We start from the raw sequence: 72,089 nt of genomic DNA on the forward strand, positions 1-72,089 counted from the left end.
ACCACACTTCAGACTCATTCCCATTTCTCTTCCCATCTCTTCATCCAAGCAGTAGCATGTTGTTTCACAGGCACAAGCCCATGTTTTGTTTTGTTTTCTCCCCTCTTTGTTTTTAATTGCTACCGTGGAGGTCAATTAATTTCACTCCCCCCTCTCTCTATCTGCAGCCCACACAGCTGCGGTGCTGTGTGTTTGTTAGCCCATCTCCTTCCAAGCCCTAATGCCACATCACTTCAAATGGATTAATCGAGCCACTTTGTTGTTTAATCTTGCCTCGGCAGAGCTGGTGGGTGGGTGGGTGGGTGGGTTTTTTTTTTTTGTGGGTGGGTGTGGGAGGGGTGTGATCAGAGATGCACAGGCTTGTCTGTCTTTGTCATGGACAGACAGACTGACAGGCAGACAAATGGATGCACAGGCAGAGGGATGGAGGGACAGAAGGAGCGAACGATAGTCAGAGAGAGGCATTGAAGAAGACGAGCAGCCGGAAGCACAGACGAGTTGGCAATGACTGACAGACACAGAGAGAAAAAGAGACAAATGGTTGCAAATTTGTCACTTAATGTCTGTCTTAAAGGAAATGTTTTAACTCTGACACGAGTGCGTGTTTATGTAGAGGTATATGTCGGTTCAGTCGTTTTTTTCAGCGTTTTCAGGGTGTGTGTACAGTCTGTGAGTGTATACTAGGCACATCCAACTTTGTCTTATTTCTATATTTTGTGAAAGGTCATCAACCTTTTAAGATACACAAAACATGCACAAAACACATAAAATCAGAAGCACATAAATTCACACAGGCCAAAAGATACATACAACGATCATAGACATACAGCATGTGAACATGACACCACCTCTCCACACACACACACACACACACACACACACAATTAAAGGTCCCGTTTGATGTTTTGATCCTTTCATGTTCTGATGACAATTTCATCAGGAAGGAGGGAGGCAACATGGTTCGAACCTCCTGGCTACAAGCGCGCAGAAAAAACATACAAAAAAAGACATGCTGCCACCCTACAACCATACTTATACATACACACACACACACACACACACACAAACCACATGGATACACACACACACTCACACGTGTGCACAGACAGGCTCCCAGCTACCAGCAGTGCTTTTCTCTCTTCTGATCTGCTGAGTCAGCCCAAGCCCCTTAAGACTTCTTGCCTCTCAGTTACTAGATATCAGAGAGAGAAAGAGAGAGTGCAGAAGGGGAGAATATGATGGGTGAGAGAAAGAGAGCTGAAGAAGAGATACTGTCTGAGACCAATCCACAAACCTTTGTAATCCCACCAGCATTTTGACATTTTGAATTTGTCCAGTTATTCTTGCTATTTACTTGTCAAATTGTTGATTGTCAATTGAGAATATTTGTATTAGAATATAGAAGTATCTATATTGTAATAAAATCAGCTCAGATTCTCTTCATAGACAATGAAGAAAGGCAAGGTAAGACATGAAAACCAATACTGAAAACGCCTCTTTACAAAAGCTAGAATTGTCAAGTTACTAGTGCAAATATTTATTTTAATCTGACAATCTTTATCAAGCAAAGTTGTTGATCATCAAGTCTGTGTTTGATGAGCATATGTTCAAATCGAGGTCAGAAGAAGATTCAAAAGGAGGCAACAGTATGTGTCTTTTCACTGTATTATGTGTGTGTGTGTGTGTGTGTGTGTCTGTGTGTGGAAGTGTGCACTAGACAAAGGGACACCAACAGAATGTGGTTTCCTCTAATGTGAAAGTAAGGCTTTGGGTGAAGCAGTGAATAAACGGTTTTCAGTTAGCCCTAAATGGGAAGTTCCTTTACTGATAAGGAGAGCTAGAGAGCTGGGGGTGAGGGCAGGTGAGAGAGAGAAGATTGAGCTGGGTGGGCAACTGTGGGTTTCCACCAAGGTGACAGTTGAGTAATACCGATGTTGCTATTACAAGAAACAACACCACCGACATCCAAAATCAGGTCAGAAAGGTATTTCAACATGCAGATAAGTGAGGAAAACAAAACAGATATTTGTTTGTGTCTTCTTTGTTACATACTTGCTGTCATACCAAATGATGGTTTCCCATGATGGACACAAGGAACCTTTTATAATCATAAGAAATACAAAATCATGTGTTTCTTAGTGTATTCCAGCAATTGTGCTATGTTTTTCTTGTGTAAAATTTGCATGATTTAGTGCTGGAAAAGAAAAGTACAAAAAAAAAAAAATTCAATTAAAAAAGGAAATAGAAAAAAAAGAGTAAAGCTTAATTTCCTCTGCTCGTGGATAATCCTTTATTACACCAAAACCAGTGCTTGAATTACCAAATGGCCCCCCATAAAGCACCGTAACTTTCTAATCTGTTTATAATTACCATTTCAATGATCCTACACATTAATGTCCGACCTTCAAGAACTCTGACCCAGTTCTAATTAGTGGTAATATCCGATCATTGCCATATATGAAACTAGCCATGACCAAACAAATGGACCTCAGGTACAGCTAATTTCTGGAGCAATTATCTTTTCATGTTGAGAGATTTAGCTGATTATCTGCACAATTTCACACAGCTTTTTTTCCCTGTGTGATTCTAAATGACATTGCATGATAAAAATATTTTTTTAATCACTTTTCAAAGCCCGACACTGTGGAGAGGCTTTTCCGATGGTATTTCTCTTAATGTTAGGTCATCTGGAAATGTGCTAAATGCCTGTCAACTCAACTGAATATAACTATGTGATGCTCCAGTGTTTTACCACGGTGCACACACAATATATGGTAGCATTTACAAGCACTAATACCAATTCACTGGCCTTTTTTAAACATGCATTCTGGCAGAAAAGGAAAAAAAAAAATCCAGCAACGAGCAACCAATAGTTTCCTAAATGCGTGTTTTTTATTTAAGATCGATAAGCCGGATAAATTCTGACAACAAAGATTTGAACAAATTAACTATTCAATCAATATTCAGTTAAAAACAAACATGTACTCATGTACACAAGCACTATACTACTGTATTGCACTGTACCAGCTTGTTGAGACACCATGTCTGAGTCTGACTGAATGCTGTTTCAATTTAATGAGCCCAGAATGTTGCTGATACAGGTGTAGGGTAGTTTACACTTAAGCAACCAAGGTGGCCAAACTGTATAATTAAATCTGATGTACATCAAGTCATTATAGACATCCTGTGGGCAGAGAACTAAAACAGTGATTATAAGGTAAGTCGGTGAGGAAATGACTATAGCATATAGGAAGCTGCTTGTGTGGTCCAGAGACACTGACTCTAATGTCCCCATGAGAGCTGGTGACACAAAGCACAATGACAGTTTGCAGACCGGGTATAAACAGTGATTAGATGCAGGTGTAAGTGTCCATTATACTAAAATCAACCCAATGGACTGTTGAAATGGGAATTGTCGGAGGGTTATGTAACTTAAAGAGAAAAAAAAAATTGTTTATGTCATTGACAAAATAGTCAACATTTCACATTTGAAGTATTCCCCTTCAGCTTCACCCTCTGCTGCGTGGTTCTTCATGTTAACAGATATGCATGACGACGGCAGTGTGATTTCCCCCTCTAGAAACAACCCCTTAATTCACTGATTTTTCATAATGGGAACATTAATTGTAACACTTTGAATCACTAATGCTTTTGATTGCCAATCTTATCAATCCTGCACAACACAGTGTTGATCAAATGAACACATTTCCTGTGGTGGGTCTAGGGAAGGGGAGGGGGAAAAAAAGTTACCGGATTAATTAAAAAAAAAAAGGCAGTTCAGGGAAATGTGAAAGTTAAGAGGGAGATGAAAGAGAGGGAAAAAAAATAATTTCACCAAACAAAAGCAACAAAAGGGGTGTCTGAATTCCCATCGGGCTGCTGCGTTTTTAAGATGCAATGATCTGATCAGTCAACTCATCTTACCTCACTTGTGTGCTACAATAAAAGTCATTTTAAAAAAATGACAGGAATTTTAAATTAAGAACATTTACCAAATTATATATATGCTACATATTAAAGGCGTATAATACATGTAAGCAAGTGAGAGGCTTTTATTTATTTGCACGAGAGAGAAAAAAGAATGGGGGGGAAAAAATAAGAAATTCAGTCACGTTAATCCCAATAAAACATTTCACTTAGCTTCTTAAATAGGTTTATATACTCCATATGAAGCCAGAGTGAGCGAAAGCAAGAGGGAGAGAGGGAGGGGGGGGGGGCGGGGCGGGTGGGGAGGGGGATCCACCTCGCTAGGAGATCATTTCAAAAATGCATCCTCATAAATTGTCATCCCATCCTCCACTCGTCCAAATGTGTATTTTTCTAATGCATGAGAGGCCATATTCAAATGAAGGAGGGGAAGACCTTTCACACACACGTCGGGCTATAATGGGGAAAGCTTAGCATAACTTCTGTCTGATTTCCAATGCAAATATTAGCAGTCAAGTTCAGTGTGTGGTTGCAGATTATAGTTTATCCCTCTCACACACCACAGAGTTCTTTTACGCTCTGGAAACATTTTTGCTTATCAGTGCAATGCAACGATCAACTCTCCTCACATCCTCCCCAGTCCCTTGGAGACTTCAAGAGGGACTGGGGGGGGGGGGGGGGGGGAGAGAAAGGGACTATGATAGGGAGGGTTGGGGGTGGGTGGGGTGGAGGGGGGGTAAAGACAGAATGAGAGAGAGAGAGAGAGATGAAGAGGGAGAAAGAGAATTATCAACATTCAAATGTAGTCAGATCCACCCCAAACTTCAGCCACCACCCATGATTATTATTTTTTTTTTCTTCTTGTCTGAATCTTTAGTGCTTAAATCCTTAAATTAAACATCTTAATTGCTGTAAGCCTTACTATCAAATAGGGAATTACAAAGACCTCAGAGGAGTCTACTCCCCCCCCACCACTCACTCCCACACCCCCTTTCCCCAAACTCCCCTCTTCACTCCTAAGAACATATCACATACTATTGTTTATGTAATTACACTGTGTGAGATGTGGCAGCAGAAGCCCTCCCATCTCCACCCCCCCCCCCCTGCTCATCTTGTGTGTGTAATAAAATAAAGGCAGCATGACTGATGAGTTTACGCATCAAACAATAGATGGAGAATAGCACAGATAATTCTATTAGCCTATAAAGTTTTCTCATCCGGTTGTGCGGGGATATGGTGAAACATTTTCATTTATGTACTTTTTTTTTTTTCCCATCTTGTACTCAAATAATGATCCATCCATCACTGGGACAACACAGAGTTGTGTTTCTTCCCAAAACCACTCTAGTTAGTAGACTGTATAGCCTCAATATGTGGAATTAATATACAATATGTAGTCCTCATAAGTACCGGAAACACATATTCTTCCACACAAGAAACACATATGTGTTGGAAATGTAAAACAACAGGATATGCAGTTAAGATTTACGTTTGAAGCAATGGGAAAAGGCATTTGTTGTCTCATTGTGTACTGTGTAATTACTTCCTAATTATCAGTGTACTATCCTCTGGGTTCACCCTCATCCTCAATAATGCTGCCACCCCGCCTGCTTGTATACTGAATCTGGAGTGTGGACAGTGGGGACTTTTTCATTACAAAGTAATAAAATAACAGCATTAGAACATATCCCCTTATTTATCTGCACTCTGTTGGAGTTGGTCAAATTGTACCTTCAAATTAATAAAGCGAGGGAGACGACAGTGTTTATTTTTACTCTGTATTTCTGTTGTATACTCCTACATTTACAGAGCAGGCTGCAGCACTTTTGTTCGACTGTTGCACCAAACACCAGAGGGGCGGGTAAACAGAGAGAGCAGTGTGGCAGCAGAGCCAATTAGAAGTTGCTTAAGGTCAGGCCAAGGCCCGAGGGAGCAGAGGAAACAATAAATAATTTGGAGGGTAAAAAGCAAAGTGTTGCCCAGTACAAAATGCATTGTGTTCTTTAAAGTCTTGACAATTTATTTTCCCGATGAATTATACATGTGAGACTGCTGCAAACATGCGTTGCCCAGTGAGGGGGAGATAATCTTCAATCTTTGTAAGTACTTCAACAATGGTGTGTATGACAAACACTGGAAGAGATTTGGTGCTGGATGGAGACGTGAAGTGCTCCCTGTATTGTAACATCGCCCGGCAGCTTTTGGAAAACAACAATCCAACTGCACTTATCCTTAGCCAATGTTTACTGTTTGTTTCATGTAATGGAAAAATACTGTGTTACAGCAGAATCTGGTTATAGTTAGTTTTGTTTCAAGTGATAGTGCAAATGAACAAGTATGAAAAACCACGATAGAAGTTACTTAACCTGCGCGGCTGAGGAAATAAAAAAATTCTCGATAGTTGATCAGTTTGGTTAAGAACCAAACATTTTAAGACAATCACTGCACGTTGTAGCTATAAGTTTACACAAAAACTGGTATAAGTTGTCTGGGTAGGAGGAGTAATCAGTTTTCAGACTGTAATCTGTGGCAACATAAATCCAGGCAGAGTGAGTGAACTCGAAGAACGCTTTTGTATTTAAAGTTTTCAGCTGTGAGATTAAAAATTTCCAGTTGGATATATCATTGGGAACCTTTCCTCAAAAGCGTACATATCCTTTTCAAACCAAATCCAGTCACGCAGAGCCATTTGCAGCATTCTACTTTTCCCTATTCTTGTTTTCCAAAACATTAGTCTTGCAAACTCTAATGCGTGCAAATGCAATGACTCAAGCAGGCTGCCTCTCTCTCTCTCTCCCTCTCTCTTTCTTTCTCTCTCTCTCTCTCGTTTCCTTTCTTTCCCTCACGCTTCCTCTCTCTGTGTTTAGAAGGCGGGGAGTAAATCATATGGTCAGGCTTGTGTAAAGCCAGAAAATAATGGGATCATATTCCATTCTCTTCCGCCTATCAAAGTTTTATACAAAAGCAAAAAGCTTCTAGTTTCAATACCCAGGAAATTCTAAAGACTCTGACAAATCAACATCCCTTGACAGCTACATAATGTATGGCTTTTAGTATCTAGCCTGTGAAGCCCCATCACAGCCAATGATAGCTACACCGACTTACCTACACATACTGCCAACGACATTGGACAAAACGCAAAGGATTGGAGTTTAGTTTACAGTGTATAAAAAGTACTCGAAGGAGGTAAAACACAAGTTAAGCAAAGGACATCTGCTTTGCGAGCTTTGATGGATTTTGTCGATTTCACAACCAAAGATGTTTTTTTTTTTCCTTTTACAAAGTAATGAGTGTAAAAAAAAAATAAAAAACAGCCTCATGAAAATTCAGAATTGTGTCATCTGAGAATCAGAAACATCACAGCTTCTACTTTTGATGTAGCACAAGCATTGTTTGTCTACTCATAAAAAAAAAAACCCCATTCTTGAGTGGTGTCCAAATGTTTACAATTCTGTCTTGATATCTCCATCTAAAATACAACCATTTGGCTTTACTATAAGCAATTCCAGTGGAGCAGTGGCTTCCTGCTGACTGATAAATAGCCAGACTGACTACTCCAACTCCAACTCCATCAGAAATGACATCTCCCTCCAAAACCGACTTGTCTTTTCTCCCTGTTTTTTTTTATGTCTGAAGTGTGTTTTCAAGGACATCTGGAAAGCAGCACAGCATAAAATGTTAGTCTTCGCATGGTAGCACTCCTTCAACAGCTGTGCCGCAAATGGCACAGCATAGAAATCATACGGAAATCATAACATGCCTGGTGCCGTAATTGCATTGTTAAAATCCCCCCCCCTCCACCCCCATATACACACAAAATGACAGAATAACCAAAAAGAAATGATGGTAGGCAGGAAGTGCACTTCATAAAGCACACACACACACATACACAAACAAGCACACCAATCCACGACCACACATTAAGTGAGACATCTAATTTAAGTCTCTATATAATTTAGTATATCATACATACAGTACGTCAGGGTCTTGCTCTTTACTCATGCACACTCCCCTCTAATGCAGCATTTCCTGGGGTCAAAGTGGAAGTGGGTGGAAGCCATTTCCAGCAGGAGCCCTCTATTGCAGGCGCCCTGATGGGGTTGATTAATCTGCAGCAACTATGGTTTGTCTTCTACAGCTGAGTGAACAACTTCATTTCAACTGATGAGTTCAAGCTCAGGTCAGGGCAGTCCTCATCTGTGACATTACAACAGCCACACAATGTGAATTAATTTCTCTCACTCTTGAAAACAACTACGTAGTACCGGGACCTGGCTTTTGAGACATATTGCAATTAGGATCAAACAACTCGGAGAGGAGTTATACGCCAAAGCGATATCGCTTTGTGTGCGCACATGTGTGTGTATGTGTGTGTGTGCACAAGATTTTTTTTTTACTTTGTTCCCTCTTCATGTGGCTTTGGTAATGTTGGTCAAGTGTAAACAATGATGGCTTTTTTTCCAGACCTTCTCTACATTTGACAGATGATTGTTTGGAGTCTGCTCCTCTGTAGTTTCCGGCTCCCAGAAATGAATGTGCTCAACACAAACAGGTGAAGCAATCTGCAATACTCATTTTTGCAAAAGAAAAAAAAAAAAAAAAAAAGCGGCGCCGGGGAAAGCAAACTTCAAGCGATGTTTGTCTTTGTCTTTGAGACCATCCATTCTGTAGTATGGCTTCCATTTGCATCTAATATTACCACTGCAAAATCAAAGAAAAATGAAAACTATTTTTTGATTTTTGCATGGTTTGCCATCTGTTACCATACATCTGAATTCTACATCTCAAGTCTCTGAGGCATTCACCCACTTTCTCTCTACTTCACAACCATTTATCTTTTCTTTTTTTTTTTTTTTTCCCCTTTTCCCCTTCACAGTCAATTGTAAGAAAATATGCCCAACTCCGAGCTGGCCTTTCAAGCATCACTGGTGTGCAGAAAGCTTCATCAAAATATTTAAACTTAAAGCAATATAAATCTCGTGCTGAGCCTTGTGTGAATTTTTAGTTTGTTGAAATGATACAGCCTTTGCATACCGTACCGTGTATTTCAACAACACAAACATACATACATATAGGAATACTGTATGTAGACTGAAGGCATGGAAAAAATGAAGTGACTTTTAAATGGGTGAGCATTAATAAATCAGCAGGGCCTTTCAATAGACTTGTGTCCTGTTTCCGCTCGGTGCCTTTTCCACCTGTCTGCTGGTGCTTTGACAGAGAGAGTGCTGGCATTATTACAAATAAATATTGGTTTGAATATATAGCCCTGTCATAGCTTTGTATTATGGTTATGGTTTCAGGAATAATTGAATCTGTGCAGATTGTGATCTTGGTGAATTAATGGATTGTTCCAAGGGACCGATGAGAATAGAGGGGGGGGTCTGGGTTTGGCGATGGTGATGTGTTGGAATTCATTTCACTGTTTAGCAAGGAATAGCATATTGTAAAAATGGACAAGAGGTGTCCCGCGATGTATGTCACAGTCAGGTTTATCACGAGCGTTATGATGAAACTTCTGTGTCTGTAGGGTTTTGAAATAACGCCGTGTGTTATCTTCGCTGCGGAATATTCATTGCTGCAATTATTCAAACGTGCAGAGCTCCCGTCTGTGTACCGAGGAGAATATATGGTGTATGAAAAAGTTATTCACAATTGTCTATACATAAATCATCATCACATTATAAAAATCAACACACGGCTACATATAGGCTAAAACCTCAAGGCTTGATAAGAAATGTTGCCTGCGAAGTGGTAGAGAATTCAAGAAGTACTGTAAATAAACCCCAGTTTCGCAGCGCTCCAGAGTTAAAATCTACTTTGATAAAGTTTTCCATTCAGGTCTTGAGTCTGCACTTTCAGGTGAGTGAAAAAAAAGATTTGTAAAAGAGACAAGGAAAACAGCCCTAGAAGTTGTCAAGATTGAGACGATAGAGTACACGTCGCCCGCGCTCGATCACCCCGCGCTCACATGAAACACAAGTTGGGCAGAGCAAAGACAAAGAGCTTGTCTCCTTCAAGCATGAAAGAAGACAGAGCGAGAATATGTAACCATCCTTAAGTAATTTTGTTTACTGGCCCTGGCTCCTGTGCATTCAGGGTAAAATCTCTAGGCACTCTCCCATCTATTGAACAAAACTCAGCAAATTGGTACCTCAGGTTTATTTCTCTTTGAGTTCTCTCACCTGGGAGTCGGGGGAAGAATTGCCTTGTAGGCCTGAACTGCAAACAGCTTTCTCTCTGATCTGCTCCCTTCGCCCTCACACTATTTGAACTGTGTTTTCCCCTGGCATTCTGGGAACCGTTTGCTCTCTTTCTCTCTGTGTCGAGAAAGAAAAAGGCTGTGTTCTTCATACATTTTTTAAAATCTGGTGTATGTTCCCTCATGCAAACCCAAACACATACAGTCATACACACACGGACGCACTCTCTCCTCCGTGCACATGCTTTCAGGCCAGTTCCGCCAGCACCTGGACGACAGTTTTTTTTTTTTTTGTTTTTTTTTTAATGCAAAAGGTCCACTAACTCGCCCCAATTTGTAAACAAGTATGGACGACATGAGCGCATTAGTGTCGGTTCTCTGTAAAGTCAGTGTTAAGAAATGACAAGTACGTGTACAACACAGCGCTTTGATGAAGCTGTCATCGATCAATAATTCATCACAACTTTGCTCGGCTATACAGGCATCACAATAAGTTTCTAAGCAAAACAGAAAAGAATCAAATGAAAGCTGAAAGATCAGAAAAAAGAAACACACCCATACCATGTTTATATTTAATGGCTTTTTGCTTTTGGAAATGCCACAATGCACTTGGTCAGCATGTTTAGACAGGACCAAAGGAAGGAAGGAGGATGGAAGACTGAGGGGGGGGGGGGGGGGGGGGGGTGAGGGGGGGGGGGGGGGGGGGGGGAGTGAAAAAAACAACTTTGTACAAGCACCTCTGGTTTGTTCTCATTTTGTTATTTAGCTCCATGAAGAAAGGGGGAAAAAAATGCTTTGGCCACCATCTTGTGGTATTTCCTGCTAATCCCCACAACCTCCTGCTCAGCGGTGGTGCTGGTGGTCTGGTGTGTGTGTTTGCATGTACATATGTGCACCTGCGCGTGTGTTGGGGCTCTAGTTTCTGGTGTGTGTGGCCAAAATCTAAATCCATGCCAGGACAGCAATCCGGTCTGAAAACACAGCTCCTAATCCTTTAACCTTCAGAACAAGAGGAGAGGGAAAAACAGCTGAAGGGCCCCGCATGGTGAAGCAGAGGGAGAGAGACACCCAACTAAGACCCGACCAGACCAGACCAGGAGGCCACTGATATTCATTTACCCCCTCCTCCTGCTCCGCCTCCTCAAGGCAAGGAAAATGGATTTCTATTTCTGGTGGCTAGATATCGCTGATCATGGTTCATAGCCCCCTTTCAGGGCCTGGAGTTAACATCGCAGGCTGATGTCAGGATGCGAACACTGATCAGAGCCAGGGAGATGGGTCCTGATGGCCTTCCAATCTGCCAAAGCTGTGATGGCTGCTTTGCTGATACCATCGCAGTAAATTCTATCACTGTCACTCTCTGTTTCTATCCAGAAGCACTCAGAGTATGTCTTGGCACATCTTAGTGTGTGCGTTTGTGTGCATGTGCCTTTTCCAGCTGTCCGTGACTGACAAGATATCTGATGGCATTGTGCTCTGTGTTATGTACTGTAGCTTAACCTCAATGTTGGCTTTTTCTTGAAGAGCTGGAATAACAGATGACTAACAAGACAATGAGTTTACATAATTTTGTAATGGGCAGGGAGGTAGCTAGAAAGATTTGTGAGGACAGTGTTTATGTATTTTGACTCAGGAAGAAAACTGAAGTGATGAGTGATACAGGAAATAAAACTATTTGTTGTTGAGGATCCAAATCCTGAGATGCTTCAAACTTGGACACAGTCTCATTCAAGCAAGAAACAGACTTTATTTTTAAAAAAAACTGCAGCCTCATGGCCATAAAAACCACATTGTTTTTGATAATTATACTTGACTTCTCACCTAAATTTGACTTTAAAATAAAGCCAGTGTATCAAAGATCGAAACCTCTGTAACTCCAGTTGCAATTCTCCATCATTTTCCATGCTATTAGAACTCAAATCTTCACATCCTTTGGCTGTATTGATATTTATGCTGAGTGATAATTCCTGACAATGAATAAATAAAATGTTCCTTCTACTCTTCTGTGTCTGTATAGCCCCCAGCATATTCCTGGGGCCTCAGTCTAGGAAGGGGAATACATAAACAAGAAAAGATCTGAGGAGACTTAGCCAGGGGCACTGACTACACACAGACTCACACACACAAACTAATGTAACACATGCACGCACTGGCAAGTACACATATTGCATATGCATAGTTCCAATAGTTCCAACATATTGTATGTACTATTTGCTATTTGCCAGTCACCACCTCAGTCTCCCATCCCACCCTACACACACACACACACACACACACACACACATTATGAAGTTAATGGTCAGCAAGCCAGCTGTTTTAAAGCAATCACAGGCTCCTGTGTTGAGTTTCAATTCCTTAGACCCCTTTTTTATATTTTTCTGCCAACTTCTGCCAAACTAGCGGATTAACTGCTTAGCTTGACTTTTTACCATACTATTCCTCTGTAAATCTAAAATGGAAGGTGTGTGTGTGTGTGTGTGTGTGTGTGTGTGTGGTTGTGTGTGTGTGTGTGTGTGTGTGTGTGTGTGTGTGTGTGTGTGTGTGTGTGTGTGTGTGTGTGTGTGGTTGTGTGTGTGTGTGTGTGTGTACAGGGTGGGGGTACAACAAGGTTCTTGAGTGCAGCTGCCGGCTTTTTGATAAAGGTTGCTGGACATCTGTTGTAAAAAGACTCTTTTTTTCTTACAGTCCCATATTAAAGGTGTTGAAAAATAAATATGCATGCAAACATGCAATACATACACCTCTAATAATCTCTCTGATACTACTTAAATACATTTCCCTCTTGATAATCCAACAGCTCCCGGTGTCCAATATAAATATAACACAACACAAAACCCTTTACTATGTGTTTCACCAATAAATAAGATTTGTTTTTGTCATTCTTCTTCTGTTATAAGCAAAGTCAAAGAGTAAGAACCCTACTGACACTGCCTTTATTATAATGGACTGACCTTCACTAAACAAGGGAGCAAGCAGAGTTTCAGCTGATATGTGACTGTCTTCTGTACTACAGAAATGTATGTAAATCATGTTACAATCACAGGAATACATGCCTCATCTTAAAGCACAACATGTGTAACTATAAACCTGCACTCATTGGTCCCAGTGGACAAGCATACACAGAAACATGCATGAGATTTTCTCATTCTTCTAAAGTGGTGGTGGTACCTTTTTATATTCCCTTTAGGAGCAGCAGAGGATGAAAACCTGCTGTACCGTGGAAGAAAAACAGACAAACAAAAGTTTATTGTTGAATTAAACTGAAGAAATCTGGAGAAAAATACTAAAATTTAATCATAATCATTAATGGTCCAACAAAATATGAGCAGAGCTGAGCAGCACATTTTCTCTTGGTGTGTTTACCAATACAGAAAAAAAGATTCTCCTCAAGTCATGATCATTCAAGTTTATCCTTGTTAGCGTATTCACTTTGTGACCTCCAGTATAATTCACAATAAAAACAGATAAACATCATGTTCCTTCCACCGGTGCAGGAGGCCATTCCATACAGTGCATTACATTTCCAGTGGCAGGCAGTTCCCCTCATCCTCCATACCATTAGGGCCATCAATGTTGACAGGATCAATACCTGTGTTTTGGCCCTAGTGCCCCTTCCAGAGATAGCATGTCACTGCTGACAGACAAATATCAGCGCTTGGCCCTGTGACGGAGGGGAAATCACAGTACTTTTCCGTTAAGATCATCCAACATGGTATTGATTTGCCCTGTGCTAATCATACATCAGAGCTGAATAAATGGCTCAGAGGCAAACGTTCCATTGTTCACGATTGGAAGATGTAATAAAGAAGAGAGACATTTCTTTTATTGCTAGTAACTCGGGGCTAGTCACATAATCGTGCCTTGATGGGAAAAGGTCTGGTTAGATGGAGGTCCGCCAAAGTGTTGTCGGTACTTTTTAGTGATGATCCTATCGACTGAGGCAAGTCCTGATTACAGTGTATGTGGTTGTGTGTGTTTGTACATTGTGGTGGTTGTAAAATGGCAGACATCTATTTTACTTTATTTTGTTTTTTACTACAAGATACACAAATTGAAGATCAAAACAACACCAAAAAATAGCTTATTCAATAAAAATCAAGGCCCCTCTTGTTTTACTTTTGTAGCGGGTAACGCTCTGGTAATGGTAACAGACTTGGCTGTGGTCACATTCAATAGTATAACATCATCAGAATGACCCTTATTGGCCCCCATGGCATTGTTACCTATTCAAAGCTTTAAAAATGTTAACAAATCTACCACTTTATACAACAGTTTTACTGACTTCTGTTATAATAAAACATACAGGGCTGTGGCTTGGATATAACAGGATTGTCATCCCCAAAGTGCAGCCAGTTTGGCACCAGTCATTTCTCATCTGTGATGTTGCCAATAGGTAACTACATCTTGAAGGCAGCTATCAGGAATTATTTGATAGCTAGTGTCAAAACATCTGATGAGTCTCTGAGACTTGGTGTAAAGACTATCAGACATTAGGGGTGCAACAGATCACAAAACTCACGGTTCGGATCATATCACGGATTTGAGTCACGGATCAGATCATTTTTCGGATCGGCAAAAAGAAAAAAAAAGGGGAGACAAATAAAACTTTGTTTTCCATATATTCTGTAAAACACTTACAGCAAGGACTTTTGCCCATGGTCTTAAATGCAGCTAGATCACTAATTAGCTGCTCAGCTGCAGCACATTTAACAGTATGTTAACATACCTGCAGATGTCACTTCGGACCCGTTAGATGCTGGTTTGGTCGTTGCTCTTTAGAATCCCTGTAAGCAACGCGCTTTCTGTCCATGACTTGTACTAACAGCAGTTTGTTTACTTTGTTTTAAATGGGACATTAAATTTTGCAATTAATCCGCGGTTCACATGAGTGCCGAACCGTCGAGGACGATCGGATCAACTACGATCCGTTGCACCACTATCAGACATGTCTTTCCATTTCCTTGTTATACTGTTTTGGCTTAAAACTTACCAAGTTCTTTTGATTTTTTTAACCATATTCTGAATCTATGTCAGTAAGTCATCATCCTCATTATCCTGAGCGAAATCAAAACAGAAAAGGACAACAAATATTTAAAATCCATATTTATTTTTCTGTAAAATCGGTCAAACACTTCAAGCTATTTCCAAACCTATAACCCAATAAATCCACCCTCTGCTGCTAACCACCTTGGGCACAGCTGAGTGTGTTGAAATACAGTATGTTAAAGGTTAGAAATAAATCTGTTGCTATGTGGAGAAGGTGCAGTAATTATTTCCAAACCAGCAGTTCTTGATCTCCTGCTTCCTTCCATCTTTTCTGACTACACTGTTATCTCCACTATACCATCAAAAAAACACACTGATAACAGACTGGAGAACTCAATTGACCTTGACTGAGTGTAGGAGAGAAGACACTTGTAGTACTGAGGAAAACAGGGCAAAGGAAACCGTCTCTCTGTCTGCCAACCTGTTTTTCACAAATTTAAAATGTCACTTGTTAAAAGGGAGCAGTATGTTGGTTAGGATTAAAATGAGTGTGATGTCATGTTTGTTGTATTTCTCACTTTTCTTCATAATGTTGATCAAGTGAAAATTAGGGCTGCAGTCTCCCTGTTGATTGGTCGATTGGTTGGTTGACGTGCTCCTGTCCGACCAAATTCTCATTGGTCGGACAACCCCTGAAAGTTTAGCGAGAAGATAGCGCTGTGTTTATTTGTGGGGCTAGATAACTGCGGCTGAGACTGTTTCACACTCCAATGTGGTCAGTGACGGTAATGCACCATAACACTGGTTGCCACCCACCATAAAACAGAAAGAAGAGGGAAAAAAATTGGCAAAAAATGTTGCAGAGACTGAGACTAGATGCATGCTAACTACGCAATGTCGTTAGCGCGTTAGCTTGGAGAGCTAACTTGACTCGTTTAGGCTACTATATTACGTAAACATCACCCCCCCGCCCCATCAACCAACCAATTGGTTGAAGAGTAGGTATTTTCAGTCGACACAGATTTCCTTTGGTTGACTACAGCCTTAGTAAAACTGTTGCCAAACCAATGACTGACAAACTAAACAGAACAAACTGAACTGTTGCACTTTTGTGATGGATTTGCATGTTTGTGTGTGTTTCTCCCGCTGTCCAAACACACTCAACCCAGTTGCATCCTGGCCGGGATGTTTTGTTGTTCAGGAGATAAAAGGAGATGTGGTCACGACAATAATTCGCTATGACAGCAAATGGTAGGTACTAGTGGTAGACTCCACTTACTTTGGTGATCCCCTGACTTTTCATCCAGTGCCGCTAGCAGGTCAAAATGATCTCATATTCAGTGGAATATCTCAACATCTACGTGATGGATCAGCAAACAATTTTGGACAGATAATCATGGTTCTCAGATGACATGTCTTAATGACTTTGGTGATTCCCTGATGTTGATGACACTGACACCTACTGGAAATTTACTGTTACTGACTTAACAATGATACTGGCATTGTATAAAACTATCCCCTACATTATTAACAATAACACTTTTTCCCATAAATTCATAATACTATACAGAAAACACAAGCCTCTTTTAAGTTACATTACATTTTGGACAGACTTTGTGCAATAATCAGCATGTGACTGATCGTGTCACACATGGTTACATTGTCATTATGAGCATATTAGCATGCTCAAAACACTGCTCGGCAATATACTCTTAGACTTGTTTTTTTTGTTTTGTTTTGTTTTGTTTTTTTTCTTCTTCTTCTTTCTATGCGGGCTGGCTCGAAAATAATGGATACAATTCTTTGTTGTTTTTGTGATGACAGTAAGATTAACCAGATCATGACAAAAATGACTTAAACAATATATAGGCCTATTTTTCACAAGTCAAGGCAACAACAACAACAGTTCTTTTAAATAGCAAATTGAGGCTCAGGTGACCAAAATAAAACATTAGATCTACATCCAAATCAACTAGCTTTAGCTTGCAAAACTGAAATAAGTTATAAAACTAGTATTTGCCAGCAAAGAACTTTTCTTTTCTGTTGGCATTGTCAAATGTAATTGTTGTCTGGAACTAAGCAAATGATAAAAATCCTTCTTAAAGGGTGGGAAACATGCAGGTAAAATAAAGCCATTAAACATAGGAGATGTTTTTTTTTTTATTTTCACAAGATGATGACAACCTGTTAAACCAGCATCCAAAGTGACGGACCTGCTTTCTAAGCAAATAGAGTGAGATGCCCCTGACTGAGCTGGCGGCTGTCAATACAGTGGAAAAGTGCCAAATGTAGAAATCACAAACCTTTAGCCTGCCACACACAATAAACTGACAAAAACTGCTGACCAGTAAATTATTCATATTCACGCTATGAATAAATAAAATAAACAGGCCCCACTCTCAGTCTACAAATCTAGGAAGTATTTGCCCATTTAATCATCAAATTTTAACAGAAGCTGCAACACATTGCATAAGCACTCAGGACTCCTGGGACAGTTGCAAACTTGACCAACTGCCAATAAGTGGTTGTGCCTAATTTTCAAGAGCCATTTGCCTCATATCTGATTCCTTTGCCTCATATCAAGGCCCACAGTATAAAGCCTGTCTCTTTCTCTTGGTCCCCAGATAATTAACTTGGCTTTGTTGTGAACAGCACACATGCACATCCATTTCTAATTAGCAACAGACAGCATCTAGTACTACTGCACACAATATTTTAGAACAGCTTAGTGATTTTTTTTTTTTTTTTTTGCAACATATACCTAGTGCAGGTAAGTCGATAATGCCAGCAAACCCCTGCTAAATGAAATTAACTCCACACATGCCTTGCAGCACAGTTCCTAATGGCTCCCCTCTCTACATGTAAATGACCTCCTGTCCTGGATCTTTGATTGCAGATCAATGACTGTTTGCTTTATTTCAACATTCAGCACCGGTGAACCACAACGCCACGGGGGCAAATGTTGAACAGAGAATTTACAGGTTTGCTATTGAGCACTTTGAAACAATAAAGCTGCTAGTGAGCTATTAAACAAACGAGAGAATAAAGTGGCTGCTGTGGACCAAGATTAACACGATAGATACAACATCGAAGGGTGTAATTATTCTTTACTGACACAAACGTTTAGCCCCCAGAGCGGAACAGTGTTTACCACAAATACCGCCACCACGCTTGACCTAATCATGGGCTGAGATTTACCTGACTGCATTTGAAATGCGTTACAGCTGATTTGTGTGTTGGAGCTGATATTTTCTAGCAATACTGACTTAGCGCTGCATCTGAGCTTCCAAACAAGTGCCAATTTTTTTTTTTTTTAAACTCATTAAAATTGGACATCCAATAAAACTACTTTAAATATGGAATTATAAATATTATTAAATAATGATACGATAACTTTTGTGAAATCGAATGCAAATTTGCATAATGCAGATTATATAAAAAAGCAAAGGTTTAACATAAATAATAACATCAATGGATAATATGTGCATTTGTCCCAACATTACCTAAAACAAAGATACTGATGCATTTTTGGTTGATCTGTTGTGTGAAAATGTACTCTTGGTCTGTCAGTATTTTGTAATTTGTTTAAAAAAGCTTGTTTGCACATTACAAACAGGAGCTGACAAAATTATATTATCCTTTTCATTACATCATTGTTTGCTTGTGTCTTCTGCATTTTTTTTTTTAACATAACATACAGAAGCTTGTAAATGTGATTCTTCTCAGCAGCTTCTCATGATGCACCATGGTAGAAATCAGATATTAAATGACTTGTGATGGGTGCAATGGGTATTTTTGGCACTGATGTAAAGAATGTCATTTTGAGGTATACAAAAGTACAATAAAATGAGTATATATTCTGAAGGAACAAATATTCATGTAAAATTATGAGGTATTGGTGTAAAATGCATATTTCACATAATATTTTTAATGTTACACATAATTATATCTATTTATCTTTCAGTTTGTATGATGTAGCGCTGAGAGCTATTGACAACCAACCTCAAATTCTATACATCAATACATTTTGACCAATACACTTGATTCTAATTTTGATTTCCGGGGGTATTTGTTGTTGACATTTCATATTTTGCCTCGTGGTTGGGGTGACAGGAGACACAAAGACATATTTTGTGAATTGCAGTTTCAGAAAGATTAGTTTAAAACTCCACCTCAGCTACAAAAGTAATCACAGCGATTACAAAGCACATAATCACACACAATGCAGGATAGATGTGTATAATTGCACTGTGAGGGACTGCATATACATCAATCAGCATCCAGACCAGCAGGGACAATAGAGGACAGTCTTAGCCATTACTGCCAACTCCTGACTGTAGAAATATGGCAATCTCTATATTGTCCTGCCAATGTATTAAAGCTATGAGCTGCATTCCAGGTCTTGATTATGTGTGTGATTTGTCTGTTTTTGTGTATACATTTGGTGTGTGTGTGTCTCCATCCACGTCTGTATGCATGACCACTGATGTGCATGTATGTGAGTGTATACGTTGCACATATTGTGTGGCTGGCATAAATGTGTCCATGCACTAATGTGTGTTCGTGTGTGTGTGTGTAGGTGAGTGTGCACGTGTGTTTGCACCCCTGTGTGTGTGTGTGTGTGTGTGTGTGCATGTGTGTACACTAGCTGGCATGTCAGCTGATGTCCCCAGTAATCCAGCAGTGGGCCTGTTGTGGATTAGTAGCAGGCTCCAGGGGATGGGAATCCCATTCCCGTTTACAGCTCTCCCTGGCAGGAAGAAAGGAAAGGATGCCTTCTCTCTACTGCCTTCACACCGGTTGGAGCCTGAAGGTGTGTGTGTGTGTGTGTTTTGTTGAGATGATGTGTATATGTGGACGTCAGATGCAAGCTGGTGTGTGTGTGTATTATATGATGCCTGACATAAAATGCAGTTTTCTCCATCTCTCCTGTTCTTTCATCAATGTGATACAGTGTCTTACAAAAGTAATAATTCTGTGGGTTTTCTGGTTAATATTGTATCATCTTGTGTATTAGATGGTGCAAGATTTGTTTAAAATTTAAAAAAAAAAAAAAAAGAAAGGAGGAGACATGTTTTTATGTGGCATAGCTTATGTACATTTTTAGTCAATATAAAATTATTGTTTCTCCTAATTAGGTACCCCTAATTAGTAATATGCAGAAATTTTAAAAAATGCTATTAGTTAGATTTTATTATTAGTTATTTGCATAGTTGAGCCAGTGACATCAAGTCTGAGTGTATATCTAGATAAACAAACTTTCTTAATTCGCTCCCCTTTTTCTCCTGAAGAATGTCAGTTTTGTGAAAAAACATGTTTCCATTGGAGGGGGGGAATGCAGCTGTATCAGTTTGGCCTTGTCTTAGAGATACTATTTGTAGGAACATGTTGTCGATGTGAGGTGGCATTTCTATCACATCTGCTGCAGACACACATACGTGGTAGCACACACACGGGCGATTACGTGGCAACAACATGAAATTTCATCACGATAGGATTTGTTTTGAAGTCATTCGAACACCATCCAACACAAGAGCTGACCTCTCGAACCTTGAGATACAACCTTACCTTCTCCCCAGCGACAATTTAAATGCCACCTTTCTTCCATCCAAAGCGAAAAGAGAAAAACATTTTTTGTGTGTGTGGCTGAGACTTGCAACTCGATAGCACAACAAAAGAGCTGTGGTGGCAAGTCCCCACGCAGACATTATATGTCAGCATCACCGTCATACTGTTAGCTTGTCCCAACTGTACAAAGCCATCCTCATTCAGGGCACCTAACCAAGGTCAGCCTGGATTAGCCGCTAGTAACCCTATCAGGTCCAGCACAATGATTACAAAGCCCAGTGACACTGGCTGTCAGCAGACTCTTTCTAGGCAACCCTATCTGTCCGACCCTTGGCTACAGAGCCACCAGAGAGGGTTAGTCCATTTCAAATTGTTCCCCCTTTGTGTCTCCCTTTATTTCCCCCCTTTGATTTTCGGCGACTCGTTTGGTTCATCAATCAGCTTGTCTGGATGTGTGTGTGTTTGAAACCCATGCTGCACATAATTCCTATAATTTGTGGATTTTTTTTTTCTTCTTCCCCTTCCACATAGCCCATTCTTTGTGCTTGTTACTTCTGAAGCCAACAGCCATCCCACCTTAATCCCCCCCACCACCACCACCACCTTCCACCCCACACATGAATGAGCCATGTAGTTTCATGCTATACACCGCAAAATTCATTTTTATCTATTTTTTTTTTTGTTCCATATAATGATTGGGATGTAAGCCTAATGGCCCCAGTGTCATCATATTTGAAGTTTTCATTGTAAGCCTTTTTGTCATACACTTGGAATCTGCAAGACAGTATTTTGTCAAAAAAATGTAATGTTTGTGGTTTCCAAGACAGCACTTGTGCAAGAAGTTTGTTTTCAGCCATGAATTAGGAAGCAGAAACATCTTTCTCCTTGTCTTACCAATTCAGACAACATGTCAGAATAAAGCAAAATACTATAGCTAACTTGTGTTTCACTACAAGTGCAGTTGTTGCCTGCTTTTTTCAAGAGGAATTACACTTCAAGCCCATCGGTTTACTGTTTCACTTTCCTCCCCGAGAACTGTTTTCCCAACATCCATGTCAGTTAGCAGCATGTTAAACAAATCAAACCTAAAGAAAGAGCTGCCTTGTGATTTTGGTTTTAAAAAAAAAAAAAAAAAAAAAAAAAAAGATAAACAAGAACAAGAACAACAGCAACAACAGTGCTAGCAGCATAACGTATTCGAGGCAACGTGGCAACCGATGTTCTCCACTTCAGCACATCAGAGGCATCCCTGCTTCAGTCGCCCTAAAGGTACCCGTTTACAAAGTGATAGAGCTTAGGGTTTTTAACTCGGGGCGAGGGGCTGATTTGAAACCCCCTCTGCTGCCAAGCACATGGACGGCTGCTGATTAGAAGAGGGTTGGCAGCAGTGGGCAGATGCCAGGCGGGGAGAGAGATGACGGCCTGTCGCCAGTCTGCCACCCAACCCCTCGTCCCCCCAGTTACTCCCTCCCCTTACTGACCCCTCCCCCATTGTACAAAAAAAAAAAAGACCAAAGACATTTCCGTGACAAAACCCAAAGGGGGGAGGGGATCAATTCTAGAAGTGCTTTGTATCAAAATGCATCATATGTGACACTGTTGTAATGACATATACGCAAAGACACGTGTAACATTTTGACGTTTTTTTTTTTTTAATTGATCTCGAGAGTTTTGGAGAAGTGGTTTTGATCACATGAAGCTGACAGAAAGTCTGCTCGGCTAACTAAGTTAGACCATGAGAGATCACAATGCAGTTTTTCTCTTTCTCTCTGCACGCCCACGCACAAACACGATCACACAAACACACATGCGCTGTGCTTTGTGCAAGTTTGGGATACTGAACATTCTCTCACCAGCCCACAGAGGATGAAACGTTTAGAGCTTTTTGGGTGTTTCAGGAGAGTAAGTAGTCACGTGGTAAGAGCATAATGCACACTACTCTCGACTGATGTGAAATTAAGACTTTCTCCAGCAAAGATGAGCACAACACCTCACTCCATAAAAAAAATTTTAAAAAAATCTGAAGGATGAGCCCGAAGCTACAGAGATACAGACAAAAAGACAAAATAGTTTTTCAAGGTGGACAAACTCAGTGTACCATTCTGATAAGTCACAATGACATAGAGGCAGTCGTTACTGTGAGCAACAGCCAGGCTCAGGCCTTAATCATGCTGCTACAACACCGCACTGTTAGCAATGCATCATCTAGTTAGACAGTGATAGAACAACAGACACATACATGCAGATTTGCCCCAACTCCACCCCACATTACCCCTAAACACCCACATAGTTAACACACAAAACCCTTTATTTCAATGCAAGTCATATAAGTTGATAAAATACAAATTGTTCATAACAGCTGCACTCCAGAGGTTCAAAAGCATATGAAATATTTAAAATCAATACTTATTTAGTCATATGTGTAATAAACAAAGGGCATGACATCATAGTGAAATCCTTTAGATATTCAGTTGAACTCTGGGCAATTTACTCAATATCAAAAAGGATTAGCAGTTAGCAATCATCAACTAATGCAATACAAGCAACTCCTCCAGTTCTACATTATTCAGTAGTAAATTCTGTAGGGAGTGAACAGATGAGAAATCAATAGCTGTTTCCCTCATTTATGAAGGATGACATTTTTCATAAAATGACTGGATCTGGTATGGAGTTATTATGAGTGAGTAGAGGCAGTGAAGCTACTTCTGTCCTTTAAACAACCATATGTATTTTGTGTGTCTTGATTTTTTTTTTGTTGTATTAGCAAATATTAAAAGCTAATTTTTTGGGGGGGATTTTATATAAATCTAACACAGAATTTTATTTTTTTTTTAAATGTGTGTGTTAAGGCAAGGTGTATTTTTGTGGATGGCTTGCAAATTCTCCAAAATTAAAAAGAAAATCAATGGGAAAAAGTAATTTTTATCAACTAAAAAATGTCAAACGAAATTTTTCCAAGGATACAAATTGTGTTGCTCTCAGACATTCATGCCCTTTTTATATATAAGGTCAGTAAAATAGACAAAAAAGTACAGTATATACTGTTGATCAAGATGTTCTTTTCCCTCCATGTTTATAACTTGTCATCACTCATCTTAACATCACCAACAAAACTGTTATCTTTACACAGTTTTAACAGTCACTTCTACGACTAATTTATGATAGTTTAAACTGCTGATAATAAGGAGAGAGTATCTGTCTAACTCTACATCTGTCTGTCTGACCTGATGCTTCTCTGTCTTGCTGCATCTGTCTGCTTTACTGTCTCTGTGTTCTCTATACCGTCTGTCTGCTTCTCTGTCTGTCTCTCTCCTCTCTCCCATCTCCTATATCTCCATCAGGCTGGGACTAAAATATCTTAGGAGCACCAGCCTGACTCTGAAACTGAGACCGGAATGTACTACTGCAGAGTTCAACACACACACACACGACACACACACACAAAGTTATACACCTTAACAGGCCCACAGGTGTACTTTCACGCTGACAATATGCATATGGACACACGCAGACATTTACATGCACACACATATACACACACACCATTGTATGCACTTGCACTCATACAAATGAACACACAGACCACGCATACACACACACACACACACTCACGTTCACAGTGAAGGTACAGTACTGATGGTTAGCCTATGGTCTGTGTGTAGAGGAGACAGTGCCCCCTGGTGTGGGCCAAACAGTACTCCCAGTCAGCCATATCTGGACCCAATCTATAATAAGACTACTCATTTACTCTTCTGAGATTGATTACTCCTGCCTGAAACAGAGACACTGGTTATATTATCCTAAAAATACAAACCATTTCCTGAATAGGAGACATATGATATAAATATGAAGATATAATAATGCTCCATATGCCACAAGAAGGAAACTTTTCTCAGACTGGAAACAATGGAGATTATTAGGACAGGAAGTATCTGCTTATACAGCCATGCATGTCGAGGACTATCTGACACTAATATTGGATGTTTTTCTGGGTTTTTTTCTCTGATGTTCTCATAAAGTTGTTCATGCCCAGTCCCAGGATACGGTCAGACCTGCTTCTTAAACAAGTTCACAACTACCTAAACTATTTTTAATGTTTTTAATGTTTAATTTCTCAGTAACCAGATGGAAATGGGGAATATACTATACCTGTTTTTACTATAATATCATAATTAAACACATTGACTGCTGTGTTATAATGTATTCAGACACATTTTCCTACAATGAAGCTCTATAAGATGTAACAGAGTATGCAGTACTGTCAAAGCTTTTTATACAGTTAACTTTGTGGCTAATTTGGAGTGTCAATGATAGTATCATCTTCAAAATAAGAATAGAAGTTATAATGTTTAAAAAAAACATGATCAATAGACTTCTTTAAATATGCTTTATTTTATTTGGTATTAAATGTAGGTGTTTAATAATAATAAAAAAAAATCCTGGCAATATTGTACTTAATACATACAGGCATGTGATAACAATATGCCCTATTAGACGTATAATAGTCATAACATTGCCGTGTCTCCTCTGTAAGTGTAGCCTAAATTGAAAAATTGCCCCCATTACGGCTGTAATTAAGTCTGGATTAGAATACAGGGCATTGTGGGATATTGTGTATTAATTAACAAAACTGCACTGTATAATGATTATAATGTGTGTGGACGCACATAAGTAATCTTTAAGGAGTAAAAGATCGTTTGCACACCATAATACATGCAGGTGTTTATGTGTTATAAATAAATGTGTCAGTCCTGCTAACAGGCACGCTGTATTGCACCGATTTAAATTGTGGTGTTGCTGTTTACAACATTGCTAGACCACACTGCAGTGGAGGTGGAGGGGGGGGGGGGGGGGGGGGCAGAGAGAGAGAGGGGGAAGCACCTGATGGATGAATACATTCATTTGGATGAATGCTGATGAGGAAGACTGCTAGCCCACTCGTCTGTCCAATAGTTGCCACCTTGACTGCCCGTCCCAAAAACCGCTGTCATAGTTTCAGGTTTCCAACATGCTGTGCTGTATCGCTTGTCTCCAACAGAGGTCATAATGTCTGTAATCACAATAATAAAGGACAAGGCTATGCCCTGTTTTGCATGTAGACACGTCCAAAAGCGCACACATAGATACACAACAGTGGAGACAGGTGACTGCCCAAACAGACTGGCAAAAAAAACCAAAAACTGTCAAACTCACTGATACAAGTGCGAACACACACACACAGTCACACACACACTTTAATAGTGTTGGTGGTTGGCTTAGTGTCTGTATAGAAGCGAGTCTGTCCCTCATACAGAGACAATCAGCCAACAACAACAGCTTTATTATTGCTGATGAATGTAATTGTAATAATAAGGGATGAGCGTATTTGAGATGCGCTAAGTGGTGGAAATTAAGGAGCCGGTTACGCCTCCCGCAGGCCAGAGCGCTCACTGCCCGAGGAAGCGCGCGCGCACTTATCGGTGCTCGCACGCATTCATGGATGTGTCCACGTTTGATAGCCGGACTGACGAAACAACCAGCTGCAAGTGGAGAGCACTGGCCATTTTATAGTCTCTCTCCCCCTCTCTCTCCCCACATCTCTCTCCCTCTCTCTCTCTCGCTCTCTCTCTCTCTCTCTCTCGTACAGTTGTAATGGGAGTGCGCGCAAGTTTTGATCAGACAGACGTTTTGTGCCACATCATCCTCATTTTTTTAAAAACAATAACAACAAATAACCGGGTGGTGCAAAAAAAGATTGAGTTCTATAAAGCAGGACAACTAATTGTGTATACTTTTCTCTCCACGTATCTCTATTTGTGCCCTGTACTGCAAAAAATATCCAATATATCATTGTAAATTAACGTAATATGAGCGTTTTTACATTGATCGAAATTATGAAAATAAAAAAAAAGGAAATGTCAAAATGACTCAATTTTAAATTCTGATCCGCATCACCTGTGAGGTGAATCCTCCTGAAACAGATGACAAATAAGGCAGACCGCAGCTGTTGACCAGTCGATTTGCATTAGCAACAGTCACAGTCTCACCTAGCTGGAGTATTTTCTTATTTTATTTAAAAAAAATAAAATCTGTTTTAACCTCCACACTAAACGAAACAACTCTAGTCAAGATGCATAGACCCTAGCTACTTTTTGCAGTGTGGAGTCTTGGTTTTGTTCCGAGGCTCCATTTCTATGAGGCAGAAAGGGGGCGGGGATGGGATATTCAGATGAGCCGGAGTGACAGCTCCAGTTTCCCCCAATGCTCTGTGTGTCTGAAACTCCACTGGCTCCTTCCCTGCTAACTCCTCACTTCATAGTGCTGCGTACTAAAAACACCGGACGCTAGGGGATCAAGACGCATGCCACATTGCCTCTATGTGGGCACTTTAACAGATCTTTCGGGTTTTTTTCCCAGTAAGGGGGCTGTGGAGGGAGGACTTTTTTTTTTTATTTTCATTGTCTGATGACTGTTTGCACGGCTGATTATTGAGTTGATTGTTTACTGTTTTGGCTGTTGTTGCCCGCCGCCCTGCGCGTTTTTTCCCTTCCTTTTTGGAATCGGCGACCCATACCGCGCTCTCCAATGTCCTATCCTCAGGGTTACCTCTACCAGCCCCCGGGCTCTTTGGCTCTTTATTCGTGTCCGGCTTACGGGGCCTCGGCTCTGGCTGCCCCGCGGAACGAAGACTTGGCGAGGTCGTCCTCTGGCTCAGCCTTCAGCCCTTACCCTGGATCGGCTGCTTTCTCCGCCTCGGCTGGTGCAGGCTTCTCCAGTCCACTGTCATACTCCACGGATCCAACCACGGGATTCCCATCCTACATGGTAAAATATAACATCAATCCGTGTATGATTCTGTAAAATTCTAAGGTTTCACAGTAGGTGAATGTGTCGGCGTGTTAAAGCCTTTAGTGCGCAAAATGTTAAACTGTCTATCACAGACATACAGCGCGATTAAACCGGCGCAGGTTTACAATGTTTATGTTATGATTCAGCCATCAGTATGTGTTTGCGGAACTTTTCTAGTGAATGCACGATTGCTATACATTCATATCTAGTGGCCTAGTCGTCGGGTCCTTGCTATAAAATCCTTGACCCCTTTGGCTTAAATGGGATTTTTAAGCACGAGCTGCAAATTGTACCGGCTTGACCAACGCTTAACACTCACTGCGCAGCTAATTATGTAAAACTGAATATTAACTAATATTTTCATTTGAACCGTTTAGTCTCTTAGCAGTGACTTTATGTGTCATAGGAAATTAACATAACACCAAAGCTATAACTCTTTCTTCCCCAGCAGTCATTAAAATCACCAGGGGATGAAGTTATTGACTTTATTCTGAGTTGAATAAACGGAATTTGAACATGAAAAGCAAGACTCGCAATGCTAATGTCACAGGGCACTTCAAGCGTTTTAGGAAAGGTGCATATCAAGTGATTTGCTAATGGGATTTGTAATGCTGCAAAGAGAAGATATGTTAACACATTGCGGCTGCCACAACAAAACAAAAAGCAGCCACCGAAAGAAAATTAGGAAGTTAATAGGTGATTACTGAAAATTGAAATATCCCTTTTATGACCTTAACAGCTATATTAACTGGAGCCCTGTTATTAGTTAATCCGATAATGATCTTAACTATTAGTTAAGCATTAGTTTATGCTTTTGTGCGGCCTGCTTTTCCACACGGTGTGTTCAGTGTCCCTGCTTGCAATTACACAGATTGCAGATTTAGTTTTTTTTTTTACTTTGTGAAAAAAAAAACATACACAACAAAATATTTAAATCATATTTTTAATAGAAAACAAAAAGTGGGGATAAAACCTGACAATGTATTTATACAACTGTATAGTCACTTTTCACCTGTTCCAACAGGTCTCCAAAAATCATGAGTCGATTGTTTTAAGCAGCAGAATGTAATCCATGGTTTCACGAGTTTTAAGATTTTTTTTTAATATTTGTTTTTGGAGCATACAGTATATTTGTTTTCTAAATTAGTCACCTTACTACAAACCCTACATTACTGTCACCCTTTAAAATAATATTAAGGGAAAACACAGTTTTAAAACTAGGTACCAGAAGGCACACGGCAGACTTAAGACTTTTTTCAACTTTCCTCCAGAGCTCTCCATATGACGCGCACACGACGGGCATGGCCGGGGCATTAAGTTACCACCCATACGGGAGTCCAGGGTACCCCTACCAACTCAACGACCCGGCGTACCGCAAAAACGCCACCAGGGACGCCACGGCCACCCTGAAGGCCTGGCTGCAGGAACACAGGAAGAACCCATACCCGACGAAAGGGGAGAAGATCATGCTGGCCATTATCACCAAGATGACCCTGACGCAGGTATCCACATGGTTCGCCAACGCCAGGAGGAGGCTCAAGAAGGAGAACAAGATGACATGGGCGCCCAGGAATAAGAGCGAAGACGAGGACGAGGAGGACGGGGACGGAGAGAGGAAAGAGGTGGAGCGCTCTGACAAAACCCTGGATAACAGCGAGGCTTCAGCGGAGGATGAAGGTGGGCTATAATCTGGCGACCGAGCCAATGATCCATTTAACAATTGAGGGTAGGATGGGGGGTGAGAAGGAGGGGAAGTGTGGACCCCTTTTATTTACTTTATTAGTTGTTTACAGCAATAATACATTTAGGACATGAAATGATGAAATAATTTCTAATACAAATAATCTGGTTTGAATATTATATTATATTATATATAAATTATCTATATTGAAAGAAAATGAGAAAGTTGACAAGTTTTAATAGGCATATATGTATTATAATAGTTTTAGTTCATGCAAGAGATCTGGCTTTATCTATTATTTTATTTACTATGTTGATTGCTTTTTATTTTTATTTATTTATTTATTTTTTAAATGAAAATGTGGTCTTGGTTAAAGAACCAACACTAGACCTGTTCAGGTGAAGAGTTTATTGTTATTATTGATGACATGTCACTGCAGACACACATACAATCACCATGAGTGCAGAAGTTACTTCAACGAAATTACATTGTTAATGTTACAAAGTATTCTCTTGATTGCATTTTAATAATGTCATTAATTATGTAAAAAAAAAGACATTATTATCACATAAAAAGAGGCTAGTTTTAGACGTGATGTAGATAATTGATTTCTTATTGAGGTGTGTTGTAAAACACACAACTGATTGGTTTGAATACACATGAAGGTGGAATATACATGAACCGCAAAATAAGTTTGAGAGCATTCATTTTCACACCTTCTCAGCTGCTCTTTTTTTTCTTTTAGAATAATATTTGTCATTAATTAAATAAGAGACGTGTCTACTGTCAGTTTCTTTTCTTTTTGTCCTCTCTTTTAGCCATTTTTCGTTCGTTCTTCCTCTCTATATGTCTTTTCTCTAACATACTATGTTTTTTTCTTATTTCTTTTTTTCTTCTCTTTCTTCTTTTTTTCTTTTTCTCAGGTATCAGCTTGCACGTTGACACTCTGACGGACCACTCCTGCTCGGCGGAGTCTGACGGGGAGAAGGTCAGCTGTCGTGTGGGAGAGCTGGGCTCTGACCAGAGCGGCGACAAATGCGACGAGGAGGACAGCGAGGACCAGAACCACAACCCGCCGCGGTTCCAGCTCTCCCCTAAACCCGTCACATCATCACCTCTAACGGGGGTCGAAGCGCCGGTTCTCAGTCATCACCAACACCATCAACACCACCACCTCCATCATCTCCACCATCTCCACAACCAACGCGAGGATTTGGCCCGGAGCCTCGTCAATAGCAACAATATTAACACCAATAAATCGTCTTCATGCCTTGACAGCAGACCTTCATCGGGGGCGCCTCAAAACCCTACAGTCAAGCCCAAATTGTGGTCGCTGGCGGAGATTGCTACCTCAGACCAAAAGCAGCAGCATCAGCAACAGCAACTGGGGCAGCCCGGGCAACCGAATTGCCCCTCCTCCAGCGGTGGCCTCCTTACTCCCCCCACGCCCTCCACCACCTCCCCGGCTTCCAGTTCTCCCTCCCTCTACCCGGCCCCCTCCATCCTTGGAAGACCTATTTATTACACTTCTCCCTTTTATAGCAATTACACAAACTATGGCAACTTCAGCCCCCTGCAGGGCCAAGGGATCCTGCGGTACACTAATTCATCTGGAGTGAGTCTGGCTGCCGCCGCCGCTGCCGCCGCCGCCGCTGCTGCTGCAAACGAGGGTCTCAGCTCTCTGGAGGCGAGCACAAACCCCAAACACAGGCCAGACTCTCCCCTCGTTAAAAATAACCCAAACCAGATTGTTGTTGTCGAGCAGCAGCAACAACAGCATTTCAGACCCGCAAATTTAGAGGCAAAGAAAGGTACGTAATAACGACGCGGTACCGCTGCTGAGAAATGATAAACCATTTTGAAAACTTATTTAATCTAGTGTTGAATCTTGAGGTTGTATTTTTTCTTAAAACACGTGAGGGGGAAATCGCTCCAAAAAAAGTCCTGATGCCATTGGATGATCTGGCTGTTGTTTTTTTTTTTTGGTTTTGTTTTGTTTTGGTTTTTTTTTTGCCTTGTTTCAACAAAATGAAGACTTGTTTCAAGCAGTCTTGCATGAGAAACAAGTGGCATTATCTCACACTACTGGGTGGTTTTCACTTGTTTTAAGATCAATACGATTTTAGGAGTAAATATGAGACTAAATGACTTATTAAGATGGACAATTTACTGCACCGTCTAAGCAAATGAACGTGTACTATGGCCTATAATTCGTTTTCAGCGCAGTTATTTTTGTGGAATGATCAGTTTATAATCGTCCTCCTTCTTTTTTTTTTTTTTTTTTTTTTTTTTTAAACTATATGCATATTTTGATCTCTCTGAATCTCATTAAATAATTAAAGTAACATGCGGCGGGATTTTCAATTGCAGCTGGCTCGCATTATAAACGATAGGGATATAATAAGTAAAGCCTATTGTAAACAAATGTGTAAGAGTACACCTGCAGATATAGACATTAAAATAAGACCACATAAGGACAGGCCTCACCTCAGCCTAACCACGCGCAGTCACGCACGCGCACATACACATACACACACACACACACACACACCAATACAGTGGCAACTTGGGAATTCAAAAAGCAGAGACGTGTTGCCATAACTTTGAGCAGGAATTATATTTTAAATGTCCCCTCTGATGTGTGTGTGTGTTTGTGTGTGTGTGTGTGTGTGTGTGTGTGTGTATGTATGTGCACGCGCGGGCCCCAAACCTTATCTTTCAGCTTTGGATAATTATAATTACACAGGGTCAGCCAAAAGCAAACAATCAGTTACTTTGCTCTGCATTCATCAAGTGCAAATTTGCACTTTAATATATCTGTGAGGTTGCTGTGGTGGTGGTTACTTTCCTTACGCACATTCAAAGCGTAAATGCCGCTGGATAGCATATAGGACTATAGGTTTTTACTGGCAATTAAGCAATGGGGATTTTAATAAGCACTTGCAGTATAGAGGTGTTTTGGGTAAAGCCAGCTTGATAAACTTTGTGTTTTCTGGGTTTGTGGAGGGAATTGATCATTTGATCGTGTGGGATTTTTTTTTTTTTTTTAATTTCCATGGTCTGCAGGTAGGTGTCACAATTGCTTTGACTATAAGGCGAGTACGGACACCACCTTTTAGCCTCATGTTTTAACCCCCATAACCTTTACTCCAAACCGGATCTAGTGCCACCGTATAGTCGGAATGAAAAAGCTGCTACCGCCTTCTCAGCCTCACACAGGCTGAGACTCTCTCTACAGCACACGTTTGTCAGATTAGTATTGTATTATATCTTTTTTTTTGTTTTTTGTTTTGATGCATTGTGGATAATTTCATATGCTGGTTTGAAAAAGATCTCCCATTATATGTGATTTACATGTTATTTCTCAGGTTCCTATAGTTTGCTTATTTGCCACGGTTTGTTATTTTAGTATATATTTACGTGTGGAAAAAAAAAAAAAACAACAACAATAATTTGGCCTTTCTGTGAAACCGTATTTGCAAAAGGAGGTGTATTATTGGGACGCAAGGCGGACGGGAGCTGAAGTGAACTTGAGGACTTCAAAGTGGAATAGCCTACATTTGATATTTATTTTTTTAAATGATGGCGAAATGATGCCTATATTTATGCAAGTTGTATTGCAAAAAAATGGGAAACTGACATCGTCTGTTTGTTTTGTAAATATATACATGGACGCCGGTTTTTATTTGGAAAAAAGCTACACAATCTTGTTATCAGGAGTACTTTTACTAATTTATATCTTTGAATGTAAATAAAATAAAAAGCGCTAGTATAGATGTACTGGCGGGGTATGATATCCATTATTCAAATGAGAAAATATTAAACTGTTTTCCCAACTATTACATAAATCTTGGAGAGTCATTCTTTTATTCATAACAGACCTGTATTTAACACTGAGACATTTTTATTTACTCTGGCTATTATATTCTGTCAGTCAAACGCAGATGGGAAATGCTTGATGAATCTCGCTTTTCATAAACATTATGAGTTTTCACAGATTGCACGATCCATTCTTTCTAAATGGACCATCATTTCCTTTTAGGGCCTCATTCTGGTCAGGGAAGCTCCCTCGGCCACATATTCACGACCTTGATTGGGATAAACGACATACTTATTTCATTTTTCTTCCCCTTTCCCCTCTCCTCTCGCCCTGCCACACATTTATTTTTCAGTGTGATTAATACAGCCGTGGGACGCATCGGGCATTATGGGCTCCCAGCGGGGCCCGTCCCTGGAGCTTTTTAGCCTGGTTCAGGATGGGTCAGCCCTGCCTGCTTCATTACGGCAAGGCATTGAGCAATCCATAAAAGTCTATCTAAGCATCTGCCAGCTCCAATGGGCTGTGTGATGGGCACTAATCGGACAGGCTTTCCTCTGCTTTTCATCATGGCTTGGTTATTACGGCGGCTTTAGGACACAGCTAATTAAACAATTTAGAAAAAAAAAGCTTAATTCTGATGAAATTAATAATAATAATTATTATTATTATTACACAGTTACATACATATTCAATTTTATTTTTTATTCATTTTTGTTATTTGATTAAAAAAATATGTATTCCAATATTATGTCACTCACAGTTGTGGCCGTGTGGAGTGTGAAATACTCAAGATCAAATATATCTTATTCCCATCCTCCAAGAAGAGGCCTCCATCATCGCTCCCAGCCAGACTAAAAGCTAATCCTTCATTTTCCAGTTGAATTTGAGCTTGAGTGTTGTCCAAATCTCATGGGACTCCCTTTCACCTTGGTTTTCCTCCTCCTCCTCCTTCTCCACCTCCTCCTCCTCCTCCTCCTCCTCCTCCTCCTCTTCCTTTCGCCCCCTTCCAACTGCTTCATCCAAGGTAGTAATATTTGGCTGCCACCAGGGATGTAGTGCTGGGTAAACCCACCAAAACTCAGTTAACCCACCTTTTAGGGTGACAGAAGTCTTTGTAACATAAATTCATGGTGTACTTTGCAGTGAATAGTGCTGCACTGTCAGGAACGAAAATGTTATGTGTAGGCTCCGAGTCTTGTAAGGTGAACAAAAAAAAAACATTCAGTGATGCTTTTTCTGAAACATATTGATTTTTTTTGTTTATACTGGAGGTTGTTCCTCTTTTGATCATCACTGCCGGAAACTGATATTTTTTACTCACCTTTTTATTTACCTTTGCTTTACTGGCGGCCATCTATATGGAAGTCATGGATGCTATAGCCCCTGGCCAGCTTCCTTTTGCTCAGCCCAAATGCTTTCATTAGGAGATGATTTATTGAAATGCATGCTTTATTCTCAGGTGGGCTCCCTCGGGGACTCAGCACTGTTGTCAAATAGCACCAGAGGCACTCTCCAAAGCACACAGGGGCCCTGCCTCTCTCTCTCTCTCTCTCTCTCTCTCTCTCTCTCTCACCCGCTGCTGCTCCCTCCAAATGTCAACATTTGTTCTCAATGAAAAGAGTTATTGTTTCTGTTAAAAAAGAAAAAAAAAAAAAAAAAAAATGCCAAGCCACCGGCCGCCTTTGAACACATGAAAAGAAACTTCCACCCCACCTCTTTGTTTGATTGAGAGCAACGGCAGGTGAAAATGGGAGCAAGGCGTCCATTGCACATGACAAACCTCAAGCTGTGAAGCCTGTTATGAGAAACGATTGTGAATTCATGCCACAATTAGTCACAATTGTACAGAGGCATTTCCGTTCCTTTTGAAGAACCTCTTCGCCTCACAAACTATTAGCGGAAGAAAACCAGGGTGCCCTTGACACAGTCTAGATATTGATCCTCAAGGGCAAAGCAGACAATTTACTGCATTGCCAAGTCTACGGTAAAATATAAGACCTAGCTAAGCCTTTGCTTTAGAGTAAGGAAACAATTTAAACATATCTAGATAATTCCATCCATTGCATATCAAATACAGTCATAATCCTATCATATTGCTTACCAATGAGGGTGTGTTCATCCATACTAAGGACTAGTTGTCATTGAAAGCTAAATTGATGGTATCGCAGGGCTCATAGGCTTCACATGAGTGTAGACTGGGAGCAAGTAGACTCATTTCCCTTATCGTTGATCAAATAAGCAGCTCATATATGCAGATAATTTATGAGCTCTTTGTATCCTTTATCCTCCCATCAACCCTTTCTCCTCCAAAATGCTTCAGACATTAATCTCTGACGCACACCTGTGTGCCTCACCAACAAGTTAATGCAGCCAAAGTTTTATCATAGCAATAGTCTTTTTTTTTTTCAACAAACTGTGCTTGTGGCTTCAGGCTTGCAGGTGGGATTCTAAATATGACTAGTAGAAAGTGCTGAATTATACACAGGTACAATAAAACTTAAAGGAAAATGACACTAAAATTCAACTTGCATGATATTTAACAGTATGTATTCATGGACCTAAACTTGCGTCTCTTGAGGGCAGACACAAGCTAGATTAATTAGCCTTTCCTTTAAACTAGGATGTATTAATACAGGTATCTCCATTGACAAATCAATTGAGATAAAACTGGAAAAGAAAACCTTAACATTTGTCAAAGATTCTTTGAAATTCAAAGGTGTAAACTTACCTTTAACCTTAATCCTACCGACTGGGGTACCCACAGACCCCAGAGGTCTACTTTTTTTTTCAAATCTCACATGGTCTTTATTCTGTCATTCCAATTTTTCATGACTTTGTCAATCAATTTGTTCTTAATGACTTCATACTATTGTTTTCTGTTTCTGTTTTAATTAGTGCTTTTTAACACCCGATTCTGCCTGTTCAGTTTTAATAGATGGAACTATTTATTGAGTTCATGTTTGCCATGGGTCCTAATTTAAAGTATTACACACTATCAAGGGAGTAGGGACACTCTGTCAGTCATTTTGAAGGCTTTGTGGAAAGATTGTACTTGGGATAAAAGCTGCAATTTGTATTAAATAAAAGTATATGTTTTCATTTTACACAATATGCAAATTAACTGTAACTTTCCTGAAATAATAATAGTCTGTTTTTTTTTTTTAGATGACATTAATTTCATAACTAATAATGTTTTGAGAAGAAATAAGTTAACATTTTGCTATGATGGTTGTTTCTTACAGTAGTTTATTCTTTAGGTCACCAGGGACCCAAGTCGGTAGTTCTTGTATGTTAAAAATATAGGTAGGATGAAGGTTTAAAGGAATTGTATAGACCAATGATATCAACAATGCTTCCAATTATTTTTCATAGCAAGCATTTGCAGTCCTATATTCAATAAAAAGGGGAGAGTGAGAGACGAAAGAGAGCAGCATACAAATCAGGTACAGGTGTGTTTAATAACGCACATCAAAGTGGACAGGGGACTTTAAAAATGAGTCCGGGGTCCTGTCCTCTCGTAAAGGTGTCAGGTGAAATGTTCACTACTTTGGGTGATCAAGGGGAGTAAGCTGTGCAGGATTTTGACACACACACACACACACACACACACACACACACACACACACACAAAGATATGCAGACACACAGATCCTAACATGCTTTTCACTCTCTACCCTACCACACACGCACACACACACACACACACACACACACACACACGCACACGCTAATGCTTGTCCACACGACAGTCTAAACAAGACCATTAGGAGCCCTGACTTCCAGTCCTAATTGACAGTTATGTTTAATGCCTGTGGTGAGTAAACACTTCAGAGTAGTGGACTGCACCTTTGGGCTGTAAATAAACTCCTGCAAAGGTGAATGTAAAAGGTGAGGTGCAAAAGACATAAAATGCAATTTATGGAACTATTGGTGTGATTAATGCAGTGCTTGTGTGTCTGTCTGTGTGAGTGTGTGTTATGGCTACGGTGTTTTCTGCACTTATTATTCACAAGTATGAAAGCGTGTAATACAACTTTGTTGTGTTTGTCGGTGTTTGTGCAAGACAAAGTATAAAACAAAGGATTAACATCTCAGAATCAGAAGGTATTTCATTGATTGGTTGTATGCTGAATACATAATATTTACATCTATATTTAATGTGAAATTCCATCCACAGGTCTGAATATTTCTCATGTGTTCCTCTTAATTTTACAATAGCAGAATGACATTTAAGGTATAGGACAATTATAAAACATGCATAATATGCAATATAGTTTGCCATTAAAAGCACACACACATGTACAGTGTTAGACTGTGAGTGATGGAGTGGTGACATGTGACTTAAGTTACTGTAAGACCAGTAAAAGGAAGCTACTGTTACATAAATGTTACCACTGTCCCCATCTCTGTCATTAAGTGACACACTCGCATGACCGCACACGTACATTTTTTGAGTACAGTCACACACAAAACAACACAAGACTCGCTTAGCGTTTAACCATTTATACACTGTGGTTGTTCCAACAGACTTCAAGAAGGCACTGAAACCCATGTGTGATGTTCACAGGAATATTATGTGTTCATAGTGAAACTACGCCACCTGATGGAGGTACATAATATACAGTAAGTCAGCGAGACACAGATAACTGTGTACAACTGTGTACAAGAAACATTACACCATGCACATACGCAATAGCAGGTATATACACATGTACACATGTAGTTCATTTTTGCATATAAGCACCCATGTTCATCAAATAAAGAAAATAATTTGTAAAATACCAAGCGTATATACTTGTCAATACTTGGTTGGATGATGGATGCTACAATTATAAACTGAAAGTGTCTACTCTGTGACTGTGTGCAACAGCAGAGTCGCATCACAGAGTAGCTAGCGGAGTCAGATTTCACTTATCATGTGATGAGAGTAAGGAGAGTTGACTGACAAGACGATGGCAGAGGAGTTGGTGTCTGTCCTGTCCTGGTCACGAAAAAGATGCAATAAGCATATGTCAACCAAAATCTAAGTCTCATTTTTTGATGTGATAATTAGATCATTAACACATGTAAAGTTGTGCCTGGGAAATACTTTTTTTCATAAATGCTGTGCCTTGTGACAAAAACATTTGAGAAGCACTGAGTTAGATTAGCTAGCTAGCTAGCTAGCTAGCTAGCTAGCTAAAGAGCCCTCTTCTTCACCAACCTGAGCTTGTAGATGAGGCAGTGGCACTCTCACGCATCAGCTGTTACAGCAACAAGAGATAACTCTTCCTCCACCTCCTCTAGCCTCGTCTGCGCCTCGTTGCCTTCATCCTTTTTCTTTTTGAAAAAGCTTCTTATATCTATAGTCCTCAAGTCTCGCCTTGGAGAATTAGCAAGCTAACTAATGTTACCAGATGCCAATAGCTGTGTTTACATCCGGCCTGATGGGAAGGAATTTTCAATCGGGTTCTGAGGGGTTGTGTAAACCTTTGATAATCTGTTCAATAGGAAATTATTAGCGCCTAATAACCACATAAACGCTTACTCCGAATGTTTCTTACTGGTTGGAATAACGTTCAGTATATTCTTTCTGTGCATGTTTGCCCACGCAGGGGTATTATTAGCTGACGTGACAATAGAGAGAGCGCATGTGTGTGACAATGAGTATGAAGTTAGCAGTATACCTGTGAACGTAGCAGTGCAGTGTGTGTAGTTTAGGCTATTTGTCAGTGAATAAATGCTACAACTCCTCAAGACCCAAGCCAAGTTCCCCTGTCCTGGTTGCTACCTGCTGATAAAAGTGAATGGGGGTTAGCCCTGAAGTTAGCAACAATGGGTTAGCCTAAACTGACCAGTTCACTTAAGGTGGACTGAGTTAAGGTGAACCAGCTGTTCTCATTACAGTGACACTCTCAGCCACTCCTAAACATAGAGTGGAGAAATACATGGCTGATTCCCCTCCACCCTCCTCATCGTTGGGTGCATTGGTGGCCAGTAGGAACATTTTCACATATCGCCCTGATGTGTTCATCACTTTTGCACATGTCACAGAGCTGTTCGTATTAAATGCGTCGGCACATGTAAAAACCAGAACATCTTAGATCACATCAACAGTTGACCCGAAATCTTCAATCGGCATGATTTCAATCAGAATGAAAAAAAAAAGTGTGCATGTAACCGCAGCAAATGACAAGCCCTGAAACCACTGTGGAGTCTCTCTCTCTTTCTCTCTCTCACACTCACACAAAATGCTCACGTGCCAAGTAGTGTGAAGCAGATCTGCTGCTTGAACGACACACAGAGGACCGAAATGTACTTGCATTTTTGATCGATGATGTATTATTTTTTAATGCATGATCAGAATGACAGATGAATCTGGGGCTATTTTTTTATTATTTTTATTTTGTGATTAAAAAAAAAAAAACAAAGATCTGGGGCTATTCATAAAATATTTGGGGCTATAGCCTCAGACGGCCGGGCCTAACAACGCCCTCTAAACATTGATGTTGTTAGGGGAAGAGCTAAAGATCTAATGTTAAAGATCAAAGTAAGCGCTCTACAGATATTGAGCGTCATCGATGAATATCTTATCTTGTGAAATGTCAGGTGTAACTGGTAACCCCGGTGTTGTCACACCATTATAAACCGGTGGGAAAAGTTCCTCACCGTGGCATCCCTAATGCACACACCAACACACACACACACACACACCAGGAACTCCTTCATGTTAGTGTGAGGCCTACAGGACAAGAGGTCAAGATTTTGGACACAGCTCAAATGAGACAACAGGGCAGACTGGTTTAACTATAGATATGTGTAGGCTGAGGAAAAGAAGGACAGAAGTACAAAGTGAAACAAATTCAATCCAGTGAATTATGAGGTCAAATAATTTTGGTTGAATTTCTTCTCCTGCAACATTAGTTATCAGATAAATAGCAGTCAGTGATTTCAAAATAAAACATGATCAATAGAATTGAGTTACATCCTGCAACATACTGAAAATCTTGAATAACACTGAAACTTTCAACTTTTATTTTATGTGTAACACTTGCATGAGATACTTTACAACCCATGATGTGATTTAATCCCAACTGACAACATATTATTCACTTTTTTCCATATGGGCAATAAGTGTGTGTGAAGGTGTTTCCACATGCTCCGTAGATGCATATGTGACTGTTTCTCTACACGCTGTGATGTACGTCTGAGTGCAGTTAACACTCAGTTAGCCCTCCATCCTGAATTGCGAACTGTCAGCTTTTAAGATCAGTGAGTCCAAGTGGATGAGACAGACGTGAGAAAACGTGGTTTTCTCCTCCTGTCTGTCTGGCGTGTTTTATAAATGAGCTCAACATGTCTGCATAGAACCTTTTTTTTTCCCCATCACGTACTCTGTGAGACATATCAGGGAAGTGATTCATGTTAAATAGTATCTGTCAGACTTGTCGGCTAATTAAATGAAGCTTTGCTTTAAGCGTACACTTTAGTGTCATGACTTTTCACTTAAATCTACAGCTTTCAACCTAAGCTAGTAGCCACTGAGTAATGGGGTAGTGTGCAAATCAAACAGCATTAAATGTAAATGTATAAAAGAAAAACTCTGACCTATGATGCTAGTGTGAAATGAAAATAACCCAGAAGACATGCCTGGAGGCACAGTCTGAGGCACTATACATTAGCTGCCAAAATGTTCATTTTAGGAATATTCTTTAAACATGTTCCATCACTTCAGATTATATCTAGATGTAGAAAATCAAAGGCAGCTGAAGAAGCCTTTTCGAGCAGTTGGGAAACATCTTTAACACCAAACAGCTTTAACTGCAAGATATCCACCTGGATAAAAGACGAGTGGGATGCACTTTATTTAAGGTAAATGCAAATTTTATTATCTAATTACCTTGTTAAGTTCCATGCGAGTCCATTTCAAATGTTCATCATCAAAACAAATCTATTGCAAGACAAGAACTTCAATATTGGATGATTCTGCAAAACCTTTGATCCGTTTTTTTACATCCCATGTTAATGTTTTTCAAATTATTTTAAAATAAAAGAGAAAGACTGCGGTTATAGCAAATAAGATATGATTAAGGTATAGTAAAGATAAGGCAACAAAAACACTTTGGGGTTAATATAAACGCAACATACCCTCACTTTTTCATTAAACCCAAAGTGTTTACCCACAATTAATTAAAATGCTCTGATGTGAGGCCACTGAATGTTGGAATTGGACATTAATTGTGAAGTGCAGAATTGTCCAATATGGATGTAATTCCGAGGGATACTGGACTGTTTCAGGATCATGTAGCTGTTGAATGCAAAAAAAAGGGAAGATGAATCATATTAATGTCAATAACCAAAAAAAGCTTGAGAAAATGTTGAGTACTGGCAGATGGCACTTATTTTCCCCTTTTACTCCTAAATTGGACTGGTCAGCAAATACAGTGTTTGTCTCCAATGTCTTTGCTGTCCATTGGGAGAGTGTAGACTGTCACGTAATAACACAGTTACCAGTCGCTTCTTTTCACCTGCAGTTGAGCCAGAGTGGGTAACAAGTCCAGACAGGGTAACACTTGCCAAAGCTCAAACTTTACCCCACACTTCCATAGTCTGTACAGGCATTCTGACCTACTGGTGATCCTTCACTGGCTTCCCACTCTGAAAGAAATTCTGGGTGAGTGTTTTTCCTTTGTGCAATGAGGATGCCAGCCACGGCGATATTTGAACAAGACTAAGGCAAGACAAGTCAAGTTTATTTGTATAACATCTTTCAAAAATAAGTTCATTCAAGTGCTTTAAATCATTAACCTGACTACAGCAAGCTTTTTTATCTCGACTTACTTTCAGGAATATTATTAATGTCATAACTTTCTGATACCATGAATGCACAGTTGGAGTCTCTCAATAATAAAAAGGATCCAACTGCTTTGATAAGGGCGATGTTTAGACCAACAACAGCCTCCACATTCATTTCAATTAGTCAGCAATGCCAAGGCAAGGTCCGGCACAAAAAAAGCAGGGTCATCTTGCAAAACAGGTGAACCTGCCTCAACATTTGCTGCTATGCAATGCAATGATGTCTAGTAAGGCAAGTTTAATCTAGTAAGTAAAAAGGTTTGCACTTTTTTGATTCCTGGTTGATACTTTCTAATGTAAGTAGCATTATTCTTCTCTTTCCCTTTACAATCATTAAGAAAGATCAAACCATTGTCACCATGGCCATTTTGGTCTGAATGTCTACTTAAGTTTCTAAGTCACTAGAATATAATGTTATGATGGTATGTGTAGCACACCAGATTACACAAAATAAGTTATATAATTGGGTGTCACAGATGTGCAGGCTAGCATTATGATGTCAGCGGTGTCCTTCATGAGGTCAGTCAAATTTACCTACTAAGCGGCATATCACAGCTCTCATAGCTTAACTTCTGTATACTGTAGCTCTTCAATACAACTTTGATTCTTGATTGAAAGGAAAAGGGGCCATTAGGACTTGTCAGTCAATACACAAAGATGCAATTTATGAAAAAAAGGGAAGGTCTCCAAGCCATTCATCAAGACAGAAGAACCAGGTTGAATATCTAAATATTGAGGACTGAACTTGTTACGCAAAGAATGAAGGTCATCAATTGTGAGATACAGTATTTTTTTATGGAGTGATTTTATTGCATTGATATGTGTATTGCCATTGTTTTAAGTACACGTTTCGGAAGGTCAAAGTTCTCCATCACAGTTTAAATGAAACATAATCTTCAATCCATAAGCACAAATGCCCTCCACTTCCACCACCCACCAGCAAATGTCTCTCCCTCCCTCCTTTCCCTCTTCTAAAGCTCCAACTGTACTCCTCCTCTGCTCTAAATAGGGTTATTCCCCAAGAGGTGGGGAGGGGGGAAGGAGCACAGGGAGACTGCACTTTGAGCCAAGCTCACTCCTCTCTTTCTCTGCCTTCCTCAATCTCTCCCTCTCTGAGGACAATCCTCTTTCGACTCCCAACCCACCCAGGAATATTAGTCTTATTGCATTTAATCACTGAATCCTCGCACCCAAAAGATTTCAATTCATTAAAGGCACTCAGATATTCAGGCCAGCTGCTTCCTGGCGACTGGCTAAAGACAAGGTGGAGACAGACAGGCTCTGTGTGTGTGTGTGTGTGTGTGTTCTCTCTCTCTCTCCCTTTTTCTGTGGAGACAGGGCAACCCAATCCTCAGCAATGCCCTGGCTGTGCTCAGCACAATTCAGCGACAGCTATACCTAATCACACTACACAGAGGTGGTTCTGCGTATACTGTGTGATTGTATGTGTGTGCGAGTGTTTGAGGTGAAGGATTGTGTGTAGAGGAGTCTGTGTACACATATAGCTGTGCATGCACATACTGTATATGTACACACACACACACACACACACATACAGCTTTGCAAGGCTTTTAAAAGAGAGACTGTTGATCCCTCCACAAGCAAGTGAAGCGGCTTACATCTTTCTGTTACAGAGGATTGGAGGTGCATTCTAATACAATTACGCTGATGAAAAAAAAGTGCTTGTATAGAAGGAAGGAGGTGCTGTAGCAACATCTGCAGCTTGAAGCTGTCCAAAGGCACTTCAGTGGTGACATATAGAGAAAGAGGGAAATGAGTGGAACAAGGCCATTGTTGCAGGCAACATGGCTGCGGTTTAGAGAGGACACGTAAAATTACATTTGGAGTCCAGGACAAAACAAATTCCTTTCATGTGTTTTGTTACTCAGTTTCGGAAAGAAAGCTCACTCCCCCCTGAGCAAGGACGTGTGTGAAGAGAGTGTGTGAAAGTGTCTTTGTGTGCATGCTGGCCAGAAAGAATCATGTTCATGTGTCTATTTGTGTGTGCTCATCTTTATATGCTAGTGTGTGTGTGTGTGTGAGAGAGAGAGAAGGAGATGGATTTGCATATGTGGCTCTATGTGTGTGTGTGTGTGTGTGTGCCCGTCTGCACGCACCTGTGTGCATGTGCGTGCGTGTGTGTTTTATGCAGAATATACTCCACAGACCAGATGGCTGCAGAGTGGCTTAGGAATCAATATTTAAGAGGAAAACATACCAACAATGCATCTGCATGTGTTTGCTGTACCCCTGTGATAAAATATTGACTCTCTGGTTTTTGCAAGAATTATCGGCTGTGGTCAAAAATAGGATTTGCAGCTTACCGGCCTGTAGCTGCTTTGTGAAAGCGATGATGACGGCTACACATTTGTGTCAAATGTGGATGTAGACAGGCAGTGTGGATGTTTGTCATGAAATACTGCCACCAACAGCAGATGTCAAAATGTGTTGCTGGCAGTTGCTGTTACTTCTGTTTGAATGAGCACAAGTCAAGAGAGCGAGAGCGAGCGGGAGAGAGGGAGAGAGAACGAGATGCCACACTCAACTGTTCTAATGTGATGTGTATTATCAGAAGCTAAACACCAAAGTGCTTTTCGTTTGTTGGATTAAGCATAGTTCAGCTTTTTTTAGAATTCTGATGAGTTATACCGCTAAAGGATTGAGATTTAAATCATTTATCCTGGCTACCTCTTAACATTGCTATATTTCATGGTGACTGTCTGTTTACATGGTTGCATTCAGTGTACATCTTTATTGATAGTGGTTCAACCTATATACCTTCATTTATAAATTGATATGCTCTTAGTCACTCAGTAGAGCGTCAAGTCTTTTCTATTAACAATGGATATAAATGTAAGACAAATTAAGGGTTTTAGGGGGTTTTGCTGTTGTTTTGGATGGTAGTTGATATATCTTAAATTTCTGTAATTTTACATGCAGCAATGTTTAAATGCAGCAGTTAAGTCAGTATCTCCTATGTAACACTCGCAGAACAAACACTGTATAATCATAAATAAGAATCTGTGACCTTGTAATAGTGTTGAGGAACTCTTAGATCTCATGTCAGTAAACTGAGTTATAGTAAACGTGATAAAATCTTTGGCTGGTACTTAATTGATTTGATTAAAATGATGGAAAGATTTTTTAAAAATCGATATAGTAGTATCAAACACTCTACTCTGGGAAAGTTGCGAGTAACAAAAACAAAAGTCAACCATAATGATACACATTTTCCCATCACAGCCCATCGCCAAGACTCCTCCATCATCACACATCTCACAGATTCCTTGGAGACCACACTTTGCTGTTGACATTATCTTAACTGGAATCTGATCTGGCTTCTCTCCTCGTCTTCACTATAAGAGTGAAATCAAACCATCTTTATTTTGAGTCAACAATACAGTACGTGAATGAACGGCACAGCTGATGGGGCTGCTATGACATATCGTAGATTTCACACTACACACAGATTGAGTTCTCCCTCCCATGAGAAAGTATGCAGTTAGGACATTTGGCCTATGAGGGGTATGCCTTATATGATCCACTGCATCACATTTTAGAGGAGACCAAAAATCAAGCGAGATAGACCACAGAGCGGATCAAATATCAAGGGAGCATACATGCTGTTATCCAAGTATAGGTGACTGGGGTGAGGACGTGGGGTATTTTATAGATCAGAATGCACATTAACAGAGGTGTCGCCCCCATAAGAGTATTTCTATTTTTGTACGTCCATTTCCATAACACCGATGTAGTTCCTGCCAAAGAGGTATTCACAGCACATAATCATATAATACTCTAGTATTGCATATGACTACTCTTTAAAGGTTAGACGAAATATTTAGAATTTGCCAACTTATACTTCACTCAGCATTTCTGGTTTATCATGAACTGTGGCAGGTTTTGTAAAAAAAAAACAAAAAAACTTTAATGATATGTGATGCAAGTCCAAAAAACTATATCAGATCAAATAAACAAATAAAACGCATGGACTTGACTTGACAAATGTACTCTTATTAAACTCAAAACTACACAGTATCTCTGATGACAAAATGTCAGGTGTCGATAAGATATGTAGAGAATACAAATAAATAAATAACTTTTGTGACTATTTATTTTAACGTTGCTCAACAATTTCCTTGGATCTGTGTAATGTAATCATGATTAATGGTTTGTCTTTCCTCCAACATCTCCTTATATAGAAGACACCAGCTGTCAAGTAATTCAAACACAGACATATTAGATGGAAAATGTGAGGTCTTTGCAGGGTTGTATTACTGCATTACTGTCAAACACAGACATGAATGCCTCTTTTTGACTTTCGGTCCAACATTTACACATTTATGCACACACACATAGCATATAATGATTCATTTTACCTCACGGGTCTTTGAACAAAGATGTGTGGGAAAGCTTTAATTAAAAGCATGTCAACGCAAATTCAAGTGAAATGCCTTCACCTGACTTCAATCTCTTTAGCCCATCTTTGTTATTTGGCTGCCGGGTTGATAGTGCCACACTCTTAAGTGTTTACTGTGCCAAATGAAAACAACTCAAACTCAGGAATGCTTTGTGGTCGGTGAGGAAGAAACTGATCCAATAGGCTAATATTTGTTTTTCCAAGCAAATGAGGTGTTGGTGGTAATGTTCATAGAAGTTGAACTAGATGTGGTAATTAATGTGTGATATTATGGGTTAGTGTATATGTTTGTGTGAAAGATAAAGATAAAAAAGATATGAAAATATGACAGAGGCAGAGCTGGAATTTTATGAGGAGAAAATAGGAGGGAAGAAGTAAATGAGAGCCTTCTCAGAACACACACCCGCTAGTTTCGGGCCGACTTAGTTCCATTGTGTGTTGGTTAATATGGTACCTAAAAGAAACAAACACCTTTCTTCACTATGTGTCCTGCCAAAGCTTTAGAAGTCAGCCTACAGTGTATACAAACATAAAAAAATATTCCCTTCAAATTGAAAGCATTTTTACTCTTGGATCATATGACACGGAGAGCTGCATCGTTACGGCTGACACTTTATTTTGAAGAATCCATAACATTCAGTAATACACTGTCTTGTACACTGTTAGAACTGGGGAAATACAGATAAAGGATACCCGTCAGTTTAGGTCTCATGGCTGTGTTGATAACTTTGTATCTCTATAAAGGAACTGTAGAATTAAGGACAACAGACTATATACACATATATACATATTGAAATAATGCAATAGAGTTTACCACAGTTTTTTTTACAGGTTTCTAGTCTCTCTTTCCTTTTCCTTTAACTATCATAAAAGAATGAAAGCACATTGTGATTATTTCACTAAATATTAGCATATTTACAAGAGTGTAATGACAAAAAGCATGTCTGAATGTTCAAAACTCCACAGTAACCATTCAGGGAACACAACGATCATGATTTCACATTTACTGTTTTTCCTCTCTGTTTTGTCACTTCATTTTAAAACAGAGTATTGTGATTATAACTGCTTTAACTGTGTGTTTTTTTATAGAGCTTTATTAATTATTAAATAGGGTACCTAGAGTAATAAAATGGCAACAATTTATTGGTAATATATTGTTGACTTTAGAGTATAGCAAACATCTAAACCTTGAAAGCAGAAATCAATCTAAAATTCCTTAAGAGTTGGGAATGTACAAAGTATACACAATAAATATACACATATCTATTTGTCTAAAACTTGCATAACTGTAAGCTTTCATTCTTCATACCTTTAAGTCTAAGTCAGGATTATCATAAATTGTAGTGCCTTTTGATGGTCCTACACCAACTGTTAAACATCAGGAGAATAATGTGTGGCATGTAAAGACCTATAAATTATTGGTATCCCATCTGGTTTCAGTGCAAACATTTGACGTTCCAAATCCATCTGATGGCTTAACATGTGTGTAGCCTCCCTCTTTTTCCCATTTTGCCTGTCAGTCTCATTTGTTAACCATGTAACAAAGAGGATGTGACATAAAAATAACATTTAAATTACACACTGACTTGCTCAAAGCATACATTTGAAGAACCCCGTGCCAACAAGGAGGAGCAGAGACCTCTGAACATTAATGAGAGTGGAGTGGAGGTCTCTGAGGAGCCAGTCTTTTGGCCCTTCTGCCTCCCTGTACGGTCCGAGGCGACTGGGCATGGTTTACAGGATCTGATTAGGTGTAAATTAAAACTTCATTAACCGTCAGTGCCGATTAACAGAATGCTGGAAGAACGCCTTTGTTTAAGTTCATCATATACTGCCGTGTTACCTCTTTGATAATGTATAATATATAATTGATATTCCTGTATGTCTTCAGCATTCAACTTTGATCATCAAACCACGCTGCGCCGTGGTGTTTTTCACTTTGAATATTTATAGCAGACTCACAGAAATTGTGTTAAGCAGGTCAAAGTTTGAACTGAACCCACAGATCCCCTCTATGTATAACATAAAGTTGTTATATATCAGTTGAAATTTTGGTAATAATATGAACATTAAACATATGAACAACTGCTGAACAACTTTTAAACATTAAATTACTAAAGATATAAGTTTATTCTTCTTAAAATAACATATCGATGGCAAATCAGAATAGCAGGCTTTTAATGCACATCATCTAAAGAACCATTTTTTGGGACTATATGCAATCTTGAATTCCTAATTTGATAATTCCATGTATAGTAGTTTTGTAATGTGTGGGCTTATCAAATGTTCTTATCAAATCTGATCAGGCAACTTGCATATACCTACAGCATAATTCAAATATAACAAATTATTGTTTTCAATTTTTGTCTCATCATTACAGCATGGGCTGAATGTGCATATTGTTGACACACAGGATGCCCTTGTCAATAAAACAAATTAAATGAAACGTGTGTCTGTGGAACCTCTTACTTATTTTTACTCACAAATAAGTATTTGTAATAGAACCAATGCCTTTTATTTTTTTAATGACATACAAAATCACTGACAACATGAAACCAAAGAGCCTATTTCAACTACAAAGTTACACTTTTTGTAATGTAACGAGGCAAGTTTAACAGAAGCAGATACCAGTGTTGCAGGTTCTTTGGGAGATGGAAACCACAGTTACAGCTTTTTGAACTCAACACCTGAACATGATTGACAATATACCATAAATCTCGGACACCCAGGCTGTTGTTTCAGCAAAACTCTGTTTGAGAAAAACAGAGTTTAGAGTCTATTTCAGAAACGTTTATTTTTTATTTTTCCTGAGTTAAGCCCATGGTGTCAAGCTTTGTTACAGGCCCTGGGAATAGACTGGATGATATCTGTGTTCTTCATTTTTTCACACACAAACCATCCAGCCCGACAGAGCATCTACCCAGTGTCACATGTGCCAACCCACCCCCCTCTACCTCCTCTGTCTTTCTGTCAGTGCTTCTTCACTGTCAATTACCACATGTGTGCTTTGCAATGCAGATGGAGCAGGACGCTGTTTAAATCCTCTCTGCCTTTACTTGACACACACACGCACACATGCAACCTAGGGAATTAGGTTTTTCTAAGAATCTGCAGGCTAGGGCAGATAACATAGAGTCCTAGCTACCCAGAAGTGTGTCTGCAGGCATGCATTAAGTAGTGTCTGTGTGTGTGTATGTGTGTGTGTGTGTGTGTGTGTGTGTGCAAGAGAGAGAGAGACACTAATCGTTTACCATCCCATTGTCCTCTTCCATCTCTCCCTCCTGCTCTTCCTCCTCACAAAGCATGTCTTTGATGTGATACCCAAACACATTCACACACCCAAACACTCAGCGCTGCACAAGCAGATGCACACAAGGTTGATGTCAACACCCTTGATGGTATGACACACACACACGCACATCATCAGTTTGAGATCATGCTGCAATATATCAGCTTCATTATGAACACCTGAATTGGCATTAACTTAATTCATCCCATTACACCTGCAAGCCTCCACCCACCGCAAACGCATAGTTGACTGTGCAATGGATCACTCAGTAGCTTTGAACATAAATTGTTAGAACTCTGTCTCTCAAAGTTGAGGTACCTGCCAACAGGGTCTGGAAATCCTGCAAGTCAGGTTTGAAATACACAGAAAGTACAACTCTCTCTCTCTCTCTCTCTCTCTCTCTCTCTCTCACACACACACACGCACACACACATACACACGGTACATAACATTGCATAGGCACTATACAGTCTTTGTCCCAAGTTTGTGATGAAGAAGCCAAAAGCTCGTCTTCAAGCAAACCAATGCAGGAAAATTCCCTCACGACTGATCAAGTACACAGCTCCTCAGGTACACTCTCAAATGCAAGTGCTGGAGGTGACTAAGTCATGACTGTACAGATGTTACCCACCATGATTAACACCCAAAATACATACAAAAGAGCTTTAAAATAGGGGGAAAAAAGGTGTTTCTAGTTCACTTTTCTTCCAACTGCCTCAGGCCCTTTCAATTAATGGAGGGTTTAAGCAAGTGCAAGCTGAATGAGTACACACACACATGAACACATCAAAAACCTCTGCTTAGGGGTTCTGCTCAATGACAGATAGGTTACACCCCAGTAAAAATTAATGATGAAGACAAATTGGAGCAGCACCTGGCCAGTGATTTATCAAAGCCCTGCAGTGAGATGATGCTTTTTGCCTGAGAGGGAATTCAGCGCATTTCATTGAGAAGTATTTTAAAACCACTACAGAGACCTGGCGAGAGAAGAAAGAGACACACATATACATAGAAAAAGGTTGAGAGAGGTTAAAAAAGATTTATTGATTGGATTTATTTAAAAATCATTTGATGGACCAAAGAACTGTAACATGTACTGTCAATTCTGCTCTTTATAGAAAGTAGATATTAATAAGGTTGTAACACAATCAGAGGATAATAGATTGGCACAGAAATAAAAAGTGTAAGTGATGTCAACTGAGCTGTAGTGAGAGAAAATATAGAGAAACAGGCAGAGACATAAGAGAGCAGTAACTTCTTTTTTTTTTTTTCTATAAAGTTATTAATAAGATTCTTGACCACAATTCATTTTGACAAATCGCTAGGCAGGGCATCAGGGTAGTTTGACTGTGTCGAACATTGCCTCACACCCAGAGTTTGATAACCTCCCCACCTGCACACGCTCTACCACCAAACACTCCTCCTGCAGGATATTTGATGGAAAGATAAGCTCCGATGCTGAAGATACTTTTTTTTTTTCTTTCTCCACAGTAAATGTATCTCTAACGAGAGAAAATTCTCAAGGCGATAACAGAAACATGAAAAGGATGTGGGAGGAGCAGTTCCTACACTTCCATCTCGAACCGTCTGTCAATCAGAATCTTTGCAAGAGGAACATGAGTGGGGGCAAGCACGAGTGTGGCTCTTTGAAATCAGAAACGGGCAATTAGTGAACTGTCAGGTGTCATTTTCTTTTACAATATTTCTTAAATGATTTTTTTGATGCCATGTGATCTTCAGTGGATCCATTTTTTGGAGCACTTCAGTGATGTTCGGGGTTTTGATGAGGGTCAGGTTACACCTCTCTGAAATCAAAAATTCACTTATGATGGTGGACAGAAATGAGTCTGACGGGAAGAAGACTGAAGTTAATTGCACCGTTTTAAAACTTACTCTGATGCACTTGAGATGATCACAAACCTCACTTCATACACTGAATTTACTGTGATTGCCATCCAAAAAAATTTGAAGGCGTTACACAGAACCAAGGCCTTAATAAAGCACATCAACAAACAAGTATCGGTTTAAGCTCTGTCAATAATACATTAGAGAAAGATCGTTGGATATCTGTTATCTTCAGGTGACATAATCTGAACTCATTTAGAGGTTGGTATTTGCTTAACTGAAGGGCTACATCAACATCAATGACATGTTTCTTTGTGTTATGTACAAGTGTGTATTTGAATTCAAGCCAAAGAACGTGAATGAATGAACAAATCAACAAATACAACAGGAACACAACACATAACTGGATGCACCAGTTTGTGACTACAACACTCTTTCTTTTCTTGGCTGTTGTGTAGCCTTTTCACTAGGGCAATACAGTCTACCTGACACTTAGAGTTCTTATCAGGAACCTCAGAGAGCATTTGTCCCCTCACAACCCCCCAGGGGCCCCAAACTGCAGAGGTGCTAGGGGTTTGAAATCTTTGATTGATGAGTGAGAGGACCAATATGCTTCCTGACCCTTCACATATACCTGGGTCAATTGTCAGACCGGCTTAAAGGTATTTCACACTCACGCTATGACACTCACACACACACACAGAGTTGCATGCATTTTCACCCACATTCACACACTGCAGCAGCAGCTTAGATAATACCACTAATGTCAGAGTCAGTTTAATCTACCTTAACTTTACCTCAGGCTGGCTCTGGCTTTTCAGACACTGCATCTAGTTGCAGCCATGTACTGGTACTTCAGTAGTACCAGCCATGCACCTGTCCTCCACCAATCTTCAATGTGGTGCAACCATCATAGGTCATTAAATAAATTCAGTCACTTAATTTCACCAGGATAATCCACTCACTGCTTTCTATCAGCTTGAGGTACACATATTAATTAACACAAGACTCAAACAACAAAGCAATTAAAACATCAAATAATAGCAACAAAAGGCTGTACTTTAATTTGTTCCCTTGTAGACCTGTCTAGCTGATTCCACATTGCAACACCATATTTTTGGCTGCAGGGATTTCTGGGAGATGGATCCCACCTCTTGTGAGCTTTAGCTTGTGCTGGTTCTGGTGGAGTTCACCTAGTTCACCTGCCACCCCCGGGTGTGCTTTTACATAGCTCGCTGGTGTTCCAGATTCAGAGGTGTGACGTGTGACACAACAGCGTCATTTCCCTGTCAGCTCCCTGTCCCGCCATGCCGGCTGTCCCTTTTACACACACAGTCGATCTGGCTCTGTGTCTACCTCTGTAGCAGGCTTATTTGCGGAGTAACTCTGCCCCCCCCCCACTCCATGTCTGTACCTTTTGAACAGAACAGCGAGGCGGAATAAAGGTGCAGCATTCCCGCCTTGAACAGGCTGTGTAAAAGGGGCTAGAGTTGGACAACTCAGGGGAAGTTTCACTCATATTCCTGGCAGAAGTCTCTGAGGTAGTCAAAAATCTCCTCAGTGGTAAGGCGCTGGGTGTGGATGAGATTCTTAGATTCTTAGCATTCTTAGATGCTGAAGGCTCTGGATATTGTTGGGCTGTCACGCCTCTCCAGTGTCGCATGGAGGTCGGGGACAGTGCCTGTTGACTGGCAGACCAGGATGGTGGTTCCCATTTTCAAAAAAGGGAACTGGACGGTGTACTTCAACTATTGGGGGATCACACTACTCAGCCTCCCTGGGAAAGCTTATGCCAGGGTGCTGGAGAGGAGGCTCCAGCTGACTGTCGAACCTTGGATTCAGGAGGAATAATGCAGATTTCGTCCCAGCCGTGGAACAGTGGATCGGCTCTTCACCCTTGCAAGGATACTTGAGGGGTCATAGGAGTTTGCACATCCAGTCTACATGTGCCTTGTGGACTTGGACAAAGCTTATGACCATGTCCCTTGGGGCACCTTGTGGGTGGTGCTGCAGGGGTATGGGGTACAGGGGCCGTTGCTGTGAGCCATTCAGTCATTATATAAACGCAGTTGGATCTGTGTCCGCATTCTCTGCAGTAAGTCAGACTCATTCTCAGTGGGTGTTGGGCTCCACCAGGGTTGTCCCTTGTCACCGATTCTGTTTATGATTTTCATGGACAAAATCTCAAGGCACAGCTGGGGGGAGGAGAGTGTCGGTTTAAGGACCTCAGGATTGCTTCTCTGCTTTTTGCAGATGATGTGGTTCTATTGGCTTCAACATACCATGACCTCCAGCAGGCACTGGGACAGTCTGTAGCTGAATGTTAAGCGGTCAGGATGAGAGTCAGCACCTCCAAATCTGAGGCCATGATGTTCTGCTGGGAAAAGCTAGACTGCTCCTTCTGGGTAGGGAATGAGTTGCTGCCCCAAGTGAAGGTGTTCATGTATCTTCAGTCTACATCCCAACCCTCACCTATAGTCACGAGCTTTGGGTAGTGACTGAAAGAATGAGATCACGGATACAATGCTGAAATGAATTTCCCTCAGAGGGTGTCTGTGCTCAGCCTGAGAGTTTGGGTGAGGAGCACGGGCATCCTTTTGCATTGAAAGGAACCAGCTGAGGTGGTGTGAGCACCTGGTTAGGATGCCTCTGGGACATCTCCCTCTGGAGGTGTTCCAGGGACGTCCAACTGGTAGGAGACTCCAGGGTAGACCCAGAACATGCTGGAGGGACTACATATCTCCTCTGGCCTGGGAATGCCTTGGGAGCTAGAGGGCATTGTTGGGATGAAGGATGTCTGGGTTTCCATACTCAGTCTGATGCCACTGTGATGCGGTCCTGGATAAGTGGTGGAAAATGGATGGATGGACGGATGGATGGCTAGAATATTAGATATCGATTATAATGAAGGCTTCAATACAGTATATTTATATACATTAGTGCATCAGTTTTAAAGTTACAGATACACAAAGACACTAAAAGTACACACATGCCCACAAAGACACACTAGGCCCAGCCATAGAAACTCACAGACACATCCACATTACACTCTCCTCCACTACAGTGACTGTACACAGAGTACATCACTAGAGGCAAGGTTACCTTTGTTGTTTTGGCTCTCCTTGCCAGATGCCTTTTGTAGGTGCCTCTCCCTCAAGCTCTTTGCGTATGCTGGTATACACACTCGCACATGCACACATGCAGCATAGCGTGCACTCTCTCACTGATGCACACAGACACATTATCACATGCACACAAACAGAATTACATACATGCTCACTCATACGCAATCATGAACCACCTCCACCTTGTGACTCCTCAAACACACATGCACACACATATACACGCACAGAAGCCCACACACAGGCAACCCCCACCACCCCTGGGTGATGAACAACATCTGCTTATCCGTCCCTCCGTCCCTGCCCCTGGCGTGGCTGCTGGCTTCCTCCTGGCTGCACTGCCACAATGTCATCTTGTCTGCCTCTCTGTCACCCATTACTAAAATGTGTAGTGACAATCAGGCATTTTTTTGCATGGGCCCATTCTCTTTCATCAGCCTGGGACCAGTAGCTCCAGCTCGCACACAGGCCTAATAAAATGATGTGGTGTCATCTTCCAGGGCTGCTCTACTTCCCATGATGGGTCCTACTTTTTTATTGTGAAAATATAATTGATTACCTTGTATTGCTCTGGTTTGGGTCCCCTTAGACTGTGGGACATCTGTCCTAGTTGTCCATTGTCTTGACTTTACCCACACATACCTGTATTTCCTCCACTATACTTGCTACCACCTTTAAAGAAAATCAAAGAAATATTAATTTTGGCAGTTATTTCCTCTCAAACTACTCACAGGACAGGGTTCTGTTTTTGTTATTTGCAATTAAGATGAATTAGCACTAATTAAAAAAAAAAAAAAGATAAAAACTGCTCCTTAGCAGCACAGATATGTTGATAATTCAATAGCAGGGAAATACTACATAGCACATTTTATTAATTTACTTCAGTTAATACTGTAATATGTTTTTCATAACCCTCAAATCCTAATTAACACACATAAAAACTGTTACATTCATTTAATTGGTATAAACCTAACTTTAATTAAAAAAAAAAAAAAAGAGATCATACTTCCACACACTGCGATACCCTCTGCCTTGGCATTTCTGTGTCTGCCCTGGCTCTAAATACACTACTGTAGCTGTAGGGGGCAGGTCACTGAGGATGTTGCTGTAGAAGCACATTTTCTCTCCCTCTCTCGCTCTTTACCAGTGGGTCTCAGTTACTTACAGGTCTGCAGGCCTGCAGTCTCTTGACACAGACAGATAACATATTTATTAGCTTGTCAGATCCTCCTCTGCCCTCGCCCTTGTTCATACTCTCTCTCTCTCACAAGCACACACACACACACACATACACAAAAGAACAATAACACTGACATAAAGACATGCACTTGAATCCACACACATGCACACACACACACTATTATTTTACCACTGTGCCAACTTTACAATCTACACTCTTCACTCACACACACTGCTCTCCGTTTCTCTGTTTCTCTGCGTCTTTGTCTCTTTGTCTCTTATACCTAAGCTAAACAAAACAATTGGCTCTGCTGTTGGCTAATTGGGACGGGCTCCCGTGGCGAGGTGTGGGCAAAGCGCTTGATGAGGCATAAAATGATGATTAATTAATTTACTGCTCAGTTGGTCATCAAACTGAGAGCTTTATGAGACTCCCAGCAGTCAGCCAGCCCAGCCCAGTGCACTCATACACACAAGCACATACACATTGAAACACACAAATATGAGTGTGTGCATTACTGGGCATTAGTGTATGCATTCATGGCTTTATGATGCTGCCACCCTCTAGCCTTTACACTCACAAACGCGCACACACTCCCTGTGGCCAGTTGTATGTATGGAGTCAAAGGCCGGCCTTTGCAATGACCTGTGTTGAAAACTTACTGGAGCATAGAAATCCACAAAAGGTGTATGTTGGGAAGAATTTGTTCACCTGTGACTGAGAGGGTGTAAAAAATACCAGTTAATCAAGTCTGTGGAAATCGATTACTGTTCATTCTTATAGCCTTACTATTAACATTAAGCTGTGTGTCATGTTCTTGAATGTGCGATATTCCTACAGTGTAACACTTTTTACCAGTAGTCCTGAAGCAGTGATTCGTATAAAGCAAAAAAGGACTAAACAAACAAACAAAATATATATTAAAAAACAGAAAAGGGTTACCTATATGTAAGACTTTACTTGTATTTTGCACTAACACTTGATACTCAGGTCATTGCTCTGTTTCAAAGTAAGCTTGCTGGATCATTTATTGTTAGAATTGTTGTGTCTTTCTCTATTCAGTCAGGTGATGCTTTAGGGCTTCTTAGGCCTTACATTAGGCATACACCTCACCTTGCGTCTAGCATATGAAGTGACTAGCTCCAAGTATTTTGCCTAAAGTACTGTCCTGCTCAGGAGATCGGAACACCTCTTATAAAAGACAATCATATCTGATTGCTAAATAAAAAAGAAAGGAAGATAATAAATTCAGCAGCTAATCCACATTGAAAACACAGTGGTTTTAAAAGAGTACAAGACCTGGCTCCAACATTATACCCAAAATGCAACTCTACCACCAAAGGTTCAGTTGGTGATTCATATGTGTTATGCTGATAGTGTCTAATACAGCCTCGACCCTCTAGCCTCAAGCAGAGATGAGGAGCAGGCTACACAGGTCTGGTAACCTCACCTCACTTCACACCCTCAGAATTTTTTCATTTTCAAACTTTTAGTCTTCAGCCCCACTGAGTAGTCACTTTAAGTCAGGAGCCACAAAAGGCTTTATACAACTTTTTCACATATGCATTAGTACTCCCCAAGACCTGTAAACTCTGCACACCTTGATGTATAAAATCAGCGGCGTTCCATTTGTGGATCATCTCATGCCTCAACAATGAATTTCCAAAGGAAACATGAAGAGAAAAAAAAAATGATTATGACTTCAACCATCCTTGCACTGAAGTTTGAATCATGCTGACTCTAAAGCTCAACCTGCCTTAAGACAGAAAAAAAAACAATGTTTGTCTTATATAGCAGAGACTGTGAAGAGAAAGAGAGTGAAAGAGAAAAACAGAGTAAAGAAAAGCAGTGACAGATTAAACAGAAGTGATAAGCATCAGGGAGAGAAACACCTGGGTTCTCAAACAGGCTGCCACATCTTCATTCCATTCTGTTTGTTTCAGGTCTGTCAGTGTGATTGATCATCTGATGTACCTGTGCTGCCAGTCTCTCTAAAATACTCCTCTGTTTTTTTTTTTTTTCCTTTCCTCTTTTCTCACTACCTCCCAACTGAAATGCAAATGCAGTGAGGAGAGTCAGAAAGAGGAAAAGGTGCCAAGTCAAATATTTTAAGGGCATTAGGAGCTCTTTCAAAGCATCTCATGGTTGTACAACAATGATCGTCTCATCATCATCAAAAGGTTGCTTGTCAGGATTATGCAGCACAAGCAATATGTGGTGCCGTTGTTGTTAGTTTTGATTGTATAAGACCTCTAGTTGTCTTTTATGTCTCTGTGGTATTACACGTTTGAATAGGGATCATGCAATATTGTCTATATGGAGGAATTTGCTTTGTCTTTGGCTTAACAGTAAATCATTGCTAAATCAACAATGGCATTGTTCTGTGCTTAGTCTAGGTAATTAAACAAGACAGTTCCTAAAGATCCCACCCAGACAGTACTGAGCATTGCTTCATATTTATTTAGGCCTATGCTAAGACTGTTTCTTTATTTCACAATATTGTGATTTTATGATTAATATTTGTACCAACCCCCACCCAAAAAACAAACAAAAAAAAATAGGCAATGCAATCTTTCATCTGAGTACAATTTTAGCATGCAGATTTGGTTTGGTTTGGTGTTCACTGTTGCTGCTATGAAAGTAAAATAATGTGGATCCTGCGCTTGCTATTGACTTGTTTCTGTGCATCTGAATTTCTTTACAGTAGCTGTTCTTCCACATAAATATTTATCAGTGTATTTGTCACAAATATAGATAAACTAGACATGCTAGTGTCTTCTTTAATAGCCCCATCTATGATCAGTGTCGAAAAAGAAATGTGGACTATCCGGAATCAACTACTGTACAATGAGACAGTTGAGGATTGTAAAAAAGATTATAGGGTGCAATTAAGCTTCAATTATTCAATTTCTTTCATCTATACATATAATTAAGTCCCATAGTGGTAGCAGAGAAAATACATTTGATTAGGTGTAATGATTGAATGTTTATGGAATGTATATGGAGTGCAAAACAGTCAAATAGACCACATTAACAGGCACAACAGTGGTTATATCAGCTTTTCAGTTCTTTGTGTTGCTTAAGCTATAAACGGAAAAATGTAATTGTTAGTCACACTCAAAACTGACAAGTTTTTACCTTTGAATGAGTCTGTTTTGTCATGTGTATAAGTGTAATCTACAATAATATCTGTTCAACAATTATCTAGAACGTATCTATCAAAAGGTGACAAAAAAAAGGATGTTAAGATGTTAAACTATTTTTAGAAGAATGATATAAGGCTGGATGTTTGGGCCAGAATGCTTATGTAGTGCTTCATGATGAAAGCACTCTGTCAGGTAAAAGACAGACAGAGCTTAAGGCACCTCTAGTTACCTGGAGATCCTCCCAAACAAAAAACATTATTATTTCAACTACTGACATTTGGAGCTCTATTTAGATAAAGAACAGCAGGGTGATCCAGATAACTGTCTTTGTACCAATATTAAAGGGAACAGCATTTTTTCCAAAGATCGTCATTTATGACCCTGTTGAAACTTTGAGCATTTGACTGTTTGTTGTTTGTTTTATAAATTCAAATTGTAAAGGGAAAGTCTGAACTAAAGCAAGAGGAGACATTTTGACATGTTTGTGGTAACTAATTACTTATAGCAAAAATTCACAGGATTGGCCTTTGACTCCATTTACCAGTGTAATTAGAGCACACCTGTACAATCTAATGCAATCAAAAGCATGCGATGAATCCAGTTCCTCATTCATGTACAGTAGATGTGGGCAGACAAAACATCAGAATTACCTTTCATTATCAGTACGGTGCATTCCACGACACCACCATTAATAATGACAGCCTCCAAAATTACCAGTGTTGAACACATATTTGACACAGTGTCAACAAAAACTGAACATAATAAGCTGCACAAAGGTAGGATTTGTTGTCTGTTGTATTGGATTGCATTAGATTGCACAACTGTAGCTTCTAAATCAGTGTTTAGAGAAAGTCTGTTGCATTTACTTACATAAACAAAGTTCAGCTACTTCAACTAACTTCCTCTTCACGCTCCAAACAACATGTTGGGAATATCTGAGACAGTGTTGTCATCACGTAAATCATTTCTGTCCAATATCATTCTTATTACTCTTATTAAGTTGGCATATGGATATATGTAGAGTGCTTTTCTGTTTTCAAGAGCAATAAGACAGCATCACATAGAAATAATGATATATTTTAGATCTTGTTTGTATTAATAAACACTGTATATAAAAATATGAAAAATATGTGACATATGTGAAAGAACCTGATGGTTCTATCACGTATGTACTTAATATTATGACAATGTGTCCTTTCCTGAAGCACACAAATTAATACTATAATTTCTCTCTATTATATGCCCGTGTTGTTATTTCAAAGATGACGGGGTTTCAACAGGGGCTGCCACACTGCAAACATAGTTTGAGGCTATAAGATGACGTCAGGTTTTGGTTTGGCTTAATGGAATATATGACTGATGGAACAAGTGATCCTAATACCTCAGAACATAAGAGCGGTGGCTCTGAGATTCTGGTGTGAACCAAAAAACAATACAGAGTTAACCTGTCTCTCTCTGTCTCTCTGTGTGTCTCTCCCTCCTTCCTTCACCAAGTCTCATAATTGCTTTAGGACTCTGTGGATCCGCTCCTGAATTCAAAGGTGGTGAGTAATAATTGGATTTGCAGCAAACATGCTGAGCTGTGTTGCTCTCACTGTCCGGTCTTGTCATCAGGGTTACACACTGTGCTTTATATATCGGATCCACATACCTAGAAATGGGGATATACTGTAGAAGCCCATGTAAAATGTATGTGTGTAGCTATAAAAAGGGCAAAATTTAAAGGACTGGTGAATATAGTGTGTTAAAATGTTGTGTGTATGTGTGTGTGCATGAGGCACATCCTCTATCACCCTCATCAAAGGCAGAACTATGGGAGGAAAACACAAATAAATATGAAATTCATAAATTCAGTCTAATACATAGTTCATTGTTTATAATTTGAGTTGTTTCATTTTTGCCTCTCTCTGATTTTCTCTCTTCTCTTTCTCTCATTAGCTCTTTCTCTCTTACTGTCTCTCTCACACACACATTATTTCAAACATTTTATCAGTGGACTGACACAGTGTAGAAGATCTAAGGCAGAGCCCTTTAGTGAGTGTGTGTGTGTGTGTGTGTGTTTGAGAGAGAGAGAGAGAGAAAGACAGAGAGTGGGGGAGAGACTGTATGTGTATGCACTTCTTTGGGGCCTGACAAGATGTCTGTAGCTGCAGGTGAAGAGTCTTGGCTGAGACCCTGACGCAGTCTCCTTGGCAAGCTTAAGACGGCGTCACATCAAAGCTTAAACCCTGGAGAAATGGGAATGTGTATTGTGTGCGCGGGTCTTAGTCTGTGTGTTTGTATGTATTTCAGGTTGTGTTGCTAAGCAGTTGTCTACACTGCAAAAGAGAAAGGGGTCTGTAGTTTTTTCCTTTTATATATTAACATCTTTTTTTGAAATTTGATCACTGGAAGATGCCATTAGCATTTTCTTTAAGTTCCTGAGGGCATACAGATGGAAAAGTTGACATCTAAGCTCAGCCCATCTTCTCAAGAAAAACAGTAGCCGAACATGACTTATAGTTAAGTTTGAGTGACAGATCCCATCTAGCAGCCATAGTAATTATGACCCGGAGAAGTGACGCAGTTCAGATGACGTCGATATTAGGTCACACATTTCCATATTTGGAGGTGGTGGGTTGGGTAGATGGCTAGATAGGTAGATGGCCAAAAGTGGACTTTGCTGCAGGAGATTGACGTGGTGTTTACTGTTGCAATGACGACAGAGGTTTCCTAACTTTAAGGAAGTATTAACTTTAACCCACATCATGTTTCAAGTGATCATTTAGATGCAAACCATGATCTTTCCCTCACCCTAACCAAGTGTTTTTTGTGCCTACAGTAAACCTAACCAGACCTTAACTACAGCATTGTCGCAACATAAAACATAATTATTTTTTAACAGTCATTTGTAACGCTTTTGGAAAGCTGCTGATAGAGGCGGCATATTAGAAAATGCTCCTATGGGTCGTTCTGGAGTTCCTGGTATAATCCGCCTATGCGGTTATACATCACACATCTTTCAGTACCTTGAAAAGCACTTATTATTATTATTATTATTATTATTATTATTATTATTATTATTATTATTATTATTATTATTATTATTATTATTATTATTATTTATCACACATCTCAGAACAAAGAAATTGTTATATACTGTATACTAAAAATTTATACAGTTATACTTATCAAAATGAGACCAAGGTGTTTTGCTTCATGATTAATAGTTTAGTCAAATTAAGACTGTGAAACCTGACCAAAATAAGAGTGCTGATTAGAGACTAGTCTCATCTGTGGTCAAATAACAGATTTTGTGGAGAGGGTTGTACATGTTGTACCAACTCGAGTTTCACATTCAGTATTTGAATCTGAAATGTTGAAAAGAAAAAATAGAACCCTGTCTACATTGTAGCATAGTCAAATACAATATTCCTTTAATCAACATTACCTTTATTAGACTTATTTTAGGCCACTATTTGTGGTGTTATTGCATTGAATTGAATTATATTTAAAGAAGACATCATTTTTTTGTGATATGCTGTTATTTTTTATACCGTTATGATGTTGAATGTCTTTGTTAAACATGGTCAAAATTCCAAAACTTGAGGTGAATTTTTGTAAAAATGCTCCATGCAAGTCAAAAATCCAGGTTTCAGCCTGCTCTGAATGCTACATTTGCAATGTTACCTCTACTTCCTCCTCGTGATGACATCAGATTGTTCGTGCATGTCCACAAAACAGCTGTCTGTTCCTTACTCTTTGTTGCTAAGGTTGATCCAGGGGTCGTTTGCATTGTCCGCTCACATATTTCAGATTAGATTCCAGCTTGCACATGTACAGATGTATTTGAGTAGTTTCCATTTCGAGTAGAGAAGAAGAAAAAGGAGTGAAATCAGAATACTGATGTGTGCTTACATAGCTTTTGGAACTGCTGGAAGTCTGCTGAGGGGCAGCTACAGGAAGCTAGCCAATCAAAACAGAGTGGACTCATGGGGAAGTGGTGCTATAAAGAGACAGAAACTGTTTCAGACAGCAGCTGAACTGAAGGGCAGTATGAGTTAAATAAGTAGTTTTTTGAACTGTAAACCATGATCATCAGTCAAGATCAATATCATCAAGAATCAAGATATTCCAGTAGAATAATGGACTAATCTTTTTTGGCAATGCAAATACATTTCATTTCACGGTTTCGGGAATTCAATTGACAAGGAAGTTAGTAGTATTTTTAAAATCACTATTAAGAAAGAACCAGAACTCCTTTTGTTAAGTCCACCTGCTAAAAGTGTGTCACCTCCTTTTCTGATACATAAACTACTGATAAACATGTGTAAAAATGTGTTCTTTTGAATTAAGGACACTCCTCTTACTGGTACGATGTGGTATAGAGAAGATTTTAATGTGTTTCTGCATGAAAAAACTAACTCTGTACTCAAAGGAAATGTTCATGAATTCATAAACTTGTGGAGCTTTCTTGGATCAGCTTTCTGTTGAAACGTACAATACACTGATGAAAGGACAATGTTCGCTGGAATGGAAGCCTTTGAGAAGGGATACTGAACTGTGACCAATGATGGACTGATGGGACTAAAAGCTAAAGTGAGGTAGGGCTGGACTTTTCTGGAAAGTTTTGCATTGTGTTTTTGTTGTTGTTGCTGAGCCCCAGAATATAAATATAGACATGGCAATGTGCACATATCCTCTTTAAAGTTGATTTTTGCTGTTCCAAATGAGGTGCACAAATGGTCAGAAAGTAAATTTGCAAACAACATAAGTAGTGATCTTAACAAAAGTAAGCTAAAATTAGCTTGTCTTGCATGACGTTATGAGGATGTTTTTATTCCTCTGGTCACTCAGTGTGAAATTCAATAATTCTAATGCTCAAACAATATAAACTTTTAAACAAATACACAAGTTAATCTGTTTATTAGACTCTAGCAAACACACGCCAGTCGTGAGCCTTAGAAGAAACTTTTCTCTGGGGTAAGAGACACATAGCAGCATCTCTAAATAAGTCATGCCCAAAAACAAAGAACACTGGTCATTGTGGTTGTTACATGCTCTGTTATTGGAATTGACAAATGGTCTTTCATGTCTCCTTAACTTCTTCTGCTGTTAGTTCGTATTTGCTCTTGGGCCTTTCAGGTGCGAGTCCATTCCATTACAGGGCATTCTTCTGGGGCCAAGAGTGGCTGACGAACAAGGAAAAGCATTGTAATACAGCAGTGACCACCTACAGTAAGAGAGTGTTTAGCTTCAGGCTATGTCCTTAGGACACAGTGCAGCAAACCTCAGTGGACATCTGTCCATGAAAGATTTAAACAGATGATAGGTCCATCAGAAACTCTTCTCAAGATGTCCTGTTCTGGAGCACAAACAAGACAGGGTGGGTAGGGAGTACAGTGTGTGCATATGTTGTGTGCACCTATGCTGTGTCAGAAATGTTTCCCCTTGCACCAGGAACACACACACATGTACACACATGGCATAAACACACATGGAAACTGGACAGGTGAATGAAGAGGCTGCTACTATAGACCTTGTCAGTTCTGTTCATATTATACTTGACAGTAAGACACATACAGCGCAGTGTCCAGAGACAATCCCTCACCCTCTAACAGAGGCAGCATAAAGGACACAGCTTTATGTGTCTACAGCTGGCCTCCACTTTCTGATTTTGACAGGTGCCATCCTTGACAGCTGACAGTGTTTCTACCTTGGAGAAAATGCTTTCTTGCCATTTGGAACAATTTAAACCATTGATCATCATTTCTAAAAATGTTCTTTATAGTAAAAATTGCTAGAGCAACAGAAAGTAAAGGAAAGACAATATCTAAAAAATTATAATTTCTTATAATAAACCATCTACAAATTGAGTTGCAGACTGAAATTACCTAAACTAGATATATATATATAAGTATGTTTATATAAGGCAACCATTGTTCCCTTTTTGAATGAGTAGTATATAAACTAAAAAAAAATAAAGTTCTAATCCTGGTTTGGTTCAGGTTGAGTGACGTTGATCTGCTCTCCTGCTAGTTGCCCAGATGACCTCTTAGTCGCCGACAGACGGCGGTAAGCAGAGTCGCCCGAATACCAAATTATTTATAAGCAGCACACCAGCCAACCACCCCCACCCTTGTACTCTAATTTGGCTTCATCAAAGTCTGTGTGTGTCTCTCTCTGTGTGAGTTAAGTGCATATACACATCTGTGGCTCAAGTGTACTTTGCTTGAGTGTTTCATGCTCCTGTTGGTGTTTGCATGAATGTTTGTGTGTTTAATTGAAGTGGTTTAGGTGCAATAGATGCTTGATGCAGCAACAATGGTCCACTGAACTTTTGATCCACTAAATAGTTAATGAGTGATTTGATTAGGACCAAGAGGCCCCCCTTATTACTTGCGATGAGATCAGTGTCTGGGTCAGAGGAGGAGGATGAGGATTGTAGGATGTCTGACAGAGAGACACATTTTCACATCTTAAAGCAGGAATACTCTGTTGTAGATTTTCTTTAGTATAGTTATGTACTTTCCCAGCACTTACTACAGTGCACAGTGCTTTGACTTTTGACAAGGATTCAAAAAGCAATGTGCAGAACTACATATGATTATTGTATAAATTCTATCAAAATAACAACATGAAAGTATGTAGAAAGTTTTAGCAATTCCTTATATCTGTCAAGGTAGGGTAGATGTACTGTATGTCAGAGTATTTTTCCATGCATAATCCTTAAATGCATCAAAGATCCTGTTAGGACACTCTGTACAGGTACAATTCACCTGTCAGAAAGTTCCTTCCCATTTCCCTTCAATGACTATATAATTGCCATGCGTACACACATACACACTCACACACACACACACACACACTCACATGCTCAGTACGGCTATAAGCTAGGCTGAGCAGCAGCCACAACAACAAGCACTAATGTCACGCCGTCCTCTTCTCTGCTTCTTTCCCCCCTCCACTCAATAATTCAGTGCAAGGTGTCAGACAAAGCTGCCCTGGCTCATACAACCCCTGTAAAAGACACTACCGTTTGCTTCGCTGATTTACATCTCTACCCCCCACCACCTCCTTGTCGCAATTAAACATTTGTGTTTAGAGGTGAATACATGCAGACAAAACAGTAGTGGAAACAGGAATAAGGCCTACTTACTTAATATTGTAGCATTCTGCGCACATCATCGAGAAACATTGTGAGTTAAATGTTGACCGTTTTCTTTCAGTCTCAAGTGAAAACTTACAATAAAATACTTATATTGAGGTATTTAGTTTGTGAAATCACAAAAATTGCAGATTGTAGACTAAGTTGGAAACTAACAAATTCATGAATTGGAGAGTTGTTTACTACAGTTTGGCTTTAAAGAACTGATTAACTTTAATACTGTATTTTTTCTTGCTTACTGTGTAGCTCTGTAGCCTACATACTTTAATGGCTAACAGCCCCTTATCACTACGAACACTGTGCAGACCCACCTTGCTCACTGACACCACAGACACTTTGTTTACTCCATTAACCAGAATGTGACAAGGATAAGGACCACTGTCGAAACAGCTTGTGTCCCTGACTTATTTTTTTTTTGTTTCTGTGACTAATGGTGTGAGATTTACTCATGTATAACTTACACACTCGTCCTTGAGGAGGTAATTGGATCGTGTCTGTGACTCAGAGGTCAATCCAGTTATTGCATTTGGGTAAAAAAAAAAAGAAAAAAAGACAGGCAGACGGGCGTCATTCGGAACACTCACTTGCTGACTGAGAGACGCATGTACAGGCAGACAAACATAAGACAGAGAGACACAAGGTCAGATGAGAAGACACTCACAGGGCAGCAGGTACACATGTGAGCATATAAACACATGTGGTTAGCTTAGCATAAACTGACAGGGGCTATGGACACACATTGTTTGGACGGACAAATGCACGTAGACTAATCAAATCCAGTATAGTGTGAGTAAAGGCTTTGCTGCCTTGAATGCAGAAGTGTTGGCACTTTTTTGGCACGGTGTAGGAACTTGGCAAGGGTGAAGAACAAGATGCTCAAGTGATGTAGCTGGTGTCTAGAGGTGTGAGAGAGAGACTTGGAGAAAGAGAGACAGAGACTCAAAGAAAAACATCCAATGTTCCTTTCATAGTTATTTGCATCTCTGCCATCACCTTCCAATCCCTGCTTTTGATAATAACTTGTTTTAAACACCCAATAGTTTTTAAAAGGCTTGTATATTATTAGCATTTCTCCAAACTCATCCATTCCCATGTTAGTCCCTATGACTGTTTTGAACACTGTAATCTTGAAAAGACTTAAAAATATGTATATTACAAAACTGTAAACTTATAATTTCAGGACACAGATAGTTCAACTTTGGTCTCTTTTGTAGCTTTTGTCGCAGTTGTCGTAGTGATGTTGCCATGTTCGCACAACACAACACAAACCCATTGCTACAATGGAAATATGAGCAGTAAGATGACTGGGCAGGTAGTAGCAAGCTACTATACAATTTAGCTAGAAAGTTAAACTGAAAGTGAGCACATCCAAAATGATGGTGATAATGCCTCGATGCACAACAAAACTATGTGTGCACTACAGTAAGAATGGTAGATCATATTTGAACCATGGCGGTCTGTAAACTGTGAAGAATATAACAACATATAGTTTTGGTAATAATTTTACCAATTTCCTTTTTTTTCTCTGCTAAATAAGTGTAAGCTTATGTGTTGATTTGTTTGAAACCAGTCTATCTGAGTGCTTTGGTTTCTTCCCCCATCGGACTTCCACTTAGTGATGTTACTACATTCCCAAATCTCAGAAATTACCTTAAGTACCATGTTAGCATTACCACATTGATTACAGTATTGATATATCAAAACTATAGAATTAATACCTGAGTTATAATATACCGGAATCATCTTTTAATGTCTTTACAGCCATATTTTCTATATTTATGTCACTTTCTGCCTTTTCCGGAACAGTATACAGTAAGATATATTACTTATATACTCAACCACAGTGGGGTCTGTTTCTAGTTTCCTCCTTTGCATGGAATAGGATATGGTCTTATGAAAATCAAATATGCCACACAATTTAACTGGAATAACACACAGCTGGGTATCCTCTGTACTTTGAGTTATGTGTGTGTCCAATCACAGATATGCAGTAGTACCTTAACTGGTACACATACACTCTCTTCCTCTTTTGCTTTCTTCATCAGTGCCTCCTCCTTAACTCCTACGCTGCCCCTGTGTAGCTGGTGGGACATGGGGAACGCAGGGAGCCACCCCTGACAATGATGGATTTGACAAGAGGAAAGTGTTAATGATATTCCCCCTTTGATGGCTGGGGCTACTTCACACACATTTGCATTTCCATTCATCATCCCGGCATTTATCATTATGGGGTGGCTGCCAGATCTAATTACAGTCCTGGGCTAACGGGGGTGACGCGCCTGATATGAGGGCCCCCAGCCCCTTACTCATCTCTATTTCTCCGTGTTTGTCACTTCCTCTCATTCTCTCTTGTTCGCTTTAATTTTCTCATCTCACTCTCCGTCTTTCTGTTATTTGTTATCTTCCTCTCCATCTATATCTGTTTTCTTTCATATTCCGCACCCACCCCCTTCTCTGTGTATATAAATCAGGAGGGAAACATAGGAAAGTATCCAGGCAGGAAGTGCAGCCGTGTAGGACCAAACCCAATTAACTTCACTCTAAATGAAGTCATTTGAGGCCTCTTCATTAGAATTAGCCCAAGACGAGAGGCAGGGAGAGAAATAAATAAATAAGGGATGAGATTCAGTTTCATAACACTCTCTCCCTCCTCTTCTTTCTTTTCTCCCTCTCTTCCTCTCCTGTTGGGTGATTTAAGCAGTGATCCAAAGAGACCACATTAGGAGGTTGGTGATTATCCCCACATAAGTTTATCAACACTAATTATTCGTGACCAACCACTTGTTACAAAGAAAGTGCTGGATATAGTTATCAAATGTCTGGTTGTGAATGGTAATTTTTCCCTATCATTTTCAACTTGTCTACTCCAATATTTAACCATTAAATCTAACTCATTACAATCTAAGAAATCCTAGACTACTTTACTATGATCTCATCAAGCTTCTCAAGAAAAGTTTTCAGCTCATTGTTTATAGTTGTTTGTTCCAGGACAAAGCAGACTACTGTAGTACCACAGGGGAGCTGCGGGGTCACGGTTGGACCTCCTATGAACCACTAAGACCATCTCTCTCTATTTATCATGCGCACAGCATGATGTAGGTAAGCCTGAGAAGAGCCATCCTTCAATAGGAAAGAGATTCTTACACACAGATGCAAGCACACAGCACAACAAAACAGACTGCCAGCCAAAACTGCATGATGCAACTGTTCCCTCTTCAGTAAGACAGGAGAAAACTGAAAGTCTTTTGAAAAACCTTCATCAGGTGTCTGTGATTTTGGTTGGTTAACTTTACTGGTCTGTTATTGGCCTTTTAATAAAAAAAGATATATCTTGTTTGCTCCTTAAATGAAAGTACAGTATTCAACCACTTGTTAAATTAAGAACCATTAGAAAAGTCTGCATTTGTTTATTCAGACAAGTCTATTATGAGCATGTGACCAATGCATGGAATAAAGGAAGATAGAGGAGAGAGAAGAGGAAAGTTTAAGATAAAGAGAATGGCAAACGAAAGAACCGATACTGTAGGATTAAAGCAGGGAGGAATGAATACACCAACAAAGACATAACATATGAAAGGAGGGTGATAGAAATAAGGAATTAAGAACTTAAAAGGTCCAACAGATGTGGTTTATTCTTTTGATTTGACATTTTGTACCACAAAAAGATAAGTGACACACACAAAAAAAGTTTTTTATAAGTGAAAGTTGTTACTTCCACGAAACTATTTATGCACTTATCAGGTTTTTGAGATACATAAGTCAATGATATAAAAGATACAAGCCATTTAATCAGAATTTTCTTCAGATAAAGAAATGAGGGGTAGGGGTGGGTGGAGAGGGTGGAACAGGAGACCTTTAGCGAGTCAACCCATGCTGGACAAATTACCAAAAGACCTAGTGAGAAAGATAACGACAGCATGAATCGAGGCAAAGCCCGGCTTGGAGGAAATGAAAGGTGCCCTGTACACAGATAACCATCGTGTCGACTTACACAGCAAATTACTGGGCTGGCTGTTATAACTGGCATTAGGCGCTCCATCGTTAGATGGAACATGGTTGGGGGAGGGAAGGAACAAAAGTCAAGTTCTGAAAAACAACTTCAACTAAGTTGTTTCCTTTCGCTGTTTGGACGTCATAGCAGACAGGCCTCTGTGATAAGGAGATGGTAACTTGAATAGCAGATAAAAAGATGTCAGACAAGGGTGCGCACACACACACACACAAACACACACACACGTGCATACACACATAAAGCTGCCATATGTTTCAGGAAGCCAGGGACCCTTCAAGATGAGAGGGGGCTCTGAATTATTGATCAGTGATTAGCAAATGCAATAGAAATGTTACCCTTGATGTGGGTGGCTGAGCAGTGTGTGTGTGTGTGTGTGTGTGTCACCACTCTCCTACCATTTGGTCAGCCCTTTAAAAGTGTATGTTCATATGATCATATTAACATACTAGCTATTTGTATGCAGTCAGTTTTGTATGCACACAGGATGAAGTAAGTACTCTTATGTGGTTGTATATTATATGTATGTACATAAATGTGTGTGTGTGTGTGTGTGTGTGTGTGTGTGTGTGTGTGTGCTTCATGAGAGGCTACAAAGAGAGTCACCACTGCATTTGAAGGGGGATCTAATTCATTATTAAGTCAGGGACAAAACAGGCAGTATGGGAGGCGGGTAACAGTAGGTGATTTCAGGCCTGTATTGATTACTGGCAACACCAGGAGCCAAGTGTAGTGTGACGGGTTGAACAAAACCTGCAGAACACACACACACACACACACACACACACACATATACACACACATGCACACACAAACAGGCCATGGTCATAGAATGGCTATTGTCATTGTGTTTGAAGCATATTGTCCTGTTGTGATGCTCTTTCACTGAGGTGAGTCATTTGGCTGTGGAGGGTGGCAGGTTACCTCAATCAGGAAGTTGACAGCTATAAGTAATGTGGATTGCTTTTTTGTTTGTGGTTAGGTTACTGATTGGAGCCTTTTGTTGCTCATAGGTGGATGGAGGAGGAGAGGAGTTGCAGTTGGTGGATTTCTGACAATTAACTGCAAGTTGCAAGTACCTTTTCACATAAGGAAAATATTGTATCAAAAAAACAGTTGGGGAAGCACTGCTTGGTGTGACAGTGATGAAACACATGAGCAGGCCAAATACTGTCCACCAAAAGAGGATGTGGTTTCCCCCAAATTTAAGCACACTGTTTTTTTAAGTATTAAAACTTAACGGCCTTTATTATTAAGACAATATATAGCAAAACTGATATTTTAACATTTCAAGTTAAAAAAATTAAAATAATAGAAAAGAATGGTAATATGTACAGTATAGACCATATTACAGCAGCAGTATTGAGTTTCCCTTAATATGTTACAGATGTTCATGACATTTACATCTATGAGAATGTAATGTAACCCTTTATGCAGTCAGTTCATGAGATTAACAGCACTACCTGTCCCAAATGTTTACATAAAAATGAATAAAATAGAGAATGCACTTAAGTTAAATTAAGACTCTGTATCAGTGAGAGAAAAAAAAAGATACATAAGGAAATTAATGTTTGTGTCAGATGTGAATAAATCACATTATAAATATTGTTTAAATAAGAATCTGTAAGTGATTTGTCCCATAATGATTACCATGCTGTTTTGTGAGTTTAATAGTGTACAACATGTGTTACGTTGATATTAAAGTGAATGTGGCTAAAACAATTACACTATTAAATGATAAGTCGATCAACAGAAAATTAATCCACAGCTTTTTTTGTTTTGTTTTTTGGGACATTTGCTGATTTTTTTAGTCGGATATGATAGTAGAATATCTAAAGGTTTTGGACTTTGTTGTTGTTTGGATTGGACAAAACAAGCTGAAATTGTAATAGGCATTTTCTTTAACCCTTTTCTGACCTAATGATTAATCAATTGATCGACAAAGCAATTGGCAGACTAATCAATAATGAAGATAATGGTTAGTTACTGCACTGAATATAACATTTCTAAATTATCGTTAGTAAAAGTGCTAATTCCTTCAATTAGATAAGAATCCCTCACAGTATATTATCCTCCAGTGATCA

The 72,089-nt window shown here is 39.8% G+C and overlaps 1 protein-coding gene and 2 long non-coding RNA genes across 3 annotated transcripts in view; all 3 read left to right on the forward strand.

Moving 5' to 3' along the window:
• Positions 1–8,318: 8,318 nt before the first annotated feature.
• Positions 8,319–32,878, forward strand: LOC122987875. The gene is made up of 2 exons (XR_006404646.1): positions 8,319–8,349; positions 31,135–32,878. It is a non-coding gene; the product is annotated as an uncharacterized LOC122987875 (long non-coding RNA).
• Positions 26,792–31,129, forward strand: irx2a (iroquois homeobox 2a). The gene is made up of 3 exons (XM_044359911.1): positions 26,792–27,487; positions 28,783–29,188; positions 30,116–31,129. Exons 1-3 carry the CDS (start codon positions 27,248–27,250, stop codon positions 31,009–31,011), a joined length of 1,542 nt encoding a protein of 513 aa, XP_044215846.1. The 5' UTR covers positions 26,792–27,247; the 3' UTR covers positions 31,012–31,129.
• A 37,608-nt stretch (positions 32,879–70,486) lies between the features above and the next one.
• Positions 70,487–72,089, forward strand: part of LOC122987773 — a 16,667-nt gene continuing 15,064 nt past the window's right edge. Inside the window, exon 1 of the long non-coding RNA XR_006404592.1 lies at positions 70,487–70,497. This is a non-coding gene — a long non-coding RNA (uncharacterized LOC122987773). The remainder of the gene's footprint in view (positions 70,498–72,089) is intronic.

Source organism: Thunnus albacares, chromosome 8, assembly GCF_914725855.1.
Source record: "Thunnus albacares chromosome 8, fThuAlb1.1, whole genome shotgun sequence".
In the NCBI taxonomy this organism is placed as follows: domain Eukaryota; kingdom Metazoa; phylum Chordata; class Actinopteri; order Scombriformes; family Scombridae; genus Thunnus; species Thunnus albacares.

Coding starts and splice junctions, on each gene's coding strand:
- irx2a (XM_044359911.1), top strand. CDS start 27,248: ATGTCCTATCCTCAGGGTTACCTCTACCAGCCCCCGGGCTCTTTGGCT. Junction 27,488..28,782: donor CGGGATTCCCATCCTACATG/GTAAAATATAAC, acceptor ACTTTCCTCCAG/AGCTCTCCATATGACGCGCA. Junction 29,189..30,115: donor GGCTTCAGCGGAGGATGAAG/GTGGGCTATAAT, acceptor TCTTTTTCTCAG/GTATCAGCTTGCACGTTGAC.